The sequence below is a fragment of the Drosophila subpulchrella genome, unplaced genomic scaffold, assembly GCF_014743375.2.
Source record: "Drosophila subpulchrella strain 33 F10 #4 breed RU33 unplaced genomic scaffold, RU_Dsub_v1.1 Primary Assembly Seq91, whole genome shotgun sequence".
NCBI classification, from domain to species: domain Eukaryota; kingdom Metazoa; phylum Arthropoda; class Insecta; order Diptera; family Drosophilidae; genus Drosophila; species Drosophila subpulchrella.
This window is the reverse complement of record NW_023665725.1, coordinates 203,470-275,558: the sequence shown is the minus strand read 5'-3', so window position 1 is coordinate 275,558 and position 72,089 is coordinate 203,470. Positions and strand designations below refer to the sequence as shown.

General features: G+C 41.3%; 1 protein-coding gene, 1 long non-coding RNA gene and 2 pseudogenes across 2 annotated transcripts; 1 reads left to right on the top strand and 3 right to left on the bottom strand.

The window, feature by feature from the left end:
- Positions 1-15,612: 15,612 nt before the first annotated feature.
- LOC119562750 lies at positions 15,613-16,026 on the top strand. Its single transcript, XR_005222004.1, has 2 exons — positions 15,613-15,692; positions 15,812-16,026. It is a non-coding gene; the product is annotated as an uncharacterized LOC119562750 (long non-coding RNA).
- A 29,211-nt stretch (positions 16,027-45,237) lies between these two features.
- Positions 45,238-45,943, bottom strand: LOC119562748 (annotated as a pseudogene).
- A 3,084-nt stretch (positions 45,944-49,027) lies between these two features.
- On the bottom strand, positions 49,028-50,761 carry LOC119562749 (annotated as a pseudogene).
- Positions 50,762-52,035: 1,274 nt separating this feature from the next.
- Positions 52,036-53,205, bottom strand: LOC119562747. Its single transcript, XM_037875952.1, has one exon. The coding sequence runs from the start codon at positions 53,155-53,157 to the stop codon at positions 52,117-52,119; it is 1,041 nt and encodes a 346-aa protein (XP_037731880.1). The 5' UTR covers positions 53,158-53,205; the 3' UTR covers positions 52,036-52,116.
- Positions 53,206-72,089: the final 18,884 nt, after the last annotated feature.

The window sequence follows — 72,089 nt, the reverse complement described above, 5'->3', positions numbered from 1 at the left end:
CTCGATTCCTGAGAAATCCAATCTAATTCCGTCATATACAATTATTTCGTTATCACTGTGGACGGCAGTACACGTAGTGGCGAAGCGCGCAAGAGAGCGTGCGAAGACAACTACTATATATAGCCGCAGAATTGCAAATCTGCAATTATGGTCCGATCGCAACGAGTGATACACCGATCGAAAAGTATTGCAAAAACTAAGAAGATTGCATACCAAGACTTTCGAAATATAGATTTGTTTGGGAGAAAAAACGGTGAAAGTGTAAAAGTAAAAATTTAGAAAATTAGAGCTGCTGGATACAGTGGGAATAAAAGCCCCCGGCTGTTTAGCTAGTTTTATTCTTACTGAGTCGCGTCGAATGACACCTCATTTGTTGAAATCCGATGTTCCGTTCAAAAGTAATTCAACAAACAAGATTTTCTTCTTCTTCCCGAAATGAAAATGTTTGTCCCTTTGTTTGTGGGTTTGTATGCATCCCATCTTAGTTTTAGGGTTTTTGAAACCCTATGGGTGTATAAAGCAGCTTGAAATAGAAAACGTTTGTTCTACGACTTTTAGAAAAACCCGATAGTTTAGCGGGAAATCAAAAAAAATCCAGATTTAAAATGCTTATAGTATATAAACAATCAATTCTACAGAAACGTGCTATATATTTCTGAAAAGATATTTTAATTTACTGAATACTCTTCATACGGTAAAATTATCTGAATATAATAGATTTAGAGTTATGATAAAAAGTTATTTTTTAAAACCACTTTTTGACTATTTTCTCAAAATTGAGTCGAACGATTTCTTTTTAAATTTTAAATCATATAGCCCTTGAGATTCCTCAACTTTTGATCTGTAACACTTTTTGCCCTAAAAATTATCGTTTGGCAGATATTAAGCTCCGTTTCAGCTCCGTATACGTAATATTTCATACTTATTCGAGTAAACAAGAAATAAACCAATTTCATGATAAAAATTCTTATTCGATTTTTTCAAACGGAAAATCTGTTATGGTTTTAGGGTCCTTTACTTGCAAGAAGCTAATCGAAATAGGAAACTTGATCTATTTGTTCTATCACTTTGGAAAAACCCGCTAGTTCGGCGGGAAATGTAAGAAACGACAGATTTCTGTTGGAATTTGAAACTATACAGCCCTTGAGGTTCCAAACTTGTGCTATTAAAATTGGTATTTGAAGCGATAAAACTTGTTGTGCCTAATTTAAGGTGGCGTTCAGCTAAGATTAGGGGTCGAATCTGTGTGTTTGGTTTTTCAATAGCCAAGCCATATGGGGACGACTCCTAGTTATGGTATTGAGGTACCTAAACTCTTGAGCAAAAAAAACTTCTGATATCAAACAAAAACACCTCTTAACGAGGTAGAAAGTAGTGGCAATCGCGCCTTTAACAAAAATTTCTGATATCAACAATTGTGACGAAAAATGATATTACATTCGATAAAATAAATAAACTATATTAAACTATATGCAACTATTAAAGATAGAGAATTAGAATCTCAGATTTAGATTCCGTAGCCTTGTACGCAGCGCAAGTTTGTTACGCGAATATGCCACGCCCACTCGAACGCCCACAAGCCGCCTAAATCTCTGGCGCCCACAATTTTCATGCTAGATAAAAAATTTTAACTGAAATGTATTGGTCTCGTCAATACCTATCGATTGATCCAAAAAAAATTTGACACGCCCACTGTAACGCCCATAACGCTTAAATCTGTCTACCGCCGGTAGGTGGCGCATTTCAATCACGCTTTGCTGCTTGCATATCTCCATTTCCCTTTGGACCTTTTAGCTGAGTAACGGGTATCTGATAGTCGAGGTACTCGACTATAGCGTTCTTCAGGTTGACTTCTACAGGGAGTGCATACAGGCATGTTGTACTCCTAGAAACAATCCGATTGGTTCTCGAATATAAGGAGCAGCCCAATACCCCAGTGAAATGGTTATTAGAAGGAAAACGAACACAAGGATTGAAAACAAATTACCGGGGGTGAACGTGGTTTAGGAGGGGTTAGGACGTAGGTAAATATCGAAGGTGTACAACTTTGACACAGGTTAAGGAAAGGCAATCTCTGTGTAAGCAAGATACGAATAAATGGTCAGTTAAGGTAGGGCCAGCATTGGCATAAGATGTCGCGATGCAACCATTCGAATATCCAAAGCTTTAAGCTAAGAGTACATATTAAAAGCGGTTGCGGAGGTTTCTTTAGGCGGTTTTAAATGTATTTTGTATGAGTTGTTTTAATTGCAAGCATATACACATCCCATAATCAGTGTGTTTGGTATCCCACGGAATCCTCCCGTTTTATTGCATTTCAAATATTGGGACCCCTCGTTATCTTCTGAGAATGAGCAGGAGAAAGTGAACGTGCGTACCCTCGAACCCGAATCTTACCCCTACCCCCGAGTCCTTACTCATGACTGCTGGTGCGCGAAGGTGTGAAATTTTAATTTTGGGAGCTTTGTTCAAAATGTGCAGTTTTTATTTTAGAACAGAGAAAATTATTAAATTGTAAAGGGCTTGAAAAATGCTTTCCAATGATACCAAATTTTTTTTTTTTAGTGAGGGTTTTACGGTATTGCGGTCATCGCCGTTTTTTGCCTTTTTCAGTCGAGTTGTGGGAATATACGGGAGGAGGCAGAATTTGAAATTCGTTACAATTTTCCAATGGTACAATGGTACACACTTGTTTTATTTCCTACTGTTTCTCCATTCTTTCATGCGAGGCAGATACATAATTCTGTGAACGTAGTTTGGCCGTGAGCATGAGTGAGACAGATAGTGTTCGACATAACTCACCACACTGTGCGTGTGTATTGGAGGGTGAGAAGGAATTGAAAATGAATCAACTTGGTTGTGAAATTCAATAATCATGCCACGCGCCAAAAAACGTTTCGCCGAAAGTCCGACGGAAGAGTCGGAGAATGCATCCTCGTCATCAGAAGTGGGATTACCCCCGCCTCCAGCCAATGATGCAAATCTTTTGTCAATTTCGGAGATGCAAAAACGTAATTTCGCTGAGCTAATAAAACAAGTGCAGTGCTCTCAAAATGAGCCAAGAGGTGCCAAAAGCATTGTACTGCCAAAGTTCAACCCTGATAGTCCAGGATCAGACGCTCTGTCCTGGTGTTCAACGGTCGACTACATCTTGTCTGAAAACCAGCTAGTGGGCAGCAAATCACTGGAAGGCACCGCATCTCACTGGCTCTCGCAGACATGTTTTCCCGGCATTACATGGACGCAGTTCCGAGAATTATTTTTGCAATATTTTTTTGGAACGGAGATGTTGGCCGCAACCGTTATGAATTTGCTTAATGCACGCCCAAACGAAGGAGAGTGCTTGTCGCTGTATGGAAGCAGAATGGTCACATCACTTATGGCCCGTTGGAAGTCACTCAGCGTCGAGCAGATTGCATTATCCGTTACGTTGGAACATGCAGCTGGGATAGAAAAACGATTGCGCCGTTTGGTTTTTACGACGGATATCAAAACCAGAAACGAACTGCATGAGGAACTCAAAGCCTTTTCGTTTGACGCCAGACAGAGCCAGCATTCGAGTGACAACTTATCAGCAGCACAAGGAAAAAGAGTCAGAGCTATGTCTCACATCACGTGTCATAACTGTGGCAAACCCGGACACAAGAAGGCGGAATGTCGCTTTAACAAAGAGACATCTTTTCGTCAGCAGCCCCGTAATCAACAATCTGGATATATTGGAGCAAAAGATCGACCATCCGTGATCTGTTATAAATGTGGGAAAGCTGGACATGTATCTACTGTGTGCCCGGATCGTCAGAAGCGTCCGCCGACCAAGAGTAATACCATCAAAGATGTGAACATATGCAGAGTACTTGAGCCCTTAGGAACGTTGCTGCAGTTTGGTGAGTCGTTCCAGTTTTACTTCGACTCTGGAGCCAAGTGCTCACTCATCAAAGAGACTGCATCACTGAGATTATCCGGCACTAGAATAAACAACGTAGTGACATTGAGGGGTATATGGGGACACTCTGTTTGCAGCACTTTGCGAGCGTTCTTTTGAAATCTTATTTCACGTAGTTTTAGATAATCATATAAAATACGACGCTCTGATCGGTCGTGACAATTACATCAAGCGCGCTTACTATTACCTGTCGTAGTCTCTGAATGCACTCCTGACCTGGCTGGTATTGATAACGATTTACATGGACAAGATAAAGATAAACTGCTATCAATATTAGAGGGGTATTCCAATTTGTTCATTAACGGTATACCACAGAGCCTCGTGACTACGGGACAGCTAGAGATTCGCTTGATTGATTAAAATAAGACGGTTCAGAGGCGCCCTTACCGATTGAGTGTGGAACAAAAAGAAAAGGTCAGACATTCCATTCAAGAGCTGTTCGATGCAAACATAATAAGACCCAGTTCCTCTCCTTTCGCGAGTCCGATGTTACTTGTCCGTAAGAAAAATGGTGCATTGATATTGCGAGTGGATTCCATCAGATCCCAATCCATACAAGCTCTATTGAACGGACAGCGTTTGTAACCCCAGAAGGGCAGTATGAGTACTTGGCTATGCCTTTTGGGCTTAAAAATGCGCCTTCTGTATTCCAAAGGGCTATTAATCGTGCCCTAGGTGATCTGACTTATACATATGCCATCGTTTACATGGACGATGTAATGATAGTTGCACGTACAAAGGAGGAAGCTTTCGACAGACTACAAATTTCTTTCAACATCAAAAAGTGCTCCTTTATTAAATCTTGTGAAGAATATTTGGGCTTCGAAGTTAGAGCAGGGGAAATTCGACCGAATCCTAGGAAAATACAAGCTCTTATAGATTTACCGCCTCCGCAATCTGTGACTCAACTGAGACAATTTATTGGACTGGTCTCGTATTTTCGTCATTTTGTACCCAAGTTTTCACATTTTTATGGGAATTGGAGCACGAGCAAATACGACAGAAAGTAATTTCTATCCTGACTAGTGAACCTGTTCTTACTATTTTCGATCCACAATTTCCTATTGAGCTTCATACAGCTGCGAGTGCTGATGGCTTTGGCGCAGTTTTGTTGCACAAAATCGAACACAAGCCACGAGTTATCGAATACTCTAGTAAACGGACTTCGTCAGCGGAATCGCGTTATCACTCGTATGAGTTGGAAACACTTGCAGTTTCTAATTTTATCAAGCATTTCGCCATTACTTGCATGGTCGACATTTTGTCGTTTTTACCGATTGTAATTCGCTCAAGGCATCTCGCACAAAAGCAGAACTGACTCCGAGAGTCCACAAGTGGTGGTCGTACATGCAGTCTTTTAAGTTTGACATTCAGTATAGGCCTGGCGAACGTGTGGCTAACGTAGATTTTCTGTCTCGAAATCCCATATCAAAAGATCGCATCAAGTCAAAAGGTATAGTGGAAAAACAGATAAATTTGACAGAGATACTGACAATTGGTTGTTAGCTGAGCAGCAACGAGACGAAGAGACGTCATATATTGTTTTTAAATCGCGTAACGATGATATTTCCGAGGATTTGGCCAAATCGTACGAATTAAGGGCAGGAACACTGTATAGAAAAATTCAAAGAAATGGGAAAACTCGTTGTCTCCCTATCATCCCAAAGCCATTTAGGCGGTCAGCCGTAAACAATGTGCACGAGTCAATTATGCACCTTGGTTGGGAAAAAACCCTTGAGAAAATGTACGAATACTATTGGTTTGACAAGGTGCGAAATACGTTCGCAAATTTGTCGACAACTGTATAACATGCAGATTGTCAAAGCCCCCATCTGGTAGCGTACAAGCCGAATTGCATCCCATACCGAAGGTTAACATCCCGTGGCATACAGTCCACATCGACATCACAGGGAAGCTTAGTGGTAAAAATGAACAGAATCGTGTCTATAGACGCCTTCACGAAGTCATCGGTCATTGTCGTTTTTTGCCTTTTTCAGTCGAGTAGTGGGAATATACGGGAGGAGACAGAATTTGAAATTCGTTACAATTTTTCGCTTTAGTTTACCGTTTTAAAAAATTCTTAAAACTAAACTTCTTATCCTATACATAAATATTATTGGGTGGCCTCTAGACATAAACCCTGAAAAGTGTTCCCAATAAGGAATTTAAAACATAAACCTTAAAGTGATTCCACTAGCTAATTTTTCTATACACACCCGTCTAACTTTATCGTAGACACAAAACATTTTGTATATCCTCAGCCCTGAAAAGAGATCCTATAAGTCTTATACAACTTGAACATTAAAGTGATTCTCTAGCTCATTTTTCCTAGACACACTCCTCAAAAGGAATCGTATAACATAAAAGAAAAACTAGAGTATAAGACCGCAGCGGCGGTCATCGCAGCGGCAGTCTCGGCAGCGTCCAAACCGCCGCTGCGAAAACCTCCGCTACCGTAAATTCCCACTATTCCCACTAACGACAATGACCGACGATACCGTAATTAGTATACCCCCTCCCTAAATGAAAAAAAAATTTGGTTTAATTGGAAAGCATTTTTCATGACCTTTCCAATGGTATAATTTTCGGGTTCGTGGGTACGCACGTTCACTTTCTCCTGCTCATTCTCAGAAGATAACGAGGGGTCACAATCTTTGAAATGCAATAAAACGGGAGAATTCCGTGGGATACCAAACACACTGATTATGGGATGTGTATATGCTTGCAATGAAAACCACTCATACAAAATACATTTAAAACCGCCGAAAAAACCTCCGCAACCGCTTTTAATAGCTACTCACGTCGCTGTCGCTTGCAGCTGCGCCACAAAGTCAACGTTAAAACCCAAACTAGGAAGAAATGCCCAACTCACCCTTTGAGAGGCACCGCTGTTGCAAGGGGCTTGAAACACTCCTCACAGAATTTGATTCGAAATGCTAAGCTGCAAAAAGGTGTCAATTAGCATTGGGTCAACACACAAACTTTTCCACTTTCACCCACTTGTAAACACACTCCGAAATTTCACTTGCTATGAGCGGCTGACGCCAGTGGTCCGCCTTTTATACTTTAGCAAGACGCCACCAAAACGCGATTCCACCACTCCGCCATGTAGCCACGGAGAGGCGCGAAAGTCTTTCCACTCCTTGCTCTCGATCAGTCTCCCCAAGCAACCCACACAGCCACAGTTTTTCCGGACCTACTAGGAGCGCAGCATGTTACCTCTCCCAGATGCTCTTAAGAGACATGTTGCTGAGCATCCGCAAAAAAAAAAATGTTGCTAAGCATTCGGAGGTGCTGGCCTAAGCTATCTGAAACCCAGATACATTGCTGGTACACGCGCCCTTACAAATACCCCCTGCCAAAATCAGACTGGGGACTGCAGAGTAACCAAGACAGATCCCGCGTGTAGCCAGCTATTGCCGTATGTCTTTGGCGTGATATTTGCCCAAAAGTTTCCCCTGCATGTCTTCCAGAGCATAGTAATTGTCACCCAACCTTTTCCTTACCCAGGCTTTTTGAAATCTTGGGCCCAGCTTGGCATTGTAGCCTTTGGCAAAGTTTCTTTTCTTAAAATTTCTGGGGAAACCTTCTTGACCTTTGGCCTAGTTCACTACTCTGGCCCTTAGATTATATTGCCGCTCATTATTCTCGTACCATTGTTGCATAATTTTCCCTGCTCGAGTGCGAACTATTTCAAGAGAGTCCTTTTGAATCAGGTTCAAAGAACGATCCTCTAATGAATTCAACTTCCGTAGAGGCGTGTAAGAGGTTCCCGAGGTAATCATTTGCTGCCCAAACGCCATATAGTACGGACTGGTCCATACACTGGAATGTACTGCTGATCTTAAAGCGCAGCATATTTGTGACAAATTCTTGTCCCAATCCTTCTGGTCTCCCTTAACATACGAGCGGATAGCCGCAACCACCGAACCATTTACTCGATCTGCAGCATTCCCTTGCGGATCACGAACTGCCGTAAAAGAGTGAGTGACATTTTATTCATCTAAAAGTTTCTTTAATGTCTGTGGCCGAAACTGATAGCCATTGTCCGAGATTATAGCCTCCGGAACGCCAAATACGTGGAACGACTCTGTCTCCAGGTATTTTACAACCACGTCCGCGGTAATCTTCTTCACAGGTTGCAAAAACACAAATTTGGACAGATGATCAGGGACTATAAATATGCCAATGTTACCATTTCGAGGTCTAGGGTAAGGTCCGAGGAAATCGTTCTGATTGTGACGGTTTGGCTAGTGGGGATCGTAGCGGATAATTGGGTGCTTTAGAAGCATTGCATGTTTCACAAGAGTTCACATATTTCTTAACGTCCGGAACTAGACCTGGCCAGAAATAGAACTGCCGAATCCGCTTAATTGTTTTGTGAATTCCCCTATGAGCTGCTAAAGGGTCATCATGCTCTTTTCTAAGGATCTCAGCCACTAACTCTTCTGAAATCCACAGTTTCCAGTTGTAATTATCATGGACCGGTTCGCCCACTGCGCGGATAATTGGGTGCTTTAGAAGCATTGCATGTTTCACAAGAGTTCACATATTTCTTAACGTCCGGAACTAGACCTGGCCAGAAATAGAACTGCCGAATCCGCTTAATTGTTTTGTGAATTCCCCCATGAGCTGCTAAAGGGTCATCATCCAGGGTCATTTCCAATTGTACTTTTCATGGACCGGTTCGCCCACTATAGACCCTATCATCCTGGACTTTTACATCCGGAAGCCGATCCTTGCAGTCTTCAACTCGTGCAATTAAGTCCAAATATTTGGGAGAGTTAAAATACCTAGATCCCACATCAACTAGCCTTTCGTCCAAGCAGTTTAGCTCGTCTACGTCTTCCTCATGTTCCCTAGAAAGGACATCCGGGACTACATTCAGCTTCCCACGCCTGTGTTCAGTCTTGAAAGAGTAGCTCTGCAACTTTAACGCCCATCTTGCCAACCTCGAGCTTAAATCTGTCTGAGACATTAACTATTTCAACGAAGCGTGGTCCGTAATTATGTTAAAATCGTGTCCTTCGACATAGGTCCGAACATTTTTTAAACAAACTATAGCTGCTAAACACTCCTGTTCCGTTACTGAGTAAGTTTGTTGGGCCTTGTTTAGTTTCTTGGAAACAAAAGCGATGGGACATTCATCTCCTTCATCAGATAGCTGAACCAAGACTCCTTCAAGTTTTTTTTGCTGGGATCGCAATGTATAAAAAATGGTTTTGAGAAATCAGCACTTTTAAGAATGGGGGCTTCGGTTAACCTTGTCTTCAAGTCCCCAAAAGCTTTTAATGCTTGTTCCGTAAATGCAAATTTTCGCTTTGGAGTTGCCTATAAACTTCCGATACTATCCGCATAGTTCGCATAGAAGCGCTTTCAAATCTAACTTAAGCACATTTGGTAAATTCGGAAGCAAGTCAAATTTGCGCCAAAAATGGATCCCTAAATACAGATCTTGTTTTATCGTTGGGACAATATATATATCTTTATCTTCAGTCCCTCGGTCGCAGACCACTGGAAGGCAAACTTTTACCACAATTTCTTGCCTATTGCCGTCAGCGGTGCTCACCTTGGAATATATTTTCTTAAATGGTATGTCCTCTTCTAAAAACTGCTGAGCTAAACTGCCGCCTAAGACGCTAGCAGCCACTCCCGAATCCAAAAGTCCTTTCACGAGACGCTAAAGTAATAGCACTGCCACAAACGGCAGCGGAACCTGGGATCTTTTATAGAGTTTATTTCCCGAATATGCCCTTTTAATTGTCTCACCTCATTTCAAAAGTCTTGAATTCGTTGAGCGCTACGGGACTTAGTTTTTGTAGCCTCGTCGAAATCTACTTCATTATTTCCCAAATCATCTTCTTCGATTTCATCGCCTCATCTGATTGTTCTGGGCTAGAATCGTATAGCTCATCTGCAGGACTCCAAACGTTTTCGATTTCGGTGGGATCTAAGCTGGAGATTGGGGACGGTTTGGGGATGGTGGCTGCTGCTGAGCACGCAAAGGCTTCTGTTTGTGTGGCGGCATCTGCGTGCTCCCTGAGCGGTTTTTTGACAAGCACCTTGCACATTTAGGCACCTTGCACATTTGGCAAGCTGCATTCAAAGCAAAACGGTCGTTGTTTTTCGACAGGACAATTTTTATAAACAATATTTCCAAACTCTGCATTTGCCTTTGGCTTCGAGGTCCGATCTTGGCTTCCAAGCTAAGTTAAACAAATCAAAATTTAAGTAAACATCAGCGTCCGATCGAAGCCCAATCACTTGCGCCTTTTCAAACTCTGCATTTGCCTTTGTCATTGCCTTTAGCTTTGAGGTCCAATCTTGGTTCCCAGCTAAATTCAGCACATAAAAATTAAAGTAAACATTAGCTTCCCTTCGAAACCCAATCAATTGCGCCTTTTCCGTTTCAAGTTCCCACCAAATTGCATCGGTCAGCATAATTGAATTTTAAAATGAGATGCGACAGTTTCATCTTAAGCTTTTAATCGAAACCTAAATTGAAATTCTAAAAGTTCAAAAAGAAAAGCTCCTGACCGAGGTTCATTGGATCAGATTAAGAAATAAAGAAGGCAGTCCTATTTTGTTTTAAAGGTTTAACACCCGAGTTTTAAAATTAAAAATAAATTTTTTTTAAATCATCTTTAAACAACGAATTTAATTGGCGCACAACGTGGGGCCGCGTTAAAGAAAAGTTTAAAAAATTGTTTTTATGAAAAATAAGTTAAATATAAACGGAGCTCGCGCGGCCAACAACTCAACATATTTGGTGGAAAAATTAAAAAATCCACCAAACGACACAACAAAGTGACAGTGATCGTTAACTACAATTAAATAGAAATTAATAAATGAAATAATCCATTTAAAGGTGAATTTAAAATACCAAAATCTTAAACCAAAAAAATACAACACAAAATAAGTAAAACGACGCACAATATAAATTAAAAATAACGCAAAAAATTATTTAAAACCAGAAACGCATTAAACTAAAACATTTAAACAAACAAGAACTAACAACAACAACAAAAAACACAACACGCTGAAACAAGAAAAACTGTAGAATGAAGGAAAGTCATTTTATCGCCATTTATCTTCACTTAATCCAGGAAGGAAGATCAACCCACAACCTCGCAGAAGGAAGACCCCATCGGGACAGTCTGGTGGGGAATTAATTTACAATAATACAAAATTAAAGATTATAATTTAAGATCAGGGAATTTGTGAAAAATAATATAAGATTTAAACATTGATAAAAAGTAAGATAGATTCGCGGTTTATAAATAATATCAAGAAACAATCTGGAAGATTTGATAAATGGGTTTGGTGAATTAAATTTAACAATGGCAGTGGTTCAGCACCAAATTTTTCTGCAGGTAGTATAGCCACAGCCGGCGGCTTAACAGAGGAATTAATAAATAGATTGATAAATGTTTAATTAAATGAAGTGAGCAGGAAATTAGAAGGTTTAGAAGGATGGTTAGCCACAGATGCAAGCACTGTGGAGGATTATAAAATACAAACAATAGACCCAACTATAAAATGCGATACAACACTTGAAGTGGTAAAATCATTACCAAAATTCACCGGGGAACCAACACAATATGTATGTCGTAGGGAAGCCGCTTAAACTGTAATGAGTCTTTATAAAATATGAACAATATTTTATCGCCTTAACAATTTACGAAATTAAATTATGGGAGCTGCCCATGATGCTCTTACCAATCATGGCACCGTTTTAAACTTTTTTTAAAACGCACTCCATTGAGAACTTCTGGTGCACTCATCTGTTTAAAGTCCAAAGTTTTCCTTCCTGTATCGAATATCGCAACTTTTTTTCCTTTTTCGTTTTTGGTTTTATAATCGCAGAGCCCCCTATTTATGCTGCTGATCGGACCCTTTGGTTCTTTTTCATTTATTTTCGACTCACCCAAATCATAGGACTCGGCCGAAATGATTAAATTCGGTGCCTTTTCTTTTTTAAAATCTTCGCGAAGGTTTATATGCCTTTTCGCACCAAGACAATCACCACTTAAATTTTGACGAATGTTTTGTTCTTTCATGACTTAATCGGGGGAAGGTTCAAATGGAAAAGAACGCTAATGCCGCTTGCCAATGGCGGCAAACCCCTTAACAGCAGAAATGAAAACCGCTCTCAGCAGAAAGCAACTGACATTTCGCCCTGTTGACCTATTACGCTTTCTCTTAACCCTATTCCTAGTTCGGCAACCAACCCACAGATGGCGCCAGCTCCGATCTGTTCCCACTTGACTACCAGCGCTACAGTTTTAAGTAGACCAATTAGTTTATTATCGTGTCTGTCTAAATTCTTCGAAAAATGCCTTCTAACTCGCATAATAGCATATCTAAGAGCACACAATGTTTTCCCTGCTCATCAATTTGGCTTTCGTCAACACCATGGAACAATCGAACAAGTTAAGAGAATAACATCATAAATACGCACAGCATTTGAGCATCGGGAATACTGAAGCGCAATATTCCTCGATGTATCTCAAGCCTTCGATCGAGTATGGCTAGATGGCCTCATGCACAAAATCAAAACACACTTGCCTGATTACACTCACAAGCTTCTTGAGTCGTATCTATACAACAGAACCTTCGCAGTAAAGTGCAACACAATAACATCCGACGACTACATTATCAAAGCTGGAGACCCGCAAGGAAGCGCGCTAGGGCCTACTCTGTTCCTCCTATACACAGCGGATATTTCCACGAACGAGCAGCTAACAACATCTACGTTAGCTGACGACGTCGCAATTTTAAGTCGCTCGAGGTGCCCAGGCTGAGCCACAACACAGCTAGCGAACCACCTCCTCGTAGTAAAGAGGTGGCTATCTGATTGGCGGATTAAAGTAAATGAACAAAAATGTAAACATAAACATAACATAAACATAACATAACATAACGTTTACTCTCAAGAGGCAAACATGCCCTCCACTATCATTGAATAATACGCAGATTCCCCAAGTCAACGATGTAACGTATCTCGGCGTCTACCTTGACAGCCGACTAACCTGGAGAAGACACCTCGAACGCATCTAAAACTAAAAGCTCGTTCGCCCCTGCGTCTGGACTACAAGGATTTGCTCTACAACGCCACTCTCAAGCCCATCTGGACATATGGCTCCCAGCTATGGGGGAACGCCAGCAGCAGAAACATAGACATTATACAGCGCGTTCAATCGAAAATCCTGCGAACTATCACTGGGGCACCATGGTATATTCGCAACCAAAACAACCACAGGGACCTAGGAAGTCTTACCGTAAAAGATGAAATAGACAAACAACAAGGAAGAACGCTATAGTCGAGTACCTCGACTATCAGATACCCGTTACTCAGCTAAAAGGACCAAAGGAAAATGGAGATATGCAGCAAAGCGAGGTTGAAATGCGCCACCTACCGGCGGTAGACATATTTAAGCGTTGTGGGCGTTAGAGTGGGCGTGGCAAAGTTTTTTTTGGATCAATCGATAGGTATTGACAAGACCAATACATTTCAGTTAAAATTTTTTATCTAGCATGAATATTGTGGGCGCCACAGGCTTGGGCGGTTTGTGGGCGTTAGAGTGGGCGTGGCATATTCGCGTGACACACTTGCGCTGCGCTCAAGCCTACGGAATCTAAATCTGAAATCCCATTTCTCTATCTTTGATATTTTCCGAGATACCTGCGTTCATATTTACGATTTTTTGAAGTTTGTGGGCGGTTTGTGGGCGTTCAAGTGGGCGTGGCAAGCTTTTTTTTGGGTCAATCGATAGGTATTGATGAGAACAATACATTTCAGGTAAAATTTTTATTCTAGCATGAAAACTGTAGGAGCCTCAGTTTTGGGCGGTTTGTGGGCGTTAGAGTGGGCGTGGCACTCTGCTGAAACAAACTTGCGCTGCGTAAGAAGCTCAGGAATCTGCACGCCTAATCTCAATAGCCTAGCTCTTATAGTTTCCAAGATCTCAGCGTTCATCCGGACGGACAGACAGACGGACAGACGGACATGGCTAGATCGACTCGGCTAGTGATCCTGATCAAGAATATATATACTTTATGGGGTCGGAAACGCTTCCTTCTGCCTGTTACATACTTTCCGACGAATCTAATATACCCTTTTACTCTACGAGTAACGGGTATAAAAAGCGTCCTACAATGAAAAAAATTTTTTTTTAATTTTTAACGGTTTCTTGGTTTTTCTGTCTATCCTATTTAAATAAGGCATTTCCCTGCAAGGGTCTGGTCTAAAAAATGATTTTCATTGATATTATTTAATCTGGTTACTTTATAAGCTGGATGACTTACTGTTCCATCTGGTTCCCTTTTCTGAGCTTGAGTTTGCTCTCTATTTTGATTTGTGCGATTGTAATTTGAACGAATATTATTTTAATAATTATTATTATTATATCTTCCTCGATTATTATTTGCCTGCCAATTATTATTCGGCTGCCGATTGTAATTAGGTTTATTCTGGAGTTGAATCGATGGATCAACATCCATTGGCTCGACGGCTTGTTGCTTTTGATGGTCTTTTGATTATTGTTTTGCCAAAAATTTCCCTTTTGTGGCCAACTATAATTCTGGTTTTTACTCCAATTATTTTCCATTTTATTAGTATTATTATTCTGTCGTATTTGATCAAATCGTCAGTTGTTTCCCTGATATTTATTTTCATTTTTAGCACGGAAATTGTTTGATTCTAATTCTTGGACCTTTGCCAAAGCATTGGGCAAATCTGGTGGATTTAGTGAGAAAAGAGTTTCTAAGATAGATTCATTTAGCACAGATGTAAATACTCGTAGAGCATTGCTCCTTATTTTTTTGTTTGTTAAAGTATATATATTCTTGATTAGGATCACTAGCCGAGTCGATCTAGCCATGTCCGTCTGTCCGTCTGTCCGGATGAACGCTGAGATCTCGGAAACTATGAGAGCTAGGTTATTGAGACTTGGCGTGCAGATTCCTGAGCTTCTTACGCCGCGCAAGTTTGTTTCAGTAGAGTGCCACGCCCACTCTTTCGCCCACAAACCGCCCAAAACTGTGGCTCCTACAGTTTTGATGCTAGAATAAAAATTTTAACTGAAATGTATTGTTCTCATCAATACCTATCGATTGACCCAAAAAGTTTGCCACGCCCACTCTTACGCCCACAAACCGCCCACAAACTTCAAAAAATCGTATGTATGAACGTGGATATCTCGGAAACTATCAAAGATAGAGAATTGGGATCTCAGATTTGGATTCCTTGTGCGCAGCGCAAGTTTGTTACGCGAATATGCCACGCCCACTCTAACGCCCACAAGCCGCCCAACCCTGTGGCGCCCACAATTTTCATGCTAGATACAAAATTTTAACTGAACTGTATTGCACAGAGAAAAAAACGGAACAATACCCGATTGATATTGTCTCCTCAATTTTCACATATCACCTTTTACATATCAAAATAATACGAATTCATATCAGCATGATACGAATTCATATCAACATTTCTAATTGATATGATTTTGCATCATATTAATATACATTCGTATTAATTTGATATGTTTTTCATATCAATCGTAACATCGAAAAGTCTTCGAAAAAAAAGTATGACTGTGCTTTCGTATTTTTTGTGTATTTATGGTATTAAGTATGGTACAAAAGATGTTTTTTGACAGAATTGCGGCGGCCACTCTAACATTCGACGAAAAGTGAAAGTGTACAAAGTGAAACATTTACATATGTTGTTTCTTTATTTTTGCAAATGGTAAGTTAAGTATCTCATTTTCAATTGTACTTGATGTTTGTCTAATTCTAAAATATTTATTTCTTGGACACTTTAACGTGCGCTTCGGCGGATGACAACACATACTGCACTACACAAAGTCAAATGGCTGGCCAAGATGCTGAACTGGGCAAGTTGGTGTTCACCACTTCGCTGGAAAGCTTCTATCGAGGACAGAAGAAGGACTTCCTGGCGCTGATGCAAAGCTACAGGAGGCATCCGAGTACAGAGTGATCGGTCATTTATTGCTAAGTCCTGGAATAATTTTTATAATTGATCCGAAATATATAAAAAATAAATATTTACAGCGATCTTATGGGTTTTCAATATTTATTTGTTTATAAGATTCAAAAAATTAAAAACAAAAGTGATTAATATTGATATTACAAAGCATATCAGTTTGATATGAAAGCATATCAGTTGGATATTACAAAATACCACAATTTGGTCACAACTTTGATATGTGCTCATATCAATCTGGTATGAAAAATACCAAATTGACATGTTCGAAAATATCAATGTCATATGTTCGAAAATATGAATATGATATGGCAACATAAGGGATCAAAATTGATATGAAAAAATACCCGATTGATGACCAGTTTTGGTATTTTTTTTTCTCTGTGTGGTCTCGTCAATACCTATCGATTGACCCAAAAAAATATTTTCTACGCCCACCCTAACGCCCATAACGCTTAAATCTGTCTACCGCCGGTGGGTGGCGCATTTCAATCTCGCTTTGCTGCTTGCTTATCTCCATTTCCCTTTGGTCCCTTTAGCTGAGTAACGGGTATCTGATAGTCGAGGCACTCGACTATAGCGCTCTTCCTTGTTATTTGCTGAACTTAGCTGGGAACCAAGATTGGTCCTCAAAGCCAAAGGCAATGACAAAGGCAAATGCAGAGTTTGAAAAGGCGCAATTGATTGGGCTTCGATCGGACGCTGATGTTTACTTAAATTTTGATTTGTTTAACTTAGCTTGGGAGCCAAGATCGGACCTCGAAGCCAAAGGCAAATGCAGAGTTTGGAAATATTGTTTATAAAAGCCAAAAGCGGCCTAGTTTCACGGGTTGGATAACTTGGATACGCTAAGAGGGTTCCGTTCAAGAAAGATGCGGCGGAATTAGATTTTGGAACAGAAGAAGTCAGTGAAGTAGATATTAATGGAGAAATAGAGGCGCTGAAAGTGATCTGCTGCCATTGCCATAAAGATGGGCATTTTTATAAAAATTGTCCTGTCGAAAAACTACGACCGTTTTTCTTTGGATGCGGCTTGCCAAATGTGCAAGGTGCCTAAATGTGCAAGGGGCTTGTCAAAAAACCGCTCAGGGAGCACGCAGATGCCGCCACACAAACAGAAGCCTTTGCGTGCTCAGCAGCAGCCACCATCCCCAAACCGTCCCCAATCTCCAGCTTAGATCCCACCGAAATCGAAAACGTTTGGAGTCCTGCAGATGAGCTATACGATTCTAGCCCAGAACAATCAGATGAGGCGATGAAATCGAAGAAGATGATTTGGGAAATAATGAAGTAGATTTCGACGAGGCTACAAAAACTTAGTCCCGTAGCGCTCAACGAACTCAAGACTTTTGAAATGAGATGAGACAATTAAAAGGGCATATTCGGGAAATAAACTCTATAAAAGATTCCAGGTTCCGCGGCCGTTTGTGGCAGTGCTATTACTTTAGCGTCTCGTGAAAGGGCTTTTGGATTCGGGAACGGCTGCTAGCGTCTTAGGCGGCAGTTTAGCTCAGCAGTTTTTAGAAGAGGACATACCATTTAAGAAAATATATTCCAAGGTGAGCACCGCTGACGGCAATAGGTAAGAAATTGTGGGAAAAGTTTGCCTTCCAGTGGTCTGCGACCGAGGGACTGAAGATATAGATATATATATTGTCCCAATGCTAAAACAAGATCTGTATTTAGGGATCCATTTTTGGCGCAAATTTGACTTGCTTCCGAACTTACCAAATGTGTTTGAGTTAGATTTGAAAGCCATAGACATGAATTGTCAAAGGTGGAGAAAGGCAGTTATCAAACGTGGTAAATTTCTTTCCGTCGTTTGCTAACGAAGGGCTGGGAAAGACCAATTTTATTTCCCATTCAATAGATGTAGGTCCGGCCAAACCTGTAAAACAGAGGCATTATCCTGTGTCTCCCGCAATGGAAAAGTTAATTTTTGCGAAAATAAACTGAATGATTGAGATAGGAGTGATGAAGAATCTGATAGATCGTGGTCGTAATCCTTAGTCATAGTGCAGAAGCCAGGAAAATTTCGCCTGTCTGGATAGCAAAAAGGTAAACGCACTTACTGAAAAGGATGCCTATCCACTTCCACAAATTAGCAGGATACTTAGTCGAATGCCGAAGACCGAATTTATAACCAGTATCGATTTGAAAGACGCTTATTGGCAGGTTCATTTGGAGGTATGTAGATTCGAGGGAAAGACAGCTTTTACGGTGCCAGGACGACCACTTTATCATTTTAAGGTCATGCCATTTGGGCTTTGTAACTCCACGCAAACCGTGTCCAGACTAATGGAAAAGGTTATGCCCCTCAGCTGCGTAGCGAAGTATTTGTCTACTTAGATGATTTGCTAATTGTCTCAGACATATGGAAAGGCATCTCGAGGTTTTACGTGAGGTAGCGATTCACATAAAGCGAGCTGGACTTAGGATTAACATCGGAAAAACTAAGTTTTTTTCAAAAGGGTAAAATACATGGAGCATATAGTGGGAGATGGCGGAATCCAAATGGATCCAGAGAATATAGCCGCCATTACTGAGATTCCGTGCCCAAGACTCTCAGGTCTTTGAGCTCCTATGCGAACTATGCGGATAGTATCGGAAGTTTATAGGCAACTTTGCGGCATTGACAGCTCCGCTGACGGATCTGCTTACTCCAAAGCGAAAATTTGCATTTACGGAACAAGCATTAAAAGCTTTTGGGGACTTGAAGACAAGGTTAACCGAAGCCCCCATTCTTAAAAGTGCTGATTTCTCAAAACCATTTTTCATACATTGCGATCCCAGCAAAAAAAAGTTGAAGGAGTCTTGGTTCAGCTATCTGATGAAGGAGATGAATGTCCCATCGCTTTTGTTTCCAAGAAACTAAACAAGGCCCAGCAAAATTACTCAGTAACGGAACAGGAGTGTTTAGCAGCTATAGTTTGTTTAAAAAATGTTCGGACCTATGTCGAAGGACACGATTTTAACATAATTACGGACCACGCTTCGTTGAAATAGTTAATGTCTCAGACAGATTTAAGCTCGAGGTTGGCAAGATGAGCGTTAAAGTTGCAGAGCTACTCTTTCAAGACTGGACACAGGCGTGGGAAGCTGAATGTAGTCCCGGATGTCCTTTCTAGGGAACATGAGGAAGACGTAGACGAGCTAAACTGCTTGGACGAAAGGCTAGTTGATGTGGGATCTAGGTATTTTAACTCTCCCAAATATTTGGACTCAATTGCACGAGTTGAAGACTGCAAGGATCGGCTTCCGGATGTAAAAGTCCAGGATGATAGGGTCTATAGTGGGCGAACCGGTCCATGATAAGTACAATTGGAAATGACCCTGGATGATGACCCTTTAGCAGCTCATGGGGGAATTCACAAAACAATTAAGCGGATTCGGCAGTTCTATTTCTGGCCAGGTCTAGTTCCGGACGTTAAGAAATATGTGAACTCTTGTGAAACATGCAATGCTTTTAAAGCACCCAATTATCCGCTACGATCCCCACTAGCCAAACCGTCACAATCAGAACGATTTCCTCGGACCTTACCCTAGACCTCGAAATGGTAACATTGGCATATTTATAGTCCCTGATCATCTGTCCAAATTTGTGTTTTTGCAACCTGTGAAGAAGATTACCGCGGACGTGGTTGTAAAATACCTGGAGACAGAGTCGTTCCACGTATTTGGCGTTCCGGAGGCTATAATCTCGGACAATGGCTATCAGTTTCGGCCACAGACATTAAAGAAACTTTTAGATGAATAAAATGTCACTCACTCTTTTAGGGAGACCAGAAGGATTGGGACAAGAATTTGTCACAAATATGCTGCGCTTTAAGATCAGCAGTACATTCCAGTGTATGGACCAGTCCGTACTATATGGCGTTTGGGCAGCAAATGATTACCTCGGGAACCTCTTACACGCCTCTACGGAAGTTGAATTCATTAGAGGATCGTTCTTTGAACCTGATTCAAAAGGACTCTCTTGAAATAGTTCGCACTCGAGCAGGGAAAATTATGCAACAATGGTACGAGAATAATGAGCGGCAATATAATCTAAGGGCCAGAGTAGTGAACTAGGTCAAAGGTCAAGAAGGTTTCCCCAGAAATTTTAAGAAAAGAAACTTTGCCAAAGGCTACAATGCCAAGCTGGGCCCAAGATTTCAAAAAGCCTGGGTAAGGAAAAGGTTGGGTGACAATTACTATGCTCTGGAAGACATGCAGGGGAAACTTTTGGGCAAATATCACGCCAAAGACATACGGCAATAGCTGGCTACACGCGGGATCTGTCTTGGTTACTCTGCAGTCCCCAGTCTGATTTTGGCAGGGGGTATTTGTAAGGGCGCGTGTACCAGCAATGTATCTGGGTTTCAGATAGCTTAGGCCAGCACCTCCGAATGCTTAGCAACATTTTTTTTTGCGGATGCTCAGCAACATATCTCTTAAGAACATATGGGAGAGGCAACATGCTGCGCTCCTAGTAGGTCCGGAAAAACTGTGGCTGTGTGGGTTGATAGGGGAGACTGATCGAGAGCAAGGAGTGGAAAAATTTTCGCGCCTCTCCGTGGCTACATGGCGGAGTGGTGGAATCGCGTTTTGGTGGCGTCTTGCTAAAGTATAAAAGGCGGACCACTGGCGTCAGCCGCTCATAGCAAGTGAAATTTCGGAGTGTGTTTACAAGTGGGTGAAAGTGGAAAAGTTTGTGTGTTGACCCAATGCTAATTGACACCTTTTTGCAGCTTAGCATTTCGAATCAAATTCTGTGAGGAGTGTTTCAAGCCCCTTGCAACAGCGGTGCCTCTCAAAGGGTGAGTTGGGCATTTCTTCCTAGTTTGGGTTTTAACGTTGACTTTGTGGCGCAGCTGCAAGCGACAGCGACGTGAGTAGCTATTAAAGGCGGTTGCGGAGGTTTTTTCGGCGGTTTTAAATGTATTTTGTATGAGATGTTTTAATTGCAAGCATATACACATCCCATAATCAGTGTTTTTGGTTTCCCACGGAATCCTCTCGTTTTATTGCATTTCAAATATTGTGACCCCTCGTTATCTTCTGAGAATGAGCAGGAGAAAGTGAACGTGCGTACCCACGAACCCGCCTACCCTCGAGTCCTTTCTTATGACTGCTTGTGCGCGAAGGTGTGAAATTTTAATTTTGGGAGTTTGCAGTTTTACTTTTAAAACAGAGAAAATTATTCCATTGGAAAAGGCTTGAAAAATGCTTTCCAATTAAACACAATTTTTTTTTTTAGTGATGGGGTATACTAATTACGGTATCGTCGGTCATCGTCGTTTTTTGCATTTTTCAGTCGAGTAGAGGGAATTTACGGTAGCTGAGGTTTTCGCAGCAGCGGTTTGGAGGCTGCCGAGACTGCCGCTTTGATGACCGCCGCTGCGGTCTTATACTCTAGTTTTTCTTATATGTTATACGATTCCTTTTGAGCGGTGTGTCTAGGAAAAATGAGCCGAAGAATCACTTTAATGTTCAAGTTGTATAAGACTAATAGGATCACTTTTCAGGGCTGAGGGTTTACAAAATTGTTTGTGTCTATGATAAAGTTAGACGGGTGTGTATAGAAAAATTAGCTAGTGGGATCACTTTAAGGTTTATGTTTTAAATTTCTTATTGGGAACACTTTTCAGGGTTTATATCTAGAGGCCACCCAATATTATTTATGTATAGGATAAGAAGTTAAGTTTTAAGAATTTCTTAAAACGATGCACTGAAGCTGAAAATTGTAACGAATTTCAAATTCTGTCTCCTCCCGTATATTTTCACTACTCGACTGAAAAAGGCAAAAAACGACGATGACCGATGACTTCATGAAGGCGTCTATAGACACGATTATGTATTCCTTCTGTTCATTTTTACCACTTAGCTTCCCTGTGATGTCGATGTGGACTGTAGGCCACGGGATGTTAACCTTCGGTATGGTGCAATTCGGCTTGTACGCTACCAGATGGGGGCTTTGACAATCTGCATGTAATACAGTTGTCGACAAATTTGCGAACGTATTTCGCATCTTCTCAAACCAATTGTATTCGTACATTTTCTCAAGGGTTTTTTCCCAACCAAGGTGCATAATTGACTCGTGCACATTGTTTACGGCTGACCACCTAAATGGCTTTGGGATGATAGGGAGACAACGAGTTTTCCCATTTCTTTGAATTTTTCTATACAGTGTTCCTGTTCGTACGATTTGGCCAAATCCTCGGAAATATCATTGTTACGCGATTTAAAAACAATATATGACGTCTCTTCGTCTCGTTGCTGCTCAGCTAACAACCAATTGTCAGTATCTCTGTCAAATTTATCTGTTTTTCCACTATACCTTTTGACTTGATGAGATCTTTTGATATGGGATTTCGAGACAGATAATCTACGTTAGCTACACGTTCGCCAGGCCTATACTGAATGTCAAACTTAAAAGACTGCATGTACGACCACCACTTGTGGACTCTCGGAGTCAGTTCTGCTTTTGTGCGAGATGCCTTGAGCGAATTACAATCGGTCAAAACGACAAAATGTCGACCACGCAAGTAATGACGAAAATGCTTGATAGAATTAAAAACTGCAAGTGTTTCCAGCTCATACGAGTGATAACGCGATTCCGCTGACGAAGTCCGTTTACAAAAGTATTCGATAACTTGTGGCTTGTGTTCGATTTTGTGCAACAAAATTGCGACTGTATAAGTCAGATCACCTAGGGCACGATTAATAGCCCTTTGGAATATAGAAGGCGCATTTTTAAGCCCAAAAGGCATAGCCAAGTATTCATACTGCCCTTCTGGGGTTACAAACGCTTTTCGTTCAATAGAGCTTGTATGTATTGGGATCTGATGGAAGCCACTCGCCATATCAATGCACGTGAAAAACCTAGCACCACTCAACCTAGCAATCTGGTCAGATATAAGTAGCAACGGGTACTTGTCGGAAACAGTATTGGCATTAAGCTCCCGATAATCAACACACAGACGGTCTGTACCATTTTTCTTACGGACAAGTAAAATCGGACTCGCGAAAGGAGAGGAACTGGGTCTTATTATGTTTGCATCCAACAGCTCTTGAATGGAATGTCTAACCTTTTCTTTTTGTTCCACACTCAATCGGTAAGGGCGCCTCTGAACCGTCTTATTTTGATCAATCAAGCGAATCTCTAGCTGTCCCGTAGTCACGCGGCTATGTGATATACCGTTTATGAACGAATTTGAATACCCCTGTAATATTGATAGCAGTTTATCTTTACCTTGTCCATGTAAATCGGTATCGAGACCAGCCAGGTCAGGAGTGCATTCAAAGACTACGACAGGTAATACAGACTTTTCATCAGACTTTTCGATCAGAGCGTCGTATTTGATATGATTATCTAAAACTACGTGAAATAAGATTTTAAAAAAGCGCTCACAAATTAAAACATTTGCCAATATCTGTAAAGTGCTGCAAACAGAGTTGCCACCTATACCCCTCAATGTCACTACGTCGTTTATTCTAGTGCCGGATAATCTCAGTGATGCAGTCTCTTTGATGAGTGAGCACTCGGCTCCGGAGTCGAAGTAAAATTGGAACGACTCACCAAACTGCAACAACGTTCCTAAGGGCTTAAGTACTCTGCATATGTTCACATCTTTGATGGTATTACTCTTGGTCGGCGGACGCTCCTGACGATCCGGGCACACAGTAAATACATGTCCAGCTTTCCCACATTTATAACAGATCACGGATGATCGATCTTTTGCTTCAATATACCCAGATTGTTGATTACGGGGCTGCTGACGATGAGTTGTCTCTTTGTTAAAGCGACATTCCGCCTTCTTGTGTACGGGTTTGCAACAGTTATGACACGTGATGTGAGACATAGGTCTGACTCTTTTTCCTTGTGGTGCTGATAAGTTGTCACTCGAGTGCTGGCTCTGTCTGGCGTCAAACAAAAAGGCTTTGAGTTCCTGATGCAGTTCGTTTCTGGTTTTGATATCCGTCGTAAAAACCAAACGGCGCAATCGTTTGTCTATCCCAGCTGCATGTTCCAACGTAATGGATAATGCAATCTGCTCGACGCTGAGTGACTTCCAACGGGCCATAAGTGATGTGACCATTCTGCTTCCAAACAGCGACAAGCACTCTCCTTCGATTGGGCGTGCATTTAGCTCAGTTCATAACGGTTGCGGCCAAAGTCTCCGTTCCAGAAAAATATTGCAAAAATAATTCTCGGAACTGCGTCCATGTAATGCCGAGAAAACATGTCTGCGACAGCCAGTGAGATGCGGTGCCTTCCAGTGACTTGCTGACTGGCTGGTTTTCAGACAAGATGTAGTCGACCGTTGAACACCAGGACAGAGCGTCTGATCCTGCACTATCAGGGTTGAACTTTGGCAGTACAATGTTTTTGGCACCTTTTGGCTCATTTTGAGAGCACTGCACTTGTTTTATTAGCTCAGCGAAATTACGATTTTGCATCTCCGAAATTGACAAAAGATTTGCATCATTGGCTGGAGGCGGGGGTAATCCCACTTCTGATGACGAGGATTCATTCTCCGACTCTTCCGTCGGACTTTCGGCGAAACGTTTTTTGGCGCGTGGCGTGATTATTGAATTTCACAACCAAGTTGATTCATTTTCAATTCCTTCTCACCCTCCAATACACACGCACAGTGTGGTGAGTTATGTCGAACACTATCTGTCTCACTCATGCTCACGGCCAAACTACGTTCACAGAATTATGTATCTGCCTCGCTCGAAAGAATGGAGAAACAGTAGGAAACCAACAAATAATCGTTATAATTTGAATGTTTAAAATAATCTGCGACATGTATATGTCTAAAGTGTTATAATATCATAGTGGTAAAAACTAGAATCGTGTGCGATTTTCTTAGTGGCTTTTTTTATATAACTGCCCTACATGCCCTTTGTATGTACATTAGGGCGGTATTAGTTTGAAAATTTTTAAGGACCTACTCTCACCCGCCTATACGGTGCGCTTTGAGGTATTTAATGTATACCAAAAGAAATTTTTTGAAGGGGAATGCCCTTAGGGCTCTCTAGGATTCTATCCTATTGGAATTTCGCAGTCTTTCTGTGATGCGCAGTTTTTTGAGTACTATTGTGGCCATGTTGCATACCGTAGACGTATTTACTTCTGATTCAAGCATAACGTCCACCAGGTTACAAGCGGCTGGCGTCCTCCCAACCCTTATGCTCAGATCTCTTCGTTCATTTTCGAATCTCGGACAGACAAAAAACACGTGTTCTGCGTCTTTATTATCCGACTCGCAGAGTGGGCAGTGCGGATAACGTTCATGCTTAAACCTATTCAGGTAGTATTTGAAGCATCCATGTCCTGCCAGCAGTTGCGTTAAGAAAAAGTCCACATGTCCATGCTTCCGTCCCAGCCATCTCTTATCAGGACTGCTTTTGTCTTGTGCGCTGCCAAGGCGAGTCCCTTGGAATCGAGCCATGCGCTTGCTCGTTTTCCCGCTTCGTTGCAGATTCTTTCCGCATCTGGAAGTTTTTTGCCGTAACTACCATGGCCACGTCGTCCGCGAAACTAATGAGTCGCGCCCCTTCGGGCATCGTGATCCTAATGATCCCATCGTACATGACATTCCATAACAAAGGGCCTAGGACTGATCCTTGGGGGACTCCCCCGCTGACCATGTGGGTCAATTGCCCGGAATCAGTTTCGTACAGGAGCAGGCGGCCTTCGAAGTAGCTCGCTATTACTCTCTGTATATACACTGGTACATTTAGGTTGCTCAGTGCATTTAGTGTGTGGTGCCAGCTGGTGCTTAGTGCCGTACAACCACCTTTTCCCCTCGATGGCCTTGTCTGCGATTTTGCCCAGTGTACCGACGGCGTCGATGGTAGATAGCCCCTTCCGAAAACCATACTGCATCTTTGAGAGACCGTTGGTTTCGACAAGGGCACCTTCTAGCCAGGAGTGGATTATTCTTTCGAAAATTTTACCCGCCGTATCCAGCATGCAGAGTGGCCTATACGAAGAAGGCTCCTCCGCGGGTTTTCCCCCTTTGGTATGAGTACCAGCCGCTGTGTTTTCCAGCGACTAGGGAACACACCTTTCGCTAGGCATGCATTATACATGTCAACGTACTCTTTAGTATTTGCTTTTATGGCAATCTTGAGAGTTTTATTCGGGATTCCATCTGGTCCCGGTGCCTTGTCGTCCAGTATTGTCTTCAATACCTGGAGGACTTCTTCGGCACTTGTGAGCTTTATGCTCGCCCTGTTCACGATCAGTGAGGCTCGCTCCATACCCTCTTGCTCTGGGAATAGTGTTTCCACTATCCTTTTTAGGCTGACTGGGCATGTCGGTGATGGCCGACTAAATACCCGCAGCCGTTTTGTGACGAGCTTATATGCGAAGCCCCATGCCAGTGAGATGCGGTGCCTTCCAGTGACTTGCTGACTGGCTGGTTTTCAGACAAGATGTAGTCGACCGTTGAACACCAGGACAGAGCGTCTGATCCTGCACTATCAGGGTTGAACTTTGGCAGTACAATGTTTTTGGCACCTTTTGGCTCATTTTGAGAGCACTGCACTTGTTTTATTAGCTCAGCGAAATTACGATTTTGCATCTCCGAAATTGACAAAAGATTTGCATCATTGGCTGGAGGCGGGGGTAATCCCACTTCTGATGACGAGGATTCATTCTCCGACTCTTCCGTCGGACTTTCGGCGAAACGTTTTTTGGCGCGTGGCGTGATTATTGAATTTCACAACCAAGTTGATTCATTTTCAATTCCTTCTCACCCTCCAATACACACGCACAGTGTGGTGAGTTATGTCGAACACTATCTGTCTCACTCATGCTCACGGCCAAACTACGTTCACAGAATTATGTATCTGCCTCGCTCGAAAGAATGGAGAAACAGTAGGAAACCAACAAATAATCGTTATAATTTGAATGTTTAAAATAATCTGCGACATGTATATGTCTAAAGTGTTATAATATCATAGTGGTAAAAACTAGAATCGTGTGCGATTTTCTTAGTGGCTTTTTTTATATAACTGCCCTACATGCCCTTTGTATGTACATTAGGGCGGTATTAGTTTGAAAATTTTTAAGGACCTACTCTCACCCGCCTATACGGTGCGCTTTGAGGTATTTAATGTATACCAAAAGAAATTTTTTGAAGGGGAATGCCCTTAGGGCTCTCTAGGATTCTATCCTATTGGAATTTCGCAGTCTTTCTGTGATGCGCAGTTTTTTGAGTACTATTGTGGCCATGTTGCATACCGTAGACGTATTTACTTCTGATTCAAGCATAACGTCCACCAGGTTACAAGCGGCTGGCGTCCTCCCAACCCTTATGCTCAGATCTCTTCGTTCATTTTCGAATCTCGGACAGACAAAAAACACGTGTTCTGCGTCTTTATTATCCGACTCGCAGAGTGGGCAGTGCGGATAACGTTCATGCTTAAACCTATTCAGGTAGTATTTGAAGCATCCATGTCCTGCCAGCAGTTGCGTTAAGAAAAAGTCCACATGTCCATGCTTCCGTCCCTTTCGCTAGGCATGCATTATACATGTCAACGTACTCTTTAGTATTTGCTTTTATGGCAATCTTGAGAGTTTTATTCGGGATTCCATCTGGTCCCGGTGCCTTGTCGTCCAGTATTGTCTTCAATACCTGGAGGACTTCTTCGGCACTTGTGAGCTTTATGCTCGCCCTGTTCACGATCAGTGAGGCTCGCTCCATACCCTCTTGCTCTGGGAATAGTGTTTCCACTATCCTTTTTAGGCTGACTGGGCATGTCGGTGATGGCCGACTAAATACCCGCAGCCGTTTTGTGACGAGCTTATATGCGAAGCCCCATGGGTTGAAGTCTATTTCTTCGCATATATTGTTAAAGCACCTGCGTTTGCTCTCTTTTATAGTTTTTTCCAGGGCTCGTCTTTTTCCCTGAAATTCGTGCCTTCCTCTTGAGCGTTGTTATGCGCGTCTTGCCTTGTGGCAGTCTTTCCTGGCTTCCGCAATGGATTGGTTCCACCAGTACGCAGGTCTTCTTCTGCGGCGAAGCTCTCAAGTAGCGCCTTTCCCCTCGCGTTGGTTTGGGGGGAGCCCCACTCCGTAGCCCAGGCATTAAAGTCCCCGGCAATTACGGCGGGGCGAGTTTCCCGGGCGTCTTCTGCAATCTCTTCGAGCGCAGATGTTGCCTGGGGAAGGCTAAGGCTTGGCGGCAGGTAACAGCTATAGAAAGCTATACCATTCACTTGGGCCCTAGCGAAGCAATTTCCGCATTTTTTCTTGCTAATCTGTCGCCTTGGGTTACCGCAGCACCATATTGCCGATTTTTTGCTATTATTTGTAACCCATTCTCCGGAATTTTTATTCCTGTGTTGCTCGCTTATGAGTGCCATGTCTACGTTTTTCTCGATGACATTTTGCTCCAGCAACGATTGGGCAACCTCGCAATGGTTTACGTTTATCTGAAGGAACTTCATGCGTAAGCATTGCTTTGCAGCCTCTGGCTTGGTGCTTCTTTGCGCCACAGTTGTAGCAGCATTTGAGCAGTCCTCCTGGACACTGCAATTCCCTGCTACATTGTTAAACTCCATACATTTAAAGCACCTTTTAGGTGTTAGCTTTGGGTGGACTCTACACCAGGTCCATCCCAGCCTAATTTTGCCTTTCTCCATAAGTCGTCTCCCTATGTCGGGCATGATTCTTAGTGTGGCGGTTTGGGTGCCTCCGTATGCCGCCCTTAGGCTTACCACCGCGGATCCTGGCAGTTCCACCTCGAACTGTGATTGGACCGCACATAAAATGTCCGCTTTATCAGTGGTCTCATCGATGTCTTTTACCTCGATCAGCATTGTTTCACCCTTTTTCTGGCGATCTCGCCATTGCATTGCTTTTTTTTAAAAGAGTCAGCTCCCATGTTGGCCCAGTCAGGTAGACTGGACAATGGCGTGTGGAAGCCGTCGGCAGTAGTCGGCGCCGCCAGGCCTTTGTTTGCCGGCGTGCCTCCCAACCCCTAGGTTAGCGCCAGGGTGTTGTGCCCCCGATCCCCTGCCCGCCATTTCCCCGCCTGGAGAGTTCAGTGCGTTTGCACTGGTACTGCAGGAAGTTTGGACCTTTACCCGCAGTATCCTTCTGTACATACGTACATTGCTTTTCAAAAATGTTGGCATATTCTTGAATGTCTTTCACAAATTTTTTTTTGTTATTACTCAATTAATTAAGGTTTCAAATTTTAGCGAGCACTTTCAAGCTTATGTGGTGGATGCCGAGCTGGAATCTTATCCGATTGTATAAAAACTATAATTAAAAGTTAATCACGATTAAGAAATTTTAGTAAATAAGTATACATAAGTAAAAAAAAGACCGAACGTTAATATCTAAAATAATGTGTTAATAAGAAATACTGTAAATATTTTGTACAAACTGTAAATAGGAAATAAATCGTATATGAAAAAAAGATAAATAATTAAATAATTTGGTATATTATTTATTATTTAAATTTGTCTTTTATATTTTGTACAAACTGTAAAAAGGTAATAAAACGTATATGATAATAAAAAAAAATAAATAATAAAAAATTTGGTATATTATTTTTTATTTAAATTTGTGTTTTACATTATGTTTACGTCAAAAGGGCGTTTAATTTCAGGAGGCAGTGTCGAGCGGCAGTTTTATCCAGATGTCTACATCTCGCGCGCTCTCACTGCCGTCCGCTCTCCCTCTCCGTCTCTCCCCTAAGTCTCCGCTCCGCACTGGAGCGCTTAAGTTAAGTTAGGCTTAACGAGTTCTTATTTCAAAGTGTAACAATAAACACCTATGCCCGTCGCGCAAAAAACTCTAAATTACCCCCGTTTTTTTTTTTGCGTACCCTTCGTTCTTGGGACTTCATCTATTTCAGCGATCAAGCCACCCCGCCCAACACATTATAATATCAACTTAACAATAATATCAATTTTGTATTTATACCCGTTACTCGTAGAGTAAAAGGGTATACTAGATTCGTCGGAAAGTATGTAACAGGCAGAAGGAAGCGTTTCCGACCCCATAAAGTATATATATTCTTGATCAGGATCACTAGCCGAGTCGATCTAGCCATGTCCGTCTGTCCGTCTGTCCGTCTGTCCGTCTGTCCGTCTGTCCGGATGAACGCTGAGATCTTGGAAACTATGAGAGCTAGGCTATTGAGATTTGGCGAGCAGATTCCTGAGCTTCTTACGCAGCGCAAGTTTGTTTCAGTAGAGTGCCACGCCCACTCTAACGCCCACAAACCGCCCAAAACTGTGGCTTCTACAGTTTAGATGCTAGAGTAAAAATGTAAACTGAAATGAATTGTTCTCATCAATACCTATCGATTGACCCAAAAAAAAGTTTGCCACGCCCACTTTAACGCCCACAAACCGCCTACAAACTTCAAAAAATCGTAAATATGAACGCGGATATCTCGGAAACTATCAAAGATAGAGTATGGGGATTTCAGATTTAGATTCCGTAGCCTTGTACGCAGCGCAAGTTTGTTATGCGAATATGCCACGCCCACTCTAACGCCCACAAACCGCCCAAGCCTGTGGCGCCCACAATTTTTATGCTAGATTAAAAATTTTAACTGAAATGTATTGGTCTCGTCAATGCCTATATATTAATTCAAAAAAAAATTTGCCACGCCTACCCTAACGCCCACAATGCTAAAATCTGTCTTCCGCCGGTAGGTGGCGCATTTAAATCTCGCTTTGCTGCTTGCATATCTCCATTTCCCTTTGGTCCCTTTAGCTGAGTAACGGGTATCTGATAGTCGAGGTACTCGACTATAGCGTTCTTCCTTGTTTTAATATCCAATCTACTACAATGTAGATTTGAAATTATAATATCAAGTCTACAATAATATCAAATTTACAACAAAAATATTTCAAACAAGAAAGGAAGTTAACTTCCCTTGCAGCTATAATTTTTAAATTTAACAAGGAAGAACGCTATAGTCGAGTACCCCGACTATCAGATACCCGTTACTCAGCTAAAGGGACCAAAGGAAAATGGAGATATGCAAGCAGCAAAGCCAGATTGAAATGCGCCACCTACCGGCGGTAGACAGATTCAAGCGATGTGGGCGTGGCAAAGTTTTTTTTGGATCAATCGATAGGTATTGACGAGACCAATACATTTCAGTTAAAGTGTTTTATCTAGCATGAAAATTGTGCGCGCCACAGGCTTGGGCGGTTTGTGGGCGTTAGAGTGGGCGTGTCGTATTGGCGTAACAAACATGCGCTGCGCTCAAGCCTACGGAATCTAAGTCTGAAATCCCATTTCTCTATCTTTGATATTTTCCGAGATATCCGCGTTCATATTTACGATTTTTTGAAGTATGTGGGTGGTTTGTGGGCGTTAAAGTGGGCGTGGCAAACTTTTTTTTTGGGTCAATCGATAGGTATTGATGAGAACAATACATTTCAGTTACAATTTTTATTCTAGCATCAAAACTGTAGGAGCCACAGTTTTGGGCGGTTTGTGGGCGTTAGAGTGGGCGTGGCACTCTACTGAAACAAACTTGCGCCGCGTAAGAAGCTCAGAAATCTGCACGCCAAGTCTCAATAGCCTAGCTTTTATAGTTTCCGAGATCTCAGCGTTCTTCCGGACGGACAGACAGACGGACAGACGGACATGGCTAGATCGACTCGGCTAGTGATCCTGATCAAGAATATATATACTTTATGGGGTCGGAAACGCTTCCTTCTGCCTGTTACATACTTTCCGACGAATCTAATATACCCTTTTACTCTACGAGTAACGGGTATAAAAACACCGAAGCTATAATTTGATATATCGCTATATGATATAGTCGTCCGATTTTGATAAAAATAAATTCGAAACTTAGAACTAATTAAAAAATGTTATTACCAAGCGTAGGAGGTTATATGTTGAAAAACACTGAAGCTATAATTTGTTTCATATTATTTTTCCACCAATTTTCCGATCGTTCCTATGGCAGCTATATGATATAGTCGTGCGATTTCGATAAAATTTAATTCGAAATTCAAAACTAATTAAAAAATGATATTTCCAAGCTTAGGAGGGTTTATGCTAAAAAACACCAAAGATATATTTAAAAAAATTTTTTTTTCCGATTATTCCTATGGGAGCTATAAGATATAGTTGTCCGATCCGGCTGGTTCCGTCTTATAACTACCTGCAAAAGTGCAAGGAGAATAAAGCTACGCAAGTAAAAGAGAGAGTTAGAGAGCGGGAGAGAGTGAGCGGGAGTGAGTAAGCTGGGGGAGCGTAAGTTTTTGGTCTTCCAACAACAAAGTTATATGCGGGAGAGCGGGTAACTACCGTTTAGACTCTTACGGCTCCAAACAGCGTTTGGAAGAAAAGAAGACAATTAGAAAAAACAATAACAACAAACACAGCACAGAGACTAGACGTGCAAACTTATTTTGTTAATTTAAACACAAAACAATCACTATGCACTCGCGAAGCGAGCGGATGTTGTTAAGGACATAACAAGTTATAAGAATGCAGGAAAATATGAAATAAGCCCCGATGGTTTATGGACATAAGAATAAAAATTCGAACTCTTGAGGCCGTCGATAGTTTCCGATCTGCCAATTTCCTCCACGTCCAGTCCAAAGCCACAAATCGAGTGGCAGAATTTCCAAAAATAAAATCCTTCAACACAAGGTTAGTTCCGATACCCAAAGTCTGAGATCTGTGTTCGAAGAAGAACCATCCCGTGCGTATATGTCCACGCTTCCTACAAATGAAGGTAGACGATCGCTTAGCCTATATCCGAAGGAAGCAGTTGTGCTCCAATGGCTTTGCAAGCAGCCATCAATTCCGGGATTTCACAAGCGCCCACAACTGTCTCACTTGCTAAGATCGGCACCTAACATTGCTGCATCGAAACAGCGGTCCTACTACTCCGCTGATTCCATCCGACCCTCCAAGGCCAGTATCCGCCTCAGTTCCACACACCATTTCGTCCTATTTAACGCAAGTTTCCATACAAAAAGTCCCTCCTAAGAATACTCCATCCGAATATTGGTTCCATACCCCGCCTTGGATGGCAGACGTACTCGAGGTATTAAATCCTACCAATGCCGAGTCTGCCAAAATATCCATCCTCTATCCTTTCTACGGCTAAGCCCCCAGAATCGGCTCCAGGAAGTAAATTTGCAGAAGTACTGCTCCAATTGCTTGGCTCACAATCATTCCATGGACTCCTGCCGCAGTGGTCATCACTGCCACAAGTGTGGAAAGGGCCACCACACTCTTCTACATACGGACGACCGATCTTCACTTCCAACATATTCCTAAGCCTACTATCCTGAGGTTCTTGCTACGGGTGTCCTCGCAAGGGGGTGTCCTAATTTCAGGAGGCAGTGTCGAGCGGCAGTTTTATCCAGATGTCTACATCTCGCGCGCTCGCTCTGCCGTCCGCTCTCCCTCTTCATCTCTCCCCTAAGTCTCCGCTCCGCACTGGAGCGCTTAAGTTAAGTTAGACTTAACGACTTCTTATTTCAAAGTGTAACAATAAACACCAATGCACTTCGCGCAAAAAACTCTAAATTACCCCCGTGTTTTTTGCGTACCCTTCGATCTTGGGACTTCATTTATTTCAGCGATCAAACCACCCCGCCCCAACAAATTATAATATCAACTTAACAATAATATCAATTTTGTATTTTTAATATCAAATCTACTACAATGTAGATTTGAAATTATAATATCAAGTCTACAATAATATCAAATTTACAACAAAAATATTTCAAACAAGAAAGGAAGTTAACTCGAGTACCTCGACTACCAGATACCCGTTACTCAGCTAAAGGGACAAAAGGAAAATGGAGATATGCAAGCAGCAAAGCCAGATTGAAATGCGCCACCTACCGGCGGTAGACAGATTTAAGCGATGTGGGCGTTAGAGTGGGCGTGGCAAAGTTTTTTATTGGTCAATCGATAGGTATTGACGAGACCTATACATTTCAGTTAAAGTTTTTTATCTAGCATGAAAATTGTGGGCGCCACAGGCTTGGGCGGTTTGTGGGCGTTAGAGTGGGCGTGGCATATTGGCGTAACAAACATGCCCTGCGCTCAAGCCTACGGAATCTAAATCTGAAATCCCATTTCTCTATCTTTGATATTTTCCGAGATATCCGCGTTCATATTTACGATTTTTTGAAGTATGTGGGCGGTTTGTGGGCGTTAAAGTGGGCGTGGCAAACTTTTTTTTTGGGTCAATCGATAGGTATTGATGAGAACAATACATTTCAGTTACAATTTTTATTCTAGCATCAAAACTGTAGGAGCCACAGTTTTGGGCGTTTTGTGGGCGTTAGAGTGGGCGAGGCACTCTACTGAAACAAACTTGCGCTGCGTAAGCTCAGGTATCTGCACGCCAAATCTCAATAGCCTAGCTCTTATAGTTTCCGAGATCCCAGTGTTCATCCGGACGGACAGTCAGACGGACAGACGGACAGACGGACATGGCTAGATCGACTCGGCTAGTGATCCTGATCAAGAATATATAAACTTTATGGGGTCGGAAACGCTTCCTTCTGCCTGTTACATACTTTCCGACGAATCTAGTATACCCTTTTACTCTACGAATAACGGGTATAAAAACACCGAAGCTATAATTTGTTTCATGTTATTTTTCCACCAATTTTCCGATCGTTCCTATGGCAGCTATATGATATAGTCGTCCGATTTTGATAAAAATAAATTAAACAAGGAAGAACGCTATAGTCGAGTACCTCGACTATCAGATACCCGTTACTCAGCTAAAGGGACCAAAGGGAAATGGAGATATGCAAGCAGCAAAGCGAGATTTAAATGCGCCACCTACCGGCGGAAGACAGATTTAAGCATTGTGGGCGTTAGGGTAGGCGTGGCAAATTTTTTTTTGAATTAATATATAGGCATTGACGAGACCAATACATTTCAGTTAAAATTTTTAATCTAGCATAAAAATTGTGGGCGCCACAGGCTTGGGCGGTTTGTGGGCGTTAGAGTGGGCGTGGCATATTCGCATAACAAACTTGCGCTGCGTACAAGGCTACGGAATCTAAATCTGAAATCCCAATACTCTATCTTTGATAGTTTCCGAGATATCCGCGTTCATATTTACGATTTTTTGAAGTTTGTAGGCGGTTTGTGGGCGTTAAAGTGGGCGTGGCAAACTTTTTTTTGGGTCAATCGATAGGTATTGATGAGAACAATTCATTTCAGTTTACATTTTTACTCTAGCATCAAAACTGTAGAAGCCACAGTTTTGGGCGGTTTGTGGGCGTTAGAGTGGGCGTGGCACTCTACTGAAACAAACTTGCGCTGCGTAAGAAGCTCAGGAATCTGCTCGCCAAATCTCAATAGCCTAGCTCTCATAGTTTCCAAGATCTCAGCGTTCATCCGGACAGACGGACAGACGGACAGACGGACAGACGGACAGACGGACAGACGGACATGGCTAGATCGACTCGGCTAGTGATCCTGATCAAGAATATATATACTTTATGGGGTCGGAAACGCTTCCTTCTGCCTGTTACATACTTTCCGACGAATCTAGTATACCCTTTTACTCTACGAGTAACGGGTATAAAAATGTTATTGCCAAGCGTTGGAGGTTATATGTTGAAAAACACCGAAGCTATAATTTGTTTCATATTATTTTTCCACCAATTTTCCGATCGTTCCTATGGCAGCTATATTATATAGTCGTGCGATTTCGATAAAAAAAAACACCAAAGATATAATTGAAAAAAATTTTCCTATGGGAGCTATAAGATATAGTTGTCCGATCCGGCTGGTTCCGTTTTATAACTACCTGCAAAAGATATAAGACTTTTGGGAAAGTTTCAGCCCGATAGCTTTAAAACTGAGAGACTAGTTTGCGTAGAAACGGACGGACAGACGGACATGGCTAGATCGATTCGGCTAGTCATGCTGATCAGGAATATATATACTTTATGGGGTCGGAAACGTCTCCTTCACTGCGTTGCAAACTTCTTACTGAAATCAATGTACCCTCTGCAAGGGTATAAAAATTGATACCGCTTAATGTAAAAATGGTATTACCGAAATATCGTTTTTACCATTTCGAACATATTAAATTGATAAGTGCCGTATCAAGGCTGAATTGATACTGGATTTCATAAAATTGACCATCATATCATATACATTTTGTATACCCGTTACTCTCCATATTCCTTTGGTCCCCTTAGCTGAGTAACGGGTATCTGATAGTCGAGGTACTCGACTATAGCGTTCTTCCTTGTTTTTCTTTGTACCGGTGGTAGACAGATTTAAGCATTATGGGCGTTAGAGTGGGCGTGGAAAATTTTTTTGGATCAATCGATAGGCATTGCCGAGACCAATACATTTCAGTTCAAATTTTTTATCTAGCATGAATATTGTGGGCGCCACAGGCTTGGGCGTTTTGTGGGCGTTAGAGTGGGCGTGGCATATTCGCGTAACAAACTTGCGCTGCGTACAAGGGTACGGAATCTAAATCTGAGATCCCAATTCTCTATTTTTGATAGTTTCCGAGATATCCACGTTCATACTTACGATTTTTCGAAGTTTGTGGGCGTTAAAGTGGGCGTGGCAAACTTTTTTTGGGTCAATCGATAGGTATTGATGAGAACAATACATTTCAGTTAAAATTTGTATTGTAGCATAAAAACTGTAGGAGCCACAGTTTTGGGCGGCTTGTGGTCTTTAGAGTGGGCGTGGCACTCTGCCGAAACAAACTTGCGCTGCGCAGGAATCTCAGGAATCTGCATGCCTAGTCCCAGTACTGCAGCTCTTATAGTTTCCGAGATCTTAGCGTTCATACGGACAGAGGGACAGAAGGACATGGCTTGATCGACTCGGCTAGTGATCCTGATCAAGACTATATATACTTTATGGGGTCGGAACGCTTCTTTCTGCCTGTTACATAATTTCCGACGAATCTAGTATACCTTTTTACTCTACGAGTAACGGGTATAAAAAATCATAGCTTCGGTGTTTTTTGAAATATTATTTTATACCACTGGGAATAACATTTTTGTATTTTTTAGAATTTCGAACTAAATTTAATAAAAATCGGACGACTCTATTATATAGCTGTCAAAGAAACGGTCAGAGAAATAATGAAATAATTTTTATACCCTTGCAGAGGGTATTATGATTTCAGTCAAAAGTTTGCAATGCATTGAAGGAGACGTTTCCGACCCTATAAAGTATAAATATTCTCGATCAGCATCACTAAACGAGTAGATCTGGCCATGTCCGTCTGTCCGTTTGTCCGTCTGTCCATCCGTCCGTCCGTTTCTACGCACACTAGTCTCTCTATAGTATACCTGTACTATATTCATGTAACAGGTAGAAGGAATCGAAGTACACTGGTCGGCATAAGTATTTTAACAAAATAAAAGTTAAATATAATCATAATTTGAACTTACTTCTTGTAAACTTTGGCATCAATAGAAAGGTAATTTAAATGCCGTTTGAATAATACAATACATTTCTTTACCCATTCAGTACTTATTGAAAAGGGACGAACATTTGTAATCATCTACTTTTAAACTTTTTTCCTCGACTTGAAAACTTACATATTTTGATGTAGATTTTCTTCAAACAAAAATAATAGTAACTGCAAAAAGAATTTTTCAGAAATCTTTTTGCTTATATTTTTTATGATTTGTTAAAAATGTGTAGAAACATGCATTTGAGCCATATTTTTCTTAGGTTAGGTTAGGTTAGGTTAGGGCGGCTGTCGGACTATGGTCCGACACACTTAGACCTCTATGGGTCCATTGCGATACCGCATGATCTCGTTTTTCCTTCTCTAGGGTCCCGTTTCAAGTAGTTCCAACCTGTGTTAAGCTGATCAGCATGTCTTCCACCCAGAAGATTTAATAAAGGCACTTATGTTTTTGAGATTAATTTCCGATATTTCGGTAAGATCGTCGATGAAGGGACTTCTTAAGTGTTTCAGTCTGAGTCTGCATAGGGCTGGGCAGAAGCAGAGAAGGTGTTCTACCGTTTTCTCTTCTTCCTCATCGCTACAGCTTCTGCAGAAATCATTTTGCGGGGATTTAGTCTGCCGGCATGTGCGCCAACAAGCCAGTGGCCTGTAAGAGCTCGAATCAACATGCCACACTCTGTGCGGCTGAGTTTGAGTTATTCCGAGGTTTTTTTGTTGTTTATCACAGGCCATGTCTGGTGAGAGATGCGACTCTGTGGTGCGTTTTGCCAATGGGTGTTGGCTAGTGTGTTGAAGTAGTTTTTTATATTTAGTTGCAAGTAGCCATGGTCATACCGACATTCTCCTCTCCTGGGAGGAGAGGCTTGGTGGTGCCCTGCCTGGCTAATTCGTCCGCTATGCAGTTGCCTACGATGTCCCGGTGACCCGTAACCCATACTATGCTGAAAGTAAACTGATTTGCCATCTCGTGGAGAGATCTCCGACAGTCTGCTATTGTACGGGAGTTGGTGTTTGTCGAGTAGATCGATTTAAATGCCGCTTGGCTGTCACTATATATGTTTAGGTGTCCTCTCTGGAGGCTAAAGTTCCCTAAACAGGTTGGTGCTTCTTTTATAGCGTTGACCTCCTCCTGAAAGACGCTACAGTGGTCCGGGAGCCTGAATGACTTCCTGATATCTAATTGTTCGGAGTATACACCTCCGCCATCGTGTCCTTCTAATTTGGAGCCATCTGTATATAAACAGATTGCGTCCGTCGTACCCGGTCGCCCTGCTCCCATTCCTCTCTATCTGGAATCAGGGCCTCAAAGGGTGTGTGTCTTCGAAATCGATTTATCATGCTGGAGAATTTTAGCATGGTCATAAAATTGGGCTTTCCACTGCCCTGTGTCCCTCAGTCGAATAGCTGCTGATTTGGCTCTTTCCATGCCTGGACTTAGGCTAGGGAGGTTTAGGATCGCATTCAGCGCTTCATTCGCGGTGGTTCGAAGGGCTCCACTAATACACAAAGACGCCATTCGCTGTACTTTGTTTAGAGGAGTCAGTATGCATTGTTTGTGCAGGGCGGTCCACCACAGAGCCACTCCGTACAGTAGGATTGGCTTGATTACCGCTGTGTATATCCAGTTGACTATTCTAGGGGACATGCCCCATCTTAGCCCAATTGCTTTTTTACAGGAGTAAAGTGCAATGGTCGCGTTCTTGGTTCTCTCTTGGTTATTTAAACCCCATTTGAGACGCTTATCTAATACTAAACCCAAGTATCTGGCGTGATCGCTAAAAGAGAGATTACAATTGTATAGATTGGGTGGGTTGAGTATCTATTTGTAAATAGAACAAGTTCCGTTTTCAAGGGATTTACCCCGAGTCCGATCGCAAAGTGTTTGTGGATATTTTCCATTACAGATGATGACGACGTCGTCTGCGTATGCCACAACCTTACAACCTCCTCCTTCCAGAATCCGCAGTAATTTACTTACTGCGATATTCCACAGGAGAGGTGATAGTTCACCTCCTTGCGGGGTGCCTCTGTTCACTGGTCTAGTCTGGGTTGAGGTCCCTAGTGTGGCTGTGACCATTCTGCTTATTACCAATTTATGGATTAGCCTCACCATTGGCGGCTCAACCCCTAGTGCTGTGAGAGATTCTGTTATAGCAGTGGGGAGCACGTTATTGAAGGCTCCCTCTATGTCCAGGAAGGCGATCAGTGTGTATTCCTTGATGCTAAGTGATTTCTCGATGCTGCTTACCACCAAGTGTAGCGCCGATTCGGTTGACTTACCTTTGGTGTAAGCGTGCTGTGCTTCTGATATTTGTGTCGGGTCTACGGTGGCCCTTATGTGTAGGCTTATCATTCTTTCAAAGCTCTTTAGCAGGAATGATGTTAGGCTTATTTGCCTAAAATCCTTTGCTGTGGTGTGAGTAGCCTTCCCTGCCTTGGGAATGAAAACCACCTTGGTTTCTTGCCATGCTGTTGGTAGTTCTCCTACCGCCAGGATGGATTGGAAGATTTTTTTCAACCAGTTAATGGCTATTTGTCCTGCTTGTTGGATGTGAGCCGGTGTTATCCCGTCCGGTCCCGGCGATTTGTATGGTTTGAAACTATAAATGGACCATTTCATGTTGCGGTCTGATAGGAGTGGATCTTATTCGATTCCCTCTCCTGCTCCTCTTTCAGGAGGATGACCTGTTTGTTGACTCCCCGGGAAGTGAGCGTCTAGGAGCAGGTCCAAGGACTCTTTACTGGAGTCTGACCATGATCCATTTGCTGTTTGAAGATAGCCCAAAAGCGCGGCCGTCTTAGAGAGTATTTTCCTGAGCCTTGCGGCATCAGTTATTTTTTCTGTCAGAGCAAAAGGTCTGCCATGCAGTTCGTTTTGCTCTTTTAATGGCCTTTTTGTAGTTCATACTTGTAGTTCAGCCAGTTAGTGTCCTCATTTCCCGCCTTTGCTCTGTTAAACAGGCATCTGCAGTTGGTTCTGAGGATTGATAGTTGTTGGGCCCACCAGGGGTTTTTTTTCTTCTTCTTGGTTTCCCTGTGGGGCATGCCACTTTGAAGGCAGTGTTGCATGCCTCTGTGAATTTTTATACTGTTCCGTCCAGCTCCTGTGGGTTTGTGATGCTTTCTGACGGTTCAATGAGGAGGATATTCGTCAGAACTTCTTTGTGCCTGTGCCAGTCGGCTCGTCTGGGGTTAGCGAAGCTGACCGGCAAGGGCGAATGAAGGGACAATAAGGTTTCTATTAATCTGTGGTCCGAAAAGAAGTGCTCGTCAGAGACTGCCCAGCTTTTGACTGCGCCTACGAGAGAGTCTGATACCAAAGTTAGATCTATGATCGTTTGGCAAGCTTTAGTTATGAATGTAGGGACATTGCCCCTATTGCATAAGAATAGGTTCGAATGTAGAATAAAATCAAAAAGAGACTCACCTCTGTCGTTGTTGTTTGGACAACTCCACTGGGTGTGATGGGCGTTGGCGTCACAGCCTATTACCTATTCTTGAGCTTTTCGCATTCCTCTGCCAGTCCTCTGACCAGCGCATCTGGGGGGTTTTCCTCTTCAAAGGCCAAGTAGGCCGATAGGACCCTTATAGAGCCACTTTGCAGCTCCAGGCTTACTGCGGTGTTGTCTCCGTTGCTGTAATTGCGAAGTAGAAATATACTAAGATGCCTTTTGGCTAATATGCAGGTTCGAATTTTACCTTCTTTGGGGTCAAGCATATACTTGTATTCCTTTGTTCCTAGTCCAGCAACCTTGCCTCCTACTACCCAAGGTTCCTGTACTAGGACTAGGTCGGCTCGGCCTTCGGTCAGGCGAAGCAGAAGTGCAGCGGACGGTGCTTTACTGTGGGGAAGGTTTATTTGTAGAAGTCTTAGTGACATCTACAGTTTCAACCTCCACCACAGTGACGTCGGCCTCCTCTGTGTCGCTGAGGTCTACGTTCTCGATAGCAGGTCCGAGCGCTCGCATCTCTCTGCTTAGCGACGAATCGGGCCCACCAGGTGCCTCCAACTCTCAACAAGCGCCTGCTCAGCTGGGTTGCCGGCAGAGCTGGTAGCGGCGTTGGAGTCGCCCTTGTACACCTTGATGTGGATCGCACTGAACCCGAAGTTCAGCACTCCTCGAGCAGTCTCGATCGGAGCATCTGACTCCTTGTTCAGGACCAACACCGCCTGGTTGACGTCCCCTTCATGCTCCTCCACCTTGGCGACTTTCTAGTCCTTCGTGGGGAGGTGCAGGTTGCATTCTTGCAACATGAAGAGGATGTCCTCCGGCGCCTTGATCGCTGCTGGAATCCAGATCCTGGCTCGGGACCTACTGGGGACATCACACCAGTCTAGCGCGACGATGTTCGCCTTCGTAGACCTCACCAAGCTAGCTCATCGCCTGTTTGTACAAGTGGGCTGTCGCAGGCCACCACCTTGATGCTGCCCTGGTACCAGCCCGCGTCCATGCAGCAGGGCGTGGTGCCTGGCTTCTCCCGTACCATGCGCAGGCAAATGAGGGAAAGGTGGGACTCCACTGCCTTCCACTTGTTCCTGGGGATCCTGCCCTCCGGATTTCCCCTGTCAATTAGGCCGAGTAGGACACGGTTCTTCATGATTTCGGCGAACGAGACCGATGGCTGAATCTTAGATCTCTTCGCCGATGGTCCGGGTAGTTCGAGGGATCGCTGCCTTTTCGCCTGAGTTCCTTCTTGAGTGGGCTTATCCTGCCCGTAGTTAGGAAGCACCTTCCTTGCTCACTCTATCTTTTTTAGACATTCAGGCGAAGGTGTGGCAACGGTGCTCCTAGTATGAGAGCGTAGAGTCTGGGCGGCAGTCCGCCTTTCTGTGTAAGTATATTTATTTGCTCCAGCGGGTGGCCCGAGCGCCTTGGCAGTGCCTACCACTGCTTTAGGCGCAGATGCGCCCGTGGCGGAGGCGTTTGCGGCTGGCTTTCTGCCACCCGTCATCCCCAGTTTGGGATTCGGCCCTTTCGGAACCGTGCTGGTATGGATGGTGGAACCAGTGTTCAGCTTATCCGAGGGTTTTTTGAGAGTTCCTGTCTCTGTGATTTGTGTTGTTTTGATAATTGACTTTTTATGTTCCATAATTGGTCTCATGATCTGCGATGCCCGGGTAAGGCGATAGTTAGAACAGGGGGTCACCATGTCCCTGAGCACACCGTTTGAGACTGGGCTAGTTTTTGATCCAAGCCCCCAGCCAGGCTGACTCTTGGCACGGTCCATATTACACCGAAGTTCGGCCCGGAGTGAGATATTGTTTGGGAGAGGAGATGGGTAGGTGTTGTGTTGGGAGTGGGTTTATGTAAAGCAACTATTTAGATGCGGCTGAACAACTAGCATCGTCGGTATTGCTTCGTTGCAATATACCCGCTGGCTGTCCGGGATTGTTTATTTACTGGGGTTTGCGGCCACGATTCCGTGTTTGACTTCTCCCACCAGCTTATTCACAGTTGGCCTCGAGAGAGGTCGTCCGCTATCCGCAAACTGCGACCCTCTCGGTTGCTCCAGCTAGTCAACCATCTCACAAGTTCCTCAGCCGAGCATATTTTTCTTTTTTTCATACAAAATTTTTCCGATATTGTCACCTTCAAAAAAATCAAAGCTGTGGCTCCTACAGTTTTAATGCTAGAATAAAAATTGCTAGAAAAAACAAAATGTTCTCATCAATACCAATCGATTGACCATTTTGCCACGCCCACTCTAACACCTACAAACCGTCCAACACTGTGGCTTTAACAATTTTCATGCTAGAAAAAGATTATTAACTGAAATGCATTAGTCTTGTCTATACGTATCGATTGACCAAAAAAAATTTGCCACGCCCACAAAACGCCCAATCCTGTTTGCATGCTAGAAAAAAATGTAGCTTAAATATATTAGTCCCGTTAAAAATTATCGATTGACCCAAAATAGTTTGCCAAGCCCACTCTAACGCCCACAAGCCAGCCAACACTGTGGCGCCCACAATTTTCATGCCAGAAAACAAATTTTAACTGAAATGTATTTATTAGTCTCATAAATACCTATCGATTGACCCAAAAAAAAGCTTGTCCCACTCTAACGCCCATAACGCTTAAATCTTTCTGCCGCAGGTAGCTGGCACGTGACAATATCGCTTGGCTGCTTGCAGATCTACATATACCCTTGGTCCCTTTAACTGAGTAACGGATATCTGATAGTCGAGGCACTCGAGTATAGCGTTCTTCCTTGTTTTTAGATTCAACTTTGCTCATTGATTTATCGATCCGATACCTACCTATCTGCTTGCAGATCTACATCTACCCTTGGTCCCTTTAACTGAGTAACGGATATCTGATAGTCGAGGCACTCGAGTATAGCGTTCTTCCTTGTTTTTAGATTCAACTTTGCTCATTGATTTATCGATCCGATACCTACCTAACTCAAATTGGTGCTTTGGTTTCCGCAAAACTCATTTTTTTGACAAATTTTTCTTTGCGCTATTAAGAGGAAACGTATTTTTATAACCGTTATCGAAGAGTTTTAGGGTAAACTAGATTCTCCGGAAAGTATGTAACAGGTAGAAGGAATCAGAATCATCAGTCGAGTCGATCTAGCCATGTCCGTCTGTCCATCTGTCTGGCCGTCCGTATGAACGCTGAGATCTAGGAAATTATAAAAGCTGAGTGCTCCCAGTACACTTAGCTAAGTAACAGGTATCTGCTAGTCGATTGCATCGACTATAGGGTTATTTCTTGTTATACCCTTGCAGAGGGTATATTGATTTCAGTCAGAAGTTTGCAACGCAGTGAAGGAGACGTTTCCGACCCCATAAAGTATATATATTCTTGATCAGCATGACTAGACGAGTCGATCTAGCCATGTCCGTCTGTCCGTCTGTCCGTCTGTCCGTCCGTTTCTGAATCTTTCCCAAAAGTCTTATATCTTTTGCAGGTAGTATATAAGTCGGAACCAGCCGGATCGGACAACTATATCTTATAGCTCCCATAGGAATAATCGGACAAATAAATGAAAAAAATTATATCTTTGGTGTTTTTTAGCATATAAACTCCTAAGCTTGGAAATAACAATTTTTAAATAATTTTGAGTTTTGAATTAAATTTTATCGAAATCGGACGACTATATCATATAGCTGCCATAGGAACGATCGGAAAATTTGTGGAAAAATAATATGAAAAAAATTATAGCTTCGGTGTTTTTCAACATATAACCTCTAACGCTTGGAAATAACATTTTTTATTTAGTTCTGAATTTCGAATTAAATTTTATCAAAATCGGACGACTATGTCATATAGCTGCCATAGGAACGATCGGAAAATTGGTAGGAAAATAATATGAAACAAATTATAGCTTCGGTGTTTTTTGACATATTATCTTATACTATTGGGAATATCATTTTTTGTGTTTTTAAATTTAATAATTATAGCTGCAAGGGTATATAAGCTTCGGCTTGCCGAAGCTAACTTCCTTTCTTGTTTTTATTTTAAATTGTGCACCTGCACAATTATTTCGTTTTGTCAACAAACTTAGCTGCTTGAAAGGAAGACCATTCTAAATGCATGGCGGGTGAACTTTGAAAACTTTTGTCACACTACAAAGAATAAGATTTTTCGACTAGTGAAACTCTTAGCCAATCTGAGTACTAGGCTTAAGAAAACAACAGAAAAAAAATAGATTTTGTGATTTCATTAAATTATCGAGAAATTTTTGAAACCAGAAAAAATACCAGAAGTCCCAACCGATTTTGTAAATTTTGATCAGTAGAGCTGATATAAGTTTGTCTTACTCGCACTTACGTAAAATCGTATAGTCTGAGAAAATATTGCTCTAGTAAATAAGCCGAAAAATGCAGTGAAATAACCGCATTGGGAGATTTTTATTTACAAATTCGTCAACCAACGTTACCGATTCATTAACTTCAATATATTCTAGGAAGCCAAAGCCAAGCGATAGTTGTATTCCTCGAACAGTTCCGGGGCCACTCGATACGGCTGATCTATAAGTGATAGGCGGAACGGCGTTTGGCACGATGGCGTGGGCGGTGTAGATGGTTGCTGACAGATCGGCAGTGGTGTTTTAGCAACGGAAATCGGTGCTGATAATGGTGTCGGGCTGGTATATCTCTGTTCCTCTGTTTCCACCTGGGTGGTAAAATTCGACGTCAGTGGAGTGGAGACGTAAATGATGGGTTGGTAAACAATTTGTGCCGGTTTTGCCCCAGGTTAGCTGGTTTCATTTGTTTGAATGGATCCAAGTCCTGGAGATGTAGGCCATTATAGTTATTGACTACAGCGGGAGTGGGGGCAAGTGGAGGTGATTGATACACCACGTTGTTGGTACAGAAGTTGTGGTTGCGGGGGGATAGATCGTCCCACCACTTTAGTAGCGAGCGGTTCGTGCGTTTCAGAGACTCATTTGGGGTCACTAAAGGACCCGCGTCTGTCATTAGGTAGTAGATGGGCTATCCTTAGCGGATGTGGACACGATAACAGCCAGTTCCAGGAGGCTTACAGTCCACAATCTCATTCTAGTGTTCTGCATGTTGCTACGAATGCGATGGCAGCACTAACCGAGGCAAACTCAAATCAAACTGCAATATCCAGTAGCTGCCACTTTCAGCCGACTGCGTGACGCGCAAATCTATGGCCGAATAATGCAAGGTCAGCATACGCTGATACCTTTGGCAGGGTATAATAGTTGGCACAAAGAGCACACATTTGTTCATTAAAGTAATATATAATATCTAAGTCTAATTTTATATTCTCCCAATAAATATTAATATATCAGTGCGATCATTAAAATAGCAAAATTGACATTCAATCTTATAATTCGTAAATTTATTACAACTTGTATTCGTTTGTAAGCAGGTAAGGGCAATAAAAGGTCTTTTAAGCCAACAAGGTGATTATAATGCACGAGAAATTTTAAGCTTATGTTTGAGTTAAGCAAAAAAACATATCTAGCAAAAGTTCTTGCCTAAAAACAACAGGTGTTCCCATTTAATTAATAATTTCTTAGTCTTAGTACCCGCACATGGATGTTAATGAATTCATTTTACATCCATGTGTTAAAAATAAACAGTCATTACCATGAAAGTGGTATCATTGGAAAGTCTGTTCTTTTGGCCATACTGTCCTTGCCCAACTATTGGTGTAAACATAATTATAAATGTACTTCCGCTGTGAATGGTATACAATTAAAAATATTTATACGCGTTACTCGCAGAGTAAAAAGGGTATACTAGATTCGTCGGAAAGTATGCAACAGGCAGAAAGAAGCGTTTCCGACCCCATAAAGTATATATACTCTTGATCAGGATCACTAGCCGAGTCGATATAGCCATGTCCGTCTGTCATTCAGTCTGTCCGTCCGGATGAACGCTGAGATCTCGGAAACTATAAGAGCTAGGCTATTGAGATTTGGCATGCAGATTCCTGAGCCTCTTACGCAGCGCAAGTTTGTTTTAGCAGCGTGCCACGCCCACTTCAACGCCCACAAGCCGTCCAAAACTGTGTCTCCTACAGTTTTGATGCTAGAGTAAAAATTTTAACTGAAATGAATTGTTCTCATTAATACCTATCGATAGACCCAAAAAAAATTTGCCACGCTCACTTTAACGCCCACAAACCGCCCACAACCTTCAAAAAATCGTAAATATGACCATTTGGGCTGAAAACATTCCACATGCTTGCACTAAATTGTAATTCTTATTGCGTTGTTTTCCATTTATTTCGAAAAAATAGGCTTGCACGTCCACTTCCTTCGCTTACGGGTTGTTTACGCCGATAAGGTGTTCGCTTCAGCGCTTCTCTCTATTCGGCACTTTACATCAAAATCATTCAGAACTTGCCTAATGAGAAAAATATAGAGTGTATTTACTTATTAGTTGTAGTAGATTTTACCTCGATAAGTTTTTGTTTGATTTCAGAAGTCCTTGAAAAGTACAATTACGCTAAGATCACGGAAACTATAAGAGCTAGGCTATTGAAATTTGGCATGCAGATTTCTGAGCTTTTTACGCAGCGCAAGTTTGTTTCAGCAGAGTGCCACGCCCACTCTAACGCCCACAAGCCGCCCAAGACTGAGGCTCATACGGCTTTGGTGCTAGAATACAAATTTTAACTGAAATGAATTGTTCTCATCAATACCTATCGATTGACCAAAAAAAGTTTGCCATGCCCACTCTAACGCCCATAATGCTTAAATCTGTCTACCGCCCACATAACCATATATTGCGATCAGGGGTAGGTGGCGCATTTCAGTCTCGCCTTGCTGCTTGCATATCTCCATTTCCCTTTTGTCCCTTCAGCTGAGTAACGGGTATATGATAGTCGAGGTACTCGAGTATAGCGTTCTTCCTTGTTATACCCTTGCAGAGGGTATATTGATTTCAGTCAGAAGTTTGCAACGCAGTGAAGGAGACGTTTCCGACCCCATAAATTATATATATTCTTGATCAGCATGACTAGACGAGTCGATCTAGCCATGTCCGTCTGTCCGTCTGTCCGTCTGTCCGTCTGTCCGTCTGTCCGTCTGTCCGTCTGTCCGTCTGTCCGTCCGTTTCTACGCAAACTAGTCTCTCAGTTTTAAAGCTATCGAGCTGAAACTTTCCCAAAAGTCTTATATCTTTTGCAGGTAGTATATAAGTCGGAACCAGCCGGATCGGACAACTATATCTTATAGCTCCCATAGGAATAATCGGACAAAAAAATGAAAAAAAATTATATCTTTGGTGTTTTTTAGCATATAAACTCCTAAGCTTGGAAATAACAATTTTTAAATAATTTTGAATTTTGAATTAAATTTTATCGAAATCGGACGACTATATCATATAGCTGCCATAGGAACGATCGGAAAATTTGTGGAAAAATAATATGAAAAAAATTATAGCTTCGGTGTTTTTCAACATATAACCTCCAACGCTTGGAAATAACATTTTTTAATTAGTTCTGAATTTCGAATTAAATTTTATCAAAATCGGACGACTATGTCATATAGCTGCCATAGGAACGATCGCAAAATTGGTAGGAAAATAATATGAAACAAATTATAGCTTCGGTGTTTTTTAACATATAACCTCCTACGCTTGGAAATAACATTTTTTAATTAGTTCTGAGTTTTGAATTAAATTTTATCAAAATCGGACGACTATATCATATAGCTGCCATAGGAACGATCGGAAAATTGGTAGGAAAATAATATGAAACAAATTATAGCTTCGGTGTTTTGTGACATATTATCTTATACTATTGGGAATATCATTTTTGTGTTTTTAAATTTAATAATTATAGCTGCAAGGGTATATAAGCTTCGGCTTGCCGAAGCTAACTTCCTTTCTTGTTTTTTATATAAAATTGCGGCTATAGCTTTTTGACGCGGAGGACCCCATTTGTGTAAATTTAATTAGTTTCTTTATTGATCTACAGCATTTTATTATTCCCTGAATGTAAATGGATCACTAGCCGAGTCGATCTAGCCATGTCCGTCTTTCCGGATGAACGCTGAGATCTCGGAAACTATAAGTAGTGCTGACATAAGTTTGTCTTACTCACACTTACGTAAAATCGTATAGTCTGAGAAAATATTGCTCTAGTAAATAAGCCGAAAAATGCAGTGGAATAACCGCATTAGGAGATTTTTATTTACAAATTCGTCGACCAACGTTACCGATTCATTAACTTCAATATATTCTAGGAAGCCAAAGCCAAGCGATAGTTGTATTCCTCGAATAGTTCCGGGGCCACTCGATACGGCTGATCTATAAGTGATAGGCGGAACGGCGTTTGGCACGATGGCGTGGGCGGGGTAGATGGTTGCTGACAGATCGGCAGTGGTGTTTTAGCAACGGAAATCGGTGGTGATAATGGTGTAGGGCTGGTATATCTCTGTTCCTCTGTTTCCACCTGGGTGGTAAACTTCGACGTCAGTGGAGTGGAGACGTAAATGATGGGTTGGTAAACAATTTGTGCCGGATTTGCCCCAGGGTAGCTGGTCTGTGCGCACTCTTGGGACTTTTCTGTTGTGCCCTCAGTTTGCCTGTAGATTGGAGTTGGCTGATTATAAATAGAAGCTGATAGAGCCACAGATGTTTCGTATGGTGAAGCAGGTGGTGCCAGATCTTCATAAGTTGGAGCTGGTGGTGCTGGAGCTCCAAAGGAAGGAGCTGGCGGCGCTACATAGCCCGCATCACCATTTCCAGGGCTATTGTACTCTTGATTGGATTTGACCAACCCTTCGTTTGGTGACACACCAAAACCATCTCCTCCAAAGGAAGGACTCTGTGGTGCCGCATAGCTATTCTGCAGTTATGGCAGCAGACCAAAACTGCCGGCACATTGGCCACAGGGATTGGGTGAGGCGAAGAGTTCTGGGAGTTTCTTACATAGTTTCATTTGTTTGAATGGATCCAAGTCCTGGAGATGTAGGCCATTATTGTTATTGACTACAGCGGGAGTGGGGGCAAGTGGAGGTGATTGATACACCACGTTGTTGGTACAGAAGTTGTGGTTGCGGGGGGATAGATCGTCCCACCACTTTAGTAGCGAGCGGTTCGTGCGTTTCAGAGACTCATTTGGGGTCACTAAAGGACCCGCGTCTGCCATTAGGTAGTAGATGGGCTCACCCGGAGTCTCAATTCGATTCGACACGCCCTTATCGTTAGCGGAAGTGGACACGATAACAGCCAGTTCCAGGAGGCTTACAATCCACAATCTCATTCTAGTGTTCAGTATGTTGCTACGAATGCGATTGTAACACTAACCGAGGCAAACTCAAATCAAACTGCAAAATCCAGTAGCTGCCACTTTCAGCCGACTGCGTGACGTGCAAGTCTATGGCCGAAAAATGCAAGGTCAGCATACGCTGATACCTTTGGCAGGGTATAATAGTTGGCACAAAGAGCACACATTTGTTCATTAAAGTAACATATAATATCTAAGTCTAATTTTATATTCTCCCAATAATTATTAATATATCAGTGCGATCATTAAAATAGCAAAATTGACATTCAATCTTATAATTCGTAAATTCATTACAATTTGTATTCGTTTGTAAGCAGGTAAGGGCACTAAAAGGTCTTTCAAGCCAACAAGGTGATTATAATGCACGAGAAATTGTAAACTTATGTTTGAGTTAAGCAAAAAACCATATCTAGCCTAAGTTCTAGCCTAAAACCAACAGGTGTTCCCATTTAATTTATATTAGTATTATTAATTATAATATATAATTATTAATTTTAGTCTTAGTAACCTCCATAATGACTTCAGTTTACATGCGTTTTTATTGTTATTGATAGAGTAACGATAGTAAGAAAAGTTTGGTTGGACCTAACAGCTAAAAATAACAGTAATTACCATGAAAGTGGTATCATTGGAAAGTCTGTTCTTTTGGCCATACATTTTTCCTTCAGCACTTTAATGACAATCGCAAAGCCTTCGAGAAATGTTGCAAAATGTCAAAACACTTTTTTAACTGTCTTTGCCCCAGTATTGGTGTAAGCATAATTATAAATGTACTTCCACTGTGAATGGTGTACAATTAAAAATATTTATACGCGTTACTCGTAGAGTAAAAGGGTATACTAGATTCGTCGGAAAGTATGTAACAAGCAGAAGGAAGCGTTTCCGACTTTCATATCTGCATTTCCCTTTGGTGCCTTTAGCTGAGTAACGGGTGTCTTATAGTCGAGGTACTCGATTGACCCAAAAAAGTTTGCCACGCTCTGTCTACCGCCCACATAACCATATATTGAGACCAGGGGTAGGTGGCGCATTTCAGTTTCGCTTTGCTGCTTGCATAACTCTGTTTCCCTTTTGTCCCTTCAGCTGTTACCCGTTACATGCCCGTTACTCGTAGAGTAAAGTGGTATACTAGATTCGTCGGAAAGTATGTAACATGCAGAAGAAAGCATTTCCGACCACATAAAGTATATATATTCTTGATCAGGATCACTAGCCGAGTCGATCTAGCCATGTCCGTCTGTCCGTCTGTCAGTCCGTCCGTCTGTCCGTCCATCCGGATGAACGCTGAGATCTCGGAAACTATAAGAGCTAGGCTATTGAGATTTGGCATGCAGATTTCTGAGCTTCTTACGCAGCGCAAGTTTGTTTCAGCAGCGTGCCACGCCCACTCTAACGCCCACAAACCGCCCAAGACTGAGGCTCATGCAGTTTTGCTGCTGCAATAAAAATTTTAACTGAAATGAATTGTTCTCATCAATACTTATAGATTGACCCAAAAAAGTTTGCCACGCCCACTCTAACGCCCATAACGCTTAAATCTGTCTACCGCCCACATAACCTTATATTGAGATCAGGTGTAGGTTGCGCATATCAGTCTCGCTTTGCTGCTTGCATATCTTCATTTCCCTTTTGTCCTTTTAGCTGAGTAACGGGTATATGATAGTCGAGGTACTCGACTATAGCGTTCTTCCTTCCGGAGAAATTTCATTTGTCTAAATTTAATTAGTTTCTTCATTGATCTACAGCATTTTGTTATTCCCTGAATGTAAATGGATCACTAGCCGAGTCGATCTAGCCATGTCCGTCTGTCCGGATGAACGCTGAGATCTCGGAAACTATAAGTAGTGCTGACATAAGTTTGTCTTACTCACACTTACGTAAAATCGCATAGTCTGAGAGTCTGAGTCTGCTCTAGTAAATAAGCCGAAAAATGCAGTGGAATAACCGCATTAGGAGATTTTTATTTACAAATTCGTCAACCAACGTTACCGATTCATTAACTTCAATATATTCTAGGAAGCCAAAGCCAAGCGATAGTTGTATTCCTCGAATAGTTCCGGGGCCACTCGATACGGCTGATCTATAAGTGATAGGCGGAACGGCGTTTGGCACGATGGCCTGGGCGGGGTAGATGGTTTCTGACAGATCGGCAGTGGTGTTTTAGCAACGGAAATCGGTGGTGATAATGGTGTCGGGCTGGTATATCTCTGTTCCTCTGTTTCCACCTGGGTGGTAAACTTCGACGTCAGTGGAGTGGAGACGTAAATGATGGGTTGGTAAACAATTTGTGCCGGATTTGCCCCAGGGTAGCTGGTCTGTGCGCACTCTTGGGACTTTTCTGTTGTGCACTCAGTTTGCCTGTAGATTGGAGTTGGCTGATTATAAATAGAAGCTGATAGAGCCACAGATGTTTCGTATGGTGAAGAAGGTGGTGCCAGATCTTTATAAGTTGGAGCTGGTGGTGCTGGAGCTCCAAAGGAAGGAGCTGGCGGCGCTACATAGCCCGCATCACCATTTCCAGGGCTATTGTACTCTTGCTTGGATTTGACCAACCCTTCGTTTGGTGACACACCAAAACCATCTCCTCCAAAGGAAGGACTCTGTGGTGCCGCATAGCTATTCTGCAGTTGTGGCAGCAGACCAAAATTGCCGGCACATTGGCCAAAGCGATTGGGTGAGGCGAAGAGTTCTGGGAGTTTCTTACAGAGTTTCATTTGTTTGAATGGATGCAAGTCCTGGAGATGTAGGCCATTATAGTTATTGACTACAGCGGGAGTGGGGTCAAGTGGAGGTGATTGATACACCACGTTGCTAGTACAGAAGTTGCGGTTGCGGAGGAACAGATCGTCCCACCACTTTAGTAGCGAGCGGTTCGTGCGTTTCAGAGACTCATTTGGGGTCACTAAAGGACCCGCGTCTGCCATTAGGTAGTAGATGGGCTCACCCGGAGTCTCAATTCGATTCGACACGCCCTTATCGTTAGCGGAAGTGGACACGATAACAGCCAGTTCCAGGAGGCTTACAATCCACAATCTCATTCTAGTGTTCAGCATGTTGCGACGAATGCGATTGTAACACTAACCGAGGCAAACTCAAATCAAACTGCAAAATCCAGTAGCTGCCACTTTCAGCCGACTGCGTGACGTGCAAATCTATGGCCGAAAAATGCAAGGTCAGCATACGCTGATACCTTTGGCAGGGTATAATAGTTGGCACAAAGAGCACACATTTGTTCATTAAAGTAACATATAATATCTAAGTCTAATTTTATATTCTCCCAATAATTATTAATATATCAGTGCGATCATTAAAATAGCAAAATTGACATTCAATCTTATAATTCGTAAATTCATTACAATTCGTATTCGTTTGTAAGCAGGTAAGGGTAATAAAAGGTCTTTCAAGCCAACAAGGTGATTATAATGCACGAGAAATTGTAAACTTATGTTTGAGTTAAGCAAAAACCATATCTAGCCTAAGTTCTAGCCTAAAACCAACAGGTGTTCCCATTTAATTAATAATTTCTTAGTCTTACATGCGTTATTTATTGTTATTGATAAAGTAACGATAGTAAGAAAAGTTCGGTTGGACTTAAGAGCTGAAAACAAGGAAGAACGCTATAATCGAGTACCTCGACTATCAGATACCCGTTACTCAGCTAAAGGGACCAAAGGGAAATGGAGATATGCAAGCAGCAAAGCGAGATTGAAATGCGCCACCTATCGGCGGTAGACAGATTTAAGCGTTATGGGCGTTAGAGTGGGCGTGAGAAATTTTTTTTTGGGTCAATCGTAAAAGTGGGCGTGGCCAACTTTTTTTTTATCAATCGATAGGTATTGATGAGAACAATTCATTTCAGTTAAAATTTTTATTCTAACATCAAAACTGTAGGAGCCACAGTTTTGGGCGGCTTGTGGGCGTTAGAGTGGGCGTGGCACTCTACTGAAACAAACTTGCGCTGCGTAAGAAGCTCAGGAATTTGCACGCCAAATCTCAATAGCCTAGCTCTCATAGTTTCCGAGATCTCAGCGTTCATCCGGACAGACAGACGGACAGACGGACAGACGGACATGGCTAGATCGACTCGGCTAGTGATCCTGATCAAGAATATATATACTTTATGGGGTCGGAAACGCTTCCTTCTGCCTGTTACATACTTTCCGACGAATCTAGTATACCCTTTTACTCTACGAGTAACGGGTATAATAAACCGTCATTGCCATGAAAGTGGTATCATTGGAAAGTCTGTTCTTTTGGCCATACATTTTTCCTTAAGCACTTTGATGTCAATTGCAAAGTCTTCGAGAAAGGTTGCAAAATGTCAAAATACTATTTTAACTGTCTTTGCCCCAGTATTGGTGTAAGCATAATTATAAATGTACTTCTGCTGTGAATGGTATACAATTAAAAATATTTATACGCGTTACTCGTAGAGTAAAAGGGTATACTAGATTCGCCGGAAAGTATGTAACAGGCAGAAGGAAGCGTTTCCGACCCTTTGGCTACTTTCATATCTGCATATCCTTTTGTTGCCTTTAGCTGAGTAACGGGTGTCTGATAGTCGAGGTACTCGACTATAGCGTTCTTCCTTGTTATACCCACTTCCCACTACTCGACTGCAAAAGGCAAAAAACGACGATGACCGCCGATACCGTAATTAGTATACCCCCTCACTAAAAAAAAAAAAAAAATTTGGTGTTATTGGAAAGCATTTTTCAAGCCCTTTCCAATGGTATAATTTTCTCTGTTCAAAATAAAAACTGCACATTTTGAACAAAACTCACAATATTAAAATTTCACACCTTCGCGCACAAGCAGTCATGAGCAAGGACTCGAGGGTAGGGGGTGACGCGGATAGGGTACGCTTGCAATTAAAAACAACTCAACAAAATACATTTAAAACCGCCTTAAAAACTTCCGCAACCGCTTTTAATAGCTACTCTTAGCTTAAGGCTTAGGAAATTCGATGGTTGCGTGGCGACAGCTTATGCCAATGCTGGCCCGACCCTAACTGACCATTTATTCATATCTTGCTTACACAGAGATTGCCTTTCCGTAACCTATGTCAAAGTTGTACACCTTCGATATTTACCTACATCCTAACCCCTCCTACATTACGTTCACCCCCGGTAACTTGTTATCAATACTTGTGTTCGTTTTCCTTCTAATAACCATTCTACTGGGGTATTGGGCTGCTCCTTATTTTCGAGAACCAATCGGATTGGTTCTAGGAGTACAACATGCCTGTATGCACTCCCTGTAGATGTCAACCTGTTAAGTGAACAAAAATGACACCACTCAAATTGCTCAGGATCAGTTCTTCAAATGCCTCAGTACTGTATTCTAATAAAATAATTAGGTCCACATCGGTCCTTGTAATCGCTCCTAACAATTCGAATCGTGCTTTTTACCTTTTTAACGAGTGGGTGAAAATTGTTAACAACATAACACCATATAACAATATATTTTTTGAATAAAAAATTAAAACTAAAACCCTAAAAATGGAGTCATTCATTGCTTGTGATTTGTGCGCCAAAAATGTGCAGATGAGTGAGTTTGAAGCTCATTATGCCCAGTGCTCAAAGCCTCGGAATGCCTTCGAGGTTTTAATGTGTAAATCGAAAATAAGGTGTGACTTATGCTCTACCTTAGTTCATAATTATGAATTTGACGAGCACTATCAAAATTGTAATGGACCAAAAAATGCATTCAATATTTTAATGAATGTTGAAAAACGGCAACCCCAAAACAAAAGGCAAAATCATCTGGACGATCATCCCACAACCTCATCAAATGGTCTCAAACGGATGAGAATGGATGAGGATAAGGAAGTACTCAATCAAGAAAAAAAAGCTAAGATTAGCGAAAATAAAAAGGATTTAAAATTATAACTTTTATGCCCTACTTGTGGTGATAAATATCTTGCATCAAGGGAACGTCAATAGATATTGACCGATAAGCATAAAAATGCATCAGCAAGAGAAGTAAAAAATAATGGAAATATAATTCTTCTTAACTCACAAACTGTTTTTCCTGTAAAATCATATCGAATCAATAGTACAGTCCAAAACACTATTGATTTAAAAGATTTTTATCAGCATTGCCAAAAAAATATAATTGAAATTATAAAGCATTGCATGATAGAATATAGAGCCATTAAATTCAACCTAAGAGTTTATGGTACATATATAACAAACAGACGAAGGAGTTACTGATGAAACAACAAAACATTTTGGGACTGCATATAAATCTGTATACCAAAATGAAAACATTATCGATGAACTAAATATTTCAGTAGATAGCTTATTAGCATCGAGCAGTGAATTTCAAGAAAAAGACTCTGGTTGAGCAACACAAAATTTCATTTATTTTGAAATTACTATAATCAAGCTAGAAAACATTCCTGCTAGCGGATACATACAGGCCCCGAAGAATATAAGAGCCCGAAATGCACTTATAAACGTACAGAATACTGACGTATTTTGTTTCAAATGGTGCATACTAGCATTCATAGCTTATAAAACTCATGAGAGTGCTACCTTTACAACAGCAAAGCAAAACAAGTATTCACGAGAGAAAATGACCAAGCCCACAACTTACCACATTAATATTAATCAAACAAAAACACCTCTTAACGAGGTAGAATATAGTGGCGAACGCGCCTTTAATATCATTTTTCGTCACAATTGTTGATATCAGAAATTTTTGTTAAAGGCGCGATCGCCACTACTTTCTTCCTCGTTAAGAGGTGTTTTTGTTTGATATCAGAAGTTTTTTTTGCTAAAGAGTTTAAGTACCCCAATACCATGACTAGGAGTCGTCCCCATATGGCTTGGCTATTGAAAAACCAAACACACAGATTCGACCCCTAATCTTAGCTGAACGCCACCTTAAATTAGGCACTACAAGTTTTATCGCTTCAAATACCAATTTTAATAGCACAAGTTTGGAACCTCAAGGGCTGTATAGTTTCAAATTCCAACAGAAATCTGTCGTTTCTTACATTTCCCGCCGAACTAGCGGGTTTTTCCAAAGTGATAGAACAAATAGATCAAGTTTCCTATTTCGATTAGCTTCTTGCAAGTAAAGGACCCTAAAACCATAACAGATTTTCCGTTTGAAAAAATCGAATAAGAATTTTTTTCATCAAATTGGTTTTTTTCTTGTTTACTCGAATAAGTATGAAATATTACGTATACGGAGTTGAAACGAGTTGCACTTTTTATCGCTTAATATCTGCCAAACGGTAATTTTTAGGGCAAAAAGTGTTACAGATCAAAAGTTGAGGATTCTCAAGGGCTATATGATTTAAAATTTAAAAAGAAATCGTTCGACTCAATTTTGAGAAAATAGTCAAAAAATGGTTTTAAAAAATAACTTTTTATCATAACTCTAAATCTATTATATTCAGACCATTTTACCGTATGAAGAGTATTCAGTTGATTGTTTATATACTATAAGCATTTTAAATATGGCTTTTTTTTTTATTTCCCGCTAAACTATCGGGTTTTTCTAAAAGTCGTAGAACAAACGTTTTCTATTTCAAGCTGCTTTATACACCCATAGGGTTTCAAAAACCCTAAAACTAAGATGGGATGCATACAAACCCACAAACAAAGGGACAAACATTTTCATTTCGGGAAGAAGAAGAAAATCTGGTTTTTTGAATTACTTTTGAACGGAACATCGGATTTCAACAAATGAGGTGTCATTCGACGCAACTCAGTAAGAATAAAACTAGCTAAACAGTCGGGGGATTTTATCCCCACCGTATCCAGCAGCTCTAATTTTCTAAATTTTTACTTTTACACTTTCACCGCTTTTTCTCCCAAACAAATCTATATTTCGAAAGTCTTGGTATGCAATCTTCTTAGTTTTTGCAATACTTTTCGATCGGTGTATCACTCGTTGCGATCGGACCATAATTGCAGATTTGCAATTCTGCGGCTATATATAGTAGTTGTCTTCGCACGCTCTCTTGCGCGCTTCGCCACTACGTGTACTGCCGTCCACAGTGATAACGAAATAATTGTATATGACGGAATTAGATTGGATTTCTCAGGAATCGAGTTTCCAATCACGAATAAAGCGATTATTCATTTCGAGAAATATAATAAAGATATTAGTATAAATATTTATGAGATCGTTGCTGATGGTGACAAAATTATCGGTCCCACGTTTAGAACTAAATGTATTCGCACTATATATATAAATATATTGGGAATAAATAATGTAAGCCAAGAAAGGATGCATTACGCTTACATTACAAGTGTAAAAAGATTATGCTACTCACAGACATAACTGTCTACCGTTTTTCACAGTCAACAATACTACTCACAACAAACATGAATGCGGAAAAGTGGTCTCGTTTTACCCTGAACCAAATATTACAACGTCATTCAAGGGATTTCACAAAAAAGTATCTCCTCCGGTGGTGATATATGCCGATATTGAGGCTGTTCTTGAAAACTATAGAACATGCCTAAGTTCATCTTCAACTTCGTCAACAACAAAAGTGCAGAAACATACTGCATGTGCCGAATCAATTTATATAGCACATAAATATAATCTTGATCTTAACGAACTGTGGACATATAAAGGTATATAAAAAACAAAAAAAAATTAATTTATTACTATTTTATAAACTAATTCAAATTGGTCGAGTGCCTCGACTATCAGATACCCGTTACTCAGCTAAAGGGACCAAAGGGAAATGGAGATAAGCAAGCAGCAAAGCGAGATTGAAATGCGCCACCTACCGGCGGTAGACAGATTTAAGCGTTATGGGCGTTAGAGTGGGCATGGCAAACATTTTTTTAGATCAATCGATAGGTATTGACGAGACCAATACAGTTCAGTTAAAATTTTTTATCTAGCATGAAAATTGTGGGAAAGTGATGTATTAATTTAGACAGATGTTTTCGACAATTTTAGAAAAATTTGTCAGACCATTTATAAGCTAGACCCCATTAACTAACTAAGTTAACTAAGGTTAACTCAATATACCCAAAGAACTTCTATAGCTAATAATAAATATATGTCGTAGATTAGTTGGCCAATTAAAGTAATAACAACTGTTAGCTTTGATTTGTCTTTCGCTTCCCATTCGTTTTCATGTATGTACTTCTGTGCTGTTCCTTTGGCTGTTCAAATGGAGGCAATAGTTTCTGTTGTCAACGTTAGTCTGTGCACTGGTGTGAGCGAGATAGAACGATGCAGGTGTCCGCATCAAAAAGGAATAACGGGAAGTTCTCTGTAGTGTGTGTATTGGAATGCGAGAACGAGAGTAGAGGAAAGTAGCGAGGGACGCTGGCGAAAAAGGAAAAGGGGACGCAAGCTGTAAGGGAAAGCATTCGTATTTGAAGAGCCAAACTGAAAAGATGCCACGCGCCAGAAAACGTTTCCGTTTGGAGCAGCACGAAGAGCAGCCTGAAGCAGAGGAAGGTTCTAGTGATTCCTCGACATCAGAAGTGGGATTGCCCAGGCCTCAAACCGAAGGCGAAAATAATCTGAAGCTGCTTTTGGAATCACAAAATCGTACTTTCTTGGAACTTATAAAAGCAGTACAGCGCGCCCCGAATGACGCAGTTACCGTTGTATTTCCGAACTTTAATCCTGACCGAACTTTAATTCTTTCCGAAAACAGTCTAGAAGGCAGCGCTCTCGTGATGGCTCTCAGTCGGTCCTTGCAAGGAAGCGCGTCTTATTGGCTTGCACAAACGGTCTGCCCTGGAATCACATGGACGCAGTTCAGAGAACTGTTTTTGCAGTATTTCGCCGGAACGGAGACCTTGGCTGCAACTGTGTTAAATTTGCTGAATGGTCGCTGTATGGAAGCAGAGTTGTAACATCCCTGATGTCCAGGTGGAAGTCCCTGACAGTAGAGCAAATTGCCGTTTCTGTTGCTATGGCACACGTGGATGGATTGGACAAGCGATTGCGACGCTTGGCTTTTACTACAGAAGTCAATTCTCGGAACGAGTTGCTACAGGAGTTGAAAGCCTTTTCTTTTGATGCTGGACCGAGCCGCGGTACTGGCGACGTCTTGTCGGCCCCGACTAATAAGAAAACATGACCATTCTTCAATATCAGATGTCACAAATGCGGAAAAGAGGGTCACAAGAAGGCGGAGTGTCGCTCGTCTGGTGTGCCCCCGCGACATAGTCAACTAGCTAATCAACGTTCTGGACATAACGGAGGAAGAGATCGCTCGACTCTAATCTGCTTTAAGTGTGGAAAGGAAGGGCATGTGGCTACTGTGTGCCCGGATCGTCAGGAGCGCTCAATGACGGTCAAGAGGGATTATGTTAAAGATGTTAACCTGTGTACCGTACTTGAGCCCCTTGGAACTTTTCAACAATTTAGTGAGTCGTTCCAATTTTGTTTTGACTCAGGAGCCCAGTGCTCGCTCATCAAGGAAGCCGTCTCGCTAAAGCTATCTGGATCTAGAATAAATAACGTAGTAATTTTAAGAGGTATTGGTAGTAATACGGTTTATAGCACCCTACAGATATTGGCTAAGGTTTTTATCTGTGATCATTCCTTCGAAGTTCTTTTTCATGCAGTTCAAGATAGTTATATCAAGTATGATGCTTTGATTGGCAGAGAAATTTTGAGCCAGGAAATCCGTGTAACAATTACATCTAATTCACTTTCAATGTTTAATGAAAAAACTGTATTGCCTGTCTTGACTTCAGACTGTGTTCCCGATTTGGCCAATGTTGATACCGATCTTAGTGGTTTAGATAAGGATAAGGATAGGATAACATCAATGCTTCAAAATTACTCTGGTTCGTTTATAAGCGGTAATCCACAAATTCGCGTAACTACGGGGCAGCTAGAGATTCGACTGATTGATCCATACAAGACAGTTCAGAGACGACCTTACAGATTGAGCGTGGAAGAAAAAGAACAAGTGCGAATGTCTATTAAACAGCTGTTGGATGCGAACATTATAAGACCAAGTTCCTCCCCCTTCGCAAGCCCGATGCTTCTTGTTAAGAAGAAAAATGGAACTGACCGTCTCTGTGTTGATTATAGGAAACTGAATTCGAACACTATTTCTGACAAGTATCCGTTGCCACTTATATCGGACCAGATAGGTAGACTAAGTGGTGCTAAGTTTTTCACCTGCATAGATATGGCAAGCGGATTTCACCAAATCCCAATGCATCCGAATTCGATCGATCGAACAGCGTTCGTTACTCCGGACGGACAGTATGAGTTTGTTGCCATGCCATTTGGGTTAAAGAATGCCCCTTCCGTATTTCAACTTTAGGTGCTTTAGGTGATCTTGTTCATTCGTATGTAGTAGTCTACATGAACGACGTTATGGTAGTAGCAGGTACCAAAGACGAAGCTTTAGAAAGACTTGATGTAGTTTTGCAAGCCCTAACTAAAGCCGGATTTTCTCTTAATATCACCAAATGCTCATTTCTTAAATCCTGTGTTGAATATTTGGGGTTTGAAGTTAAGGCAGGTGAAATAAGACCCAATCCAAGAAAAATAAAAGCATTGACCCCACAGTCTGTGACCCAGCTGAGACAGTTTATTGGTCTCGTTTCTTATTTTAGGCAATTTGTCCCTCAGTTCTCACAATTGTTGAAACCTCTGTATGCTTTAACTTCCAAAAGCATATCGTTTGAGTGGAACCCGGATTACGAGCAAGTACGACAAAGAGTAATTTTTATCTTGACCAAAGAACCCGTGCTCACTATATTCGACCTACTTTTTCCGATTGAGCTTCACACCGACGCAAGTGCTGATGGTTATGGGGCCATTTTATTGCACAGGATCCTATTATTCCAAAGCCCTTTAGGTAGTCTGCTGTTAACAACGTTCACGAGGCAATTATGCATCTCGGTTGGGAAAAGACCCTTGCAAAAATGTATGAGTACTATTGGTTTGACAAAATGTCAAAGTATGTCCGTAAATTCGTTGACAATTGCATTACCTGTAGGTTATTTAAGCCTCCGACTGGCAAGGTACAAGCTGAATTGCATCCCATTCCGAAAGTGAGCGTCCCGTTTCATACAGTTCATATTGATATCACAGGGAAGCTTAGTGGTAAAAATGACCAAAAGGAATATATAATCGTTCAAATAGATGCATTTTCTAAGTTCGTCCATTTGTTTCACACCACTAGACTAGACTCTGAAAGCTGCATCAAATCAGTGAAGTCTTTAGTATCGATTTTTGGGGTTCCTTCCCGTTTGATAGCTGATCAGGGACGTAGCTTTGCTAGTACTGTGTTTCGTGACTTTTGCTCAGCGCAAAAGATAGATTTACATTTGATCGCAACTGGCGCCAGCCGGGCCAATGGCAAGGTCGAACGAGTGATGAGTACTCTTAAATCTATGCTAACTGCGGTTGAAACGGGCAAGGGATCTTAGCAGGACGCTTTGTATGAAATTCAACTGGCTCTTAATTGCACTCCCAATCGGGTAACGAAAGTTAGTCCAATAGAGTTACTAATTGGAAAAGAAGCTAGACCATTTGGTCTTGTACCCGTTGCTGAAAACGAGAGTGTAGTTGATGTAAATCTAATCAGAAATATAGCTAAGCACAATATAGAACAAAATTCCAAATATGACAAATTAAGATTCGATCGGAATAAAGCCACTATTGTTAAGCATAAAGTTTGGGATCATGTCTTACTCAAGAATGAGGAGCGACACCAGACAAAACTAGACCCCAAGTTTAAAGGCCCATTTTTAGTTGTTGAGCTATTACCAGGCGATCGATATAAATTAAAAGCGTTAAAGGGCAATCGAACTTACAAATCTTCTCACGAATTTTTACGAAAAATGCCTGAGAAGGGGATTACCAGAGAGCATGACGAGGCGGTCAGGGATGAAGATGATGTTGATCGAGCCGGTGATGGCTGCGATGACTTATGAAATAAGAAAATGTAAATGATAACCGTGTGCTATGTGTTGGCCGGTTGGTCAATTGATCTGTTTATAGTCGAAATGAAAACTGTTAGTGTGATTGCTTATTGGAGAAGCAAATGAAAATGGAAAATGAATATTGTTTGAATTGATGGTAGTCCGGATCTCAAGGCTTAAAATAATAAAAGTATTGTCCTTTGCTAACGTATGAGGAAGTGTAAGTTCGATCTGCTAGTTAAGAATTAAGAATTCTGTATAACTTTTGAATTTAAAAGAATAATGTTATTGAGGAAAAATGTTAAGAAAGCAAAAATGCTAAGTTTGATTTGTTATTCACAGATTAATAGTTTATAAGGCTTCTGATTAATGAAAATATAGTTGTTTTGCTTTAACTTCAAGGTTCATATCTAGTTCTATTTATTATTGGGAGATAATATTTTGTAATGTTTAAAAGTTGGAAACACACGAGGACGTGTGAAAGTCAGGATGGCCGTGTCGTAGATTAGTTGGCCAACTAAAGTTATAACAACTGTTAGTTTTGACTTGTCTTTCGCTTCCCATTCCGTTTTCATGTATGTACTTCTGTGCTGTTCCTTTGGCTGTTCAAATGGAGGCAATAGTTTCTGTTGTCAACGTTAGTCTGTGCACTGGTGTGAGCGGGATAGAAGGATGCAGGTGTCCGCATCAAAAAGGAATAACGGGAAGTTCTCAGTAGTGTGTGTATTGGAATGCGAGAACGAGAGTAGAAGAAAGTAGCGAGTGACGCTGGCGAAAAAGGAAAAGGGGACGCAAGCTGTAAGGGAAAGCCTTTGTATTTGAAGACCCAAACTGAAACTGGCCACGCGCCAGAAAACGTTTCCGTTTGGAGCAGCACGAAGAGCAGCCTGAAGCAGAGGAAGGTTCTAGTGATTCCTCGACATATATAACTAACTTTGATTCAAGTAAGCCAAATAACTATCTGAGCTATATTGATGCAAATATTTTATATGGTTGGGCAATGAGTCAACCCTTACCGCTTTCAGGATTTTAATTTTTCAAGTAATGATCAATTAGAATCGTTCGATTATAAAAATATTTCTGTTGAGGGAAATGTAGGATATATAAGAAGTTGATTTAGAATAACCTACTGATCAGTATGACTCACATAACTACTAGCCTTTTTGTCCAGAAAACAAAGTTGCACCAGGAGGTAAACAGAATAACTTATAGCTGATTTAACGAATAAAAGCGAATACAATATCCACATAAAACAGCTTCAACTTTGTATACAGCATAATTTAATTGTAAAAAAATAAATAGGGTTTTGTCTTTTACACAATCATGCTGGTTAAAGCCTTATATTGATTTAAACACTGATCAAAAAAAACTAGCCGAAAATGATTAAAAAAAAATGTCGCCAAGCGAAGAAATATAGTATTAATAAAAGATTATAAATCAAGACAAAATTCGCCAGGCTTCAGGCAACGCATAGCTAGACATGATATCCATAGCGTTGAGATATTCGGGACAGATCTTGCAGCGATTGAATCAACACCATCAAAAATTATGTATGATAAACCAATATACATAGGAGTTGCTGTTTTAGAATTATCTAAATGGTTAATGTATGAATTTTATTATAATTTTCTATTACTTAAAAGTCCTTCTTCGAAAATAATTTATATGGATACATTTTCATTTATTTTATCTTCAGAGGAAGATTTTAACGAAACTATTAAAAAACAAGGAAGAACGCTATAGTCGAGTACCTCGACTATCAGATACCCGTTACTCAGCTAAAGGGACCAAAGGGAAATGGAGATATGCAAGCAGCAAAGCGAGATTTAAATGCGCCACCTACCGGCGGAAGACAGATTTAAGCATTGTGGGCGTAAGGTTAGGCGTGGCAAATTTTTGGATCAATCGATAGGCATTGACGAGACCAATACATTTCAGTTAAAATTTTTAATCTAGCATAAAAATTGTGGGCGCCACAGGCTTGGGCGGTTTGTGGGCGTTAGAGTGGGCGCGGCATATTCGCATAACAAACTTGCGCTGCGTACAAGGCTACGGAATCTAAATCTGAAATCCCAATACTCTATCTTTGATAGTTTCCGAGATATCCGCGTTCATATTTACGATTTTTTGACGTTTGTGGGCGGTTTGTGGGCGTTAAAGTGGGCGTGGCAAACTTTTTTTTGGGTCAATCGATAGGTATTGATGAGAGCAATTCATTTCAGTTTAAATTTTTACTCTAGCATTAAAACTGTAGAAGCCACAGTTTTGGGCGGTTTGTGGGCGTTAGAGTGGGCGTGGCACTCTACTGAAACAAACTTGCGCTGCGTAAGAAGCTCAGGAATCTGCTCGCCAAATCTCAATAGCCTAGCTCTCATAGTTTCCAAGATCTCAGCGTTCATCCGGACAGACAGACAGACGGACAGACGGACAGACGGACAGACGGACATGGCTAGATCGACTCGGCTAGTGATCCTGATCAAAAATATATATACTTTATGGGGTCGGAAACGCTTCCTTCTGCCTGTTACATACTTTCCGACGAATCTAGTATACCCTTTTACTCTACGAGTAACGGGTATAACAAGGCAGACTTAAATTCAATTGCATACGTTCAGGGCATGGAAATCTCAGAATATATTTTATTTTAATTTCATTATCTATCCATACAAAATAAAATAAAACAAGGAAGAACGCTATAGTCGAGTACCTCGACTATCAGATACCCGTTACTCAGCTTAAGGGACCAAAGGGAAATGGAGATATGCAAGCAGCAAAGCGAGATTGAAATGCCCCACCTACCGGCGGTAGACAGACTTAAGCGTTATGGGTGTTAAAGTGGGCGTGGCAACATTTTTTTTTGGATCAATCGATAAGTATTGACGAGACCAATACATTTCAGTTAAAATTTATTTTTTCTAGCATGAAAAATGTGGGCGCCACAGGTTTGGGCGGTTTGTGGGCGTTAGATTAGGCGTGGCATATTCGAATAACAAACTTGCGCTGCATACAAGGCTACGGAATCTAAATCTGAAATCCCAATTCTCTATCTTTGATAGTTTCAGAGATATCCGCGTTCATACTAACGATTTTTTGAAGTTTGTGGGCGGTTTTGGGCGTTAAAGTGGGCGTGGCAAATCGAAAGGTATTGATGATAACAATTCATTTCAGTTTAAATTTTTACTCTAGCATTAAAACTGTAGGAGCCACAGTTTTGGGCGGTTTGTGGGCGTTAGAGTGGGCGTGGCACTACTGAAACAAACTTGCGCTGCGTAAGAAGCTCAGGAATCTGCACGCCAAATCTCAATAGCCTAGCTCTCATAGTTTCCGAGATCTCAGCGTTCATCCGGACAGACAGACGGGCAGACGGACAGACGGACATGGCTAGATCGACTCGCCTAGTGATCCTGATCAAGAATATGTACACTTTATGGGGTCGGAAACGTTTCCTTCTGCTTGTTACATACTTTCCGACGAATCTAGTATACCCTTTTACTCTACGAGTAACGTGTATAATAAACCGTCATTGCCATGAAAGTGGTATCATTGGAAAGTCTGTTCTTTTGGCCATACATTTTTCCTTCAGCACTTTGATGTCAATTGCAAAGTCTTCGAGAAAGGTTGCAAAATGTCAAAATACTATTTTAACTGTCTTTGCCCCAGTATTGGTGTAAGCATAACTATAAATGTACTTCCGCTGTGAATGGTATACAATTAAAAATATTTATACGCGTTACTCGTAGAGTAAAAGGGTATACTAGATTCGCCGGAAAGTATGTAACAGGCAGAAGGAAGCGTTTCCGACCCTTTGGCTACTTTCATATCTGCATATCCTTTTGCTGCCTTTAGCTGAGTAACGGGTGTCTGATAGTCGAGGTACTCGACTATAGCGTTCTTCCTTGTTATACCCACTTCCCACTACTCGACTGCAAAAGGCAAAAAACGACGATGACCGCCGATACCGTAATTAGTATACCCCCTCACAAAAAAACAAAAAAAAATTTGGTGTCATTGGAAAGCATTTTTCAAGCCCTTTCCAATGGTATAATTTTCTCTGTTCAAAATAAAAACTGCACATTTAGAACAAAACTCACAAAATTAAAATTTCACACCTTCGCGCACAAGCAGTCATGAGCAAGGACTCGAGGGTAGGGGGTGACGCGGATAGGGTACGCTTGCAATTAAAAACAACTCAACAAAATACATTTCAACTTCCGCAACCGCTTTTAATAGCTACTCTTAGCTTAAGGCTTAGGAAATTCGATGGTTGCGTGGCGACAGCTTATGCCAATGCTGGCCCGACCCTAACTGACCATTTATTCATATCTTGCTTACACAGAGATTGCCTTTCCTTAACCTATGTCAAAGTTGTACACCTTCGATATTTACCTACATCCTAACCCCTCCTACATTACGTTCACCCCCGGTAACTTTTTATCAATACTTGTGTTCGTTTTCCTTCTAATAACCATTCTACTGGGGTATTGGGCTGCTCCTTATTTTCGAGAACCAATCGGATTGGTTCTAGGAGTACAGCATGCCTGTATGCACTCCCTGTAGATGTCAACCTGTTAAGTGAACAAAAATGACACCACTCAAATTGCTCAGGATCAGTTCTTCAAATGCCTCAGTACTGTATTCTAATAAAATAATTAGGTCCACATCGGTCCTTGTAATCGCTCCTAACAATTCGAATCGTGCTTTTTACCTTTTTAACGAGTGGGTGAAAATTGTTAACAACATAACACCATATAACAATATATTTTTTGAATAAAAAATTAAAACTAAAACCCTAAAAATGGAGTCATTCATTGCTTGTGATTTGTGCGCCAAAAATGTGGAGATGAGTGAGTTTGAAGCTCATTATGCTCAGTGCTCAAAGCCTCGGAATGCCTTCGAGGTTTTAATGTGTAAATTGAAAATAAGGTGTGACTTATGCTCTACCGTAGTTCATAATTATGAATTTGACGAGCACTATCAAAATTGTAATGGACCAAAAAATGCATTCAATATTTTAATGAATGTTGAAAAAAGACAACCCCAAAACAAAAGGCAAAATCATCTGGACGATCATCCCACAACCTCATCAAATGGTCTCAAACGGATGAGAATGGATGAGGATAAGGAAGTACTCAATCAAGAAAAAAAAGCTAAGATTAGCGAAAATAAAAAGGATTTAAAATTATAACTTTTATGCCCTACTTGTGGTGATAAATATCTTGCATCAAGGGAACGTCAATAGATATTGACCGATAAGCATAAAAATGCATCAGCAAGAGAAGTAAAAAATAATGAAAATATAATTCTTCTTAACTCACAAACTGTTTTTCCTGTAAAATCATATCGAATCAATAGTACAGTCCAAAACACTATTAATTTAAAAGATTTTTATCAGCATTGCCAAAAAAATATAATTGAAATTATAAAGCATTGCATGATAGAATATAGAGCCATTAAATTCAACCTAAGAGTTTATGGTACCTATATAACAAACAGACGAAGGAGTTACTGATGAAACAACAAAACATTTTGGGACTGCATATAAAACATTATCGATGAACTAAATATGGCAGTAGATAGCTTATTAGCATCGAGCAGTGAGTTTAAAGAAAAAGACTCTGGTTGGGCAATAAAAAATTTAAATTATTTTGAAATTACTATAATCAAGCTAGAAAACATTACTTCTAGCGGATACATACAGGCCCCGAAGAATATAAGAGACCGAAATGCACTTATAAACGTAAAGAATACTGACGTATTTTGTTTCAAATGGTGCATACTGGCATTCATAGCTAATAAAACTCATGAGAGTGCTACCTTTACATCAGCAAAGCAAAAAAAGTATTCACGAGAGAAAATGACAAAGCCCACAACTTATCACATTAATATTAATAACGAAATAATTGTATATTACGGTATAAGATTGGATTTTTCAGGAATCGAGTTTCCAATCACGAATAAAGGAATTATTCATTTCGAGAAAAATAATAAAGATTTTAGTATAAATATTTATGAGATCGATGCTGATGTTGACAAAATTATCTTTCCAACGTTTAGAACTAAATGTATTCGAAGTAACCACATAAATATATTGGGAATAAATAACGTAAACCAAGAAAGTATGCATTACGCTTACATTACAAGTGTAAAAAGATTATGCTACTCACAGCATTCCAAGGCCAAATCAGGAGGATATTTTTGTGATAACTGTCTACAGTTTTTCACGGTTAATAATACTACCCACAACAAATTTGAATGCGAAAAAGTGGCCTCGTTTTACCCTGAACCAAATACTACAACTTCATTCAAGCGCTTTCACTAAAAATTATCTCCTCCGGTGGTGATATATGCCGATATTGAGGCTGTTCTTGAAAACTATAGAACATGCCTAAATTCAACTTCGTCAACAACAAAAGTGCAGAAGCATACTGCATGTGCCGTATCATTTTATATAGCACATAAATATAATCCTGATCTTAACGAATTGTGAATGTAAGTAAAAAAGATCAAAAAATGAATTTATTACTATTTTAAAAACTAATTCAAATTTTGTATAATTTTATAGGCGCTGACTGCATACAAAAATTCTGCAAATCACTTAAGGAAAAAACTACTAGCTTGTTATACCCGTTACTCGAAGAGTAAAAGGGTATACTAGATTCGTCGGAAAGTATGTAACAGGCAGAAGGAAGCGTTTCCGACCCCATAAAGTATATACATTCTTGATCAGGATAGCCGAGTCGATCTAGCCATGTCCGTCTGTCCGTATGAACGCTGAGATCTCGGAAACTATAGGAGCTACAATACTGGGATTAGGCATTCAGATTCCTGAGATTCCTGCGCAGCGCAAGTTTGTTTCAAAAGAGTGCCACGCCCAACTGTGGCTCCTACAGTTTTGATGCTAGAACAAAAATTTTAACTGAAATGTATTGTTCTCATCAATGCCTACCGATTGACCCAAAAAAAAGTTTGCCACGCCCACTTTAACGCCCACAAACCGCCCACAAACTTCAAAAAATCGTAAATATGAACGCGGATATCTCGGAAAATATCAAAGATAGAGAAACGGGATTTCAGATTTAGATTCCGTAGGCTTGAGCGCAGCGCAAGTTTGTTACGCGAATATGCCACGCCCACTCTAACGCCCACAAACCGCCAAAATCTGTGGCGCCCACAATTTTCATGCTAGATAAAAATTTTTAACTGAAATGTATTGGTCTCGTCAATACCTATCGATTGATTAAAAAAAACTTTGCCACGCCCACTCTAACGCCCACAACGCTTAAATTTGTCTACCGCCGGTAGGTGGCGCATTTGCTGCTTGCATATCTCCATTTTCCTTTGGTCCCTTTAGCTGATAGTCGAGGTACTCGACTTTAGCGTTCTTCCTTGTTTTACATGTACTGTTCGACCCCCAAAACCCCGATTGCTAGCACAATCCATGAACAGGAAGGCAACTGCTGTGCCTGTGAAAAGGAAATCAACGCTGACGACCTGGACAAATATTTTGATCAATTTTCTGGAAAATACATGAGTCCCATTCATAAAAGTTGTAAGCCAAAGTATAAATTAAGTGATCCCTTCTTTCCTGTAGTATTTCATAACTTATCTAAATATGACATACATTTATTCATTACTGAATTAGAAGGAGACTTAAGCCCCATACCATGTAATAAAGAGCTTTATAAAGCGCTAACGCAGACAAGTAAAATAAATGCCTCAAATAGATTCAAAACAAGGAAGAACGCTATAGTCGAGTACCTCGACTATCAGATACCCGTTACTCAGCTAAAGGGACCAAAGGAAAATAGAGATATGCAAGCAGCAAATGCGCCACCTACCGGCGGTAGACAGATTTAAGCGTTGTGGGCGTTAGAGTGGGCGTGACAAAGTTTTTTTTAAATCAATCGATAGGTATTGACGAGACCAATACATTTCAGTTAACATTTTTTATCTAGCATAAAAATTGTGGGCGCCACAGATTTGGGCGGTTTGTGGGCGTTAGAGTGGGCGTGGCATATTCGCGTAACAAACTTGCGCTGCGCTCAAGCCTACGGAATCTAAATCTGAAATCCCGTTTCTCTATCTGTGATATTTTCCGAGATATCCGCGTTCATATTTACGATTTTTTGAAGTTTGTGAGCGGTTTGTGGGCGTTATAGTGGGCGTGGCAAACTTTTTTTTGGGTCAATCGGCAGGTATTGATGAGAGCAATGCATTTCAGTTAAAATTTTTGTTCTAGCATCAAAACTGTAGGATCCACAGTTTTGGGCGGTTTGTGGGCGTTAGAGTGGGCGTGGCACTCTTTTGAAATAAACTTGCGCTGCGCAGGAATCTGCATGCCAAATCCCAGTATTGTAGCTCTTATAGTTTCCGAGATCTTAGCGTTCATACGGACAGACGGACAGACGGACAGACGGACATGGCTAGATCGACTCGGCTAGTGATCCTGATCAAGAATATATATACTTTATGGGGTCGGAAACGCTTCCTTCTGCCTGTTACGTACTTTCCGACGAATCTAGTATACCCTTTTACTCTACGAGTAACTGGTATAATAAGATACATCGATTCGATTAGATTTTTGAATTTCGAGCTTAGAAAAACTATCGAGCTCCATGGAGGACAACGATTTTAAGATTCTAAGTACTAAATTTCAGGGAGAAAAATTTAAGCAAATGCGTAGGAAGGGTGTTTTCCCTTAGGACTATTTGGATAGTTTGAAAAATTTGAGGATACCCAGCTTCCAGACATTTATAGTTTTTACAATTCTCTCAGCGAAGAAAATTGTAGTATAGATGATTACAATTTTGCCCAAAAGGTTTGGAAAACTTTCAATTGTAGTACTATAAAAGATTATATAAAACTTTGTTTAGAAAGTGATGTTTTAATTTTGACCGATGTTTTCGAAAATTTTAGAAAAATTTGTCAGAAAATGTATAAGCTAGACCCTATTAACTATGTCACAGCACCGTCAATATCTTGGGATGCTATGCTCAAGTATACTAATGTAAATTTAGAACTTATTAGCGACGGAGACATGTACACTTTTTTAAAAAGAGCGATAAAGAATTTCTATAGCTAATAATAAATATATAACT

What these genes read in the sequence shown, in the direction of transcription:
- LOC119562747 (XM_037875952.1), bottom strand. Translation starts at nt 53,157, where the DNA reads ATGCTGAACACTAGAATGAGATTGTGGATTGTAAGCCTCCTGGAACTG.